The sequence below is a fragment of the Triticum aestivum genome, chromosome 4B (genome assembly GCF_018294505.1).
Source record: "Triticum aestivum cultivar Chinese Spring chromosome 4B, IWGSC CS RefSeq v2.1, whole genome shotgun sequence".
Taxonomy (NCBI): domain Eukaryota; kingdom Viridiplantae; phylum Streptophyta; class Magnoliopsida; order Poales; family Poaceae; genus Triticum; species Triticum aestivum.
This window is the reverse complement of record NC_057804.1, coordinates 105,997,505-106,068,970: the sequence shown is the minus strand read 5'-3', so window position 1 is coordinate 106,068,970 and position 71,466 is coordinate 105,997,505. Positions and strand designations below refer to the sequence as shown.

The following is a 71,466-nucleotide window of genomic DNA, read 5'->3' as shown; positions in this document are numbered from 1 at the left end:
CCTCGCAGAACACTTGAAAGTTGCAAATATTAGAGACGGAATTGGGTCCGGTGTCTTGAGGATGGAGGTCAGAAAAGCGCAGGACGTCTCTGAAGAACTTAGAGCCGGGCAGTGAGAAGCCCCGGTTCCTGTGATCAGTAAAAATGATGACCTCTCCATCTTTGGGTTCAGGCTTCTCTTCTATTGGTTTAGGAGGGCGAGAAGACATGACATCTTTTTTGGGCAGATAGCCGGTTTTCACAAAGTGGTCAAGTGTGCTCTCCGTGATGATGGATTTGACCCAATTGCAAGAAGTGGTTGTTTTGGGAGGCATTGTGAAGAAGGAAGCCTAAAAAAGAGTAAATTTGTCGGTTCAATTTTAAGCCGGAGGAAAAAGTATTACAAGAACATATTCAGACTGGCGGTTTATAAAGGGGCCTAATGGTATATGGCTAATTACGTCAGGTTATTTAAGCCGCCATGAGAGTTTGATGTTATCTACTGAGCATTACTGTTAAAGGTCGGTGGTATGAGTCGCCATGGCTAGGTGGATCTATCAAGGTGCAGGTTTTGGCTAAGTGCTACATAAACAAGTTTCACAAATTGCAATCATTATTTTGGATCAGCGGCAGTTCAGAGAAAGAAAATAATTCAAGACCTAAAAAACTAGTACAGGGAGTTCTTATGCTCTAAATGAGATCTCTTTCCAGAGAAAGGGGATCCGCTGGTATCAAAAGTGGGGGAAAACAACCACCACATAAGTTCTATACTATTTTCGGATCGAAAGATGTTACGATGGAGGAACTATGGAGAACTCACGAAGAACACGATGAACACTCAGGAACCCTAATGTGATCTAGCATGCTGGAGAAGAAGCACTTACAGGTGCAGATTCAACTACGGTGGGGCGCCGGCGTACTCTAGTCCAACACAGGTTGTTGAAGCGACCGAGGTTGAGGAGGACGAGGTGCTCTGCAGCGGCGGTAGAGCTCGATCGGCAGGGGGTCGCGAGAGGAAGAAGATGCTGGAAAGGGGGAGAATGAGGAAAGACCAGTCGTGGCTATTTATAAGGAAGGACTGATAAGTGGGCACGAAAAACAAGGAGGCCGAAAAAATGGTTATCTAGCTGCCCAGACGCCTCGATTTTCGGGACAGTTATTAAGATAAGGATCTGTTGAGATATGTTGGACAAAGTGTGAATTAATGGTAGATGACATCATGGTGGGTTATCACAACTACAGAAGATGACGTCATGGTGGATTATAAACTCTCGCACAGATGAAGAGCAGAAGATTTTTTCCTAAGCATTGAAGATTGACATGAACCAGTTTAAATCAATCTGGGGCCTAATGTTGGGGATATAACTATTAGGTATGACCCGCCCAGGAGGGGCTGAGTTATAGCTATAGGCGATTCATAATATGAAGCCCAAGGAGACACTTGAAGATGGCGGTTCAGGTAAGGGCCCAAGGCCCAAAGGCGGCTTAAGGCCCGTAGAGATAAACCGCCATATGTGTATGACTTGTATTGTAAGGCAGGAATAGATAGTCACCGAGCCGGACACTGTTTATGAGCCGGCCAGGACTCCGTGAGCCCCTGGGCGTCGACCTCTGTATATAAAGGGATGACCCGGTGGCGGTTCAGGTCAAGAAAGATCTGATCGAAAGCTAGGTCAAGTGAATCCGCTCCCTAGTAATCGAGACATAAGCAATACCACCTCAAACTGGATTAGGCCATTACCTTCACCGCAAGGGGCCGAACCAGTATAAACTCCATGTCCTTTGTCCCATTCTAACCCCTTTAAGCTTCCTAGTTGAGATGGCTCCATGACTAAGTCCTTTTGCTAGGACATCTGTCGTGACCTTTCCACGACAGGTTTTGTTTGGCCAACTTGATCTATTTATCTTGCAATGGGAAGAGGTGATTTGTGATGGGTTCGATCTTACGCTGTGTGATCCAAGTGACAGAAGGGGAACTGACACGTATGTATCGTTGCTATTAAGGGTAACAAGAGGGGTCTATTTCCACATAAATAGATCCTGTCTACATCATGACATCGTTCTTATTTCATTACTACGTTTTCCATGAACTTAATACATTAGATGCATACTAGATAGCGGTCGATGTGTGGAGTAATAGTAGTGGATGCAGGCAGGAGTCGGTCTACTAATCTTGGATGTGATGCCTATATAATGATCATTGCCTGGATATCGTCATGAGTATTTGAAGTTCTATCAATTGTCCAACAGTAATTTGTTATTCCACCATTTCCTATTTTTCTCGAGAGAAGCCACTACTGAAATCTACGACCCCCGGGTCTCTTCTTTAATATATTTGCCTTCGTGATCTATTTTTATTTGCTTTTATTTTTAGATCTATTAAACTAGAAATACAAAAATTCCTTGCTGCAATTTTTAGTAATTTATTTTATCTCGCGTTCCCGCGAGATCTATTTATCCAATCTACTACAATTTTATCTATCTTTTTACCCATGAGGGATTGGCAACCCCTCTCTTACATCGGGTTGCAAGTATTTGTTGTTTGTGTGCAGGAGTTGTTTACGTGGTGTTGCATGGTTCTCTTACTGGTTCGATAACCTTGGTCTCATCACTGAGGAATGTGTTGCATCTTCCCTTCCTCTTTTGGGAAATACCGACGTAGTTCTAGCACACATCAAAAGGAAATTTTACTTGGAACTATATTTTTATTCGTCACATATTATGAGTTTTGCTTGGAGCGTCTTGTATGATATGAGTCTTTGCTTGTTTTGCTTTGTGTTTTAAGTCTTGAATCCTTGTTGGACACACCTTTTTGAGAGAGCCGAAAATTATGCTATGCTTGCTCCTATGCTTCACTTAGATTTTTAGAGCCATGGAATTGCTCTACTGCTTCACTTATATCTTTTTGAGCACGGTGTGCTTTGTTATTTTTGAAGAAATGCTCTCATGCTTCACTTAGATTTATTTGGGAGTTAGTAAAAAAATTTAAGAAATTCTCTCTTACTGCACTTAAATTATTCTGAGAGAAAGAAATATTATGCTCATGTTCTTCACTTAAATTTGTTTGAGCTTATTAAAAGCAACATATGAAATTAGTCCCAAAGTGATAGATATCCAAGGAGGATATAATAAAAACTTTCATGAAGATCATTGGACAAAATAAACTTGGTTCTTTGTAATGGTTTTGAGACATGATGATATGATATGTGAGTCATGTTGATGAGGAATTATCCTTTAGTAAGAATATTGGTGTTAAGGTTTGTGGTTCCCTATGTAAGCACGGAAGTCAATAGTTATGCAATGAAATTACCTCCTACTTGTGGTGCATTATTTGGTGTTAGTTATGCTTAATACTCGCTTACGAGATTTTTAGTTTCTTGGTTGGACGCTTCTCAATCCTTTTGCTAGCCTCCATTTGCACTAAGTATGATCACTGCTTGTGCATCCAAAACCCTTTAAACCAGTTTTGCCATATGAGTCCACTATACCTACATATGTACGGTATTTTCATGCCATTCTAATCAAATTTGCATGTGCCATCTCTAATTTTCAAAATAAATTTCTCTTCTGTGTGCTCATACCGCTCGCGAGGCGGTGGGTGGTGGCCGATGTTTTCCATGCTAGATGTGTTATTCTCACGATGAGTGTTTATTCACTAGTCATTACATGAGAGTATGACAAAGGTATTAGGGATGCCCAGTTCCAAAATGAAAAATTAATTTTCTTTATAATGTCAAATAATAAATTCCTTGGAAAGTGTTGGTGTGGAGGGCACTTGTGGATACGGTTAGCCATGGAAAGTGAAAGTATGGTCGAAAAAGGAATAAACTTTATTTTCTTTTGGGGAACCGCCTGTGATATATCTAGCATGGAAAGTGTTGGGAACTCTAAGTCGTTTTCGTTGGTGGGAAAAGTATGCCTGCCAAAATGTTTTTATCTCTTAATTTTCGCTTTAAGCTCTGGCACCTCTACAAATCCCTACTTCCCTCTGCGAAGGGCCTTTCTTTTACTTTAAACAATTTTCATTTTTATTTTAGTCTCCATATTCTCTTATAAAGCACCAACTAAGGGTCACTATGATCGTACTTGAGCATTGGGTATAGCTAGTATTCGAGTGTGTTTCATGAATGGATCAATGATTGAGCATAATGGTCTAGGGATAACTTGCTTTAGTGTTGATATTCTAAAAGACATGCTTGCTTGTTGATATGCTTGAGTATTAAAGTCTTGATGTCAAAACTAGACTATTGCTTTGAAGCATATAAAAGTCCAAATCTCCATGTTACAAAGGAAAGGATATGTGATGAACATGTTAGGCAGCATTCCACATCAAAAATTCTTTTTTATCATTTACCTACTCGAGGACGAGTGGGAATTAAGCTTGGGGATGCTGATACGTCTCCAACGTATCTATAGTTTTTTATTGTTCCATGCTATTATATTATCATTCTTGGATATTTTACAATCATTTTATATCAATTTTTGGTACTAACCTATTGACATAATGCCCAGTGTCAGTTGATGTTGTTTTTACATGGCAGGAAATCAATACCAAACGGAGTCCAAACGCAGCGAAACTTTTTGTGGATTTTTTTTGGACCAGAAGACACAAGATGGGTCGAAGAAGTACCAGAGGGGTGCCCCGAGGGGGGGCACAACCCACCAGGGCGCGCCTGGGGGCCCAGGAGCACCCGGGTGGGTTATGCCCACCTCGGTGGCCTCCCGCACCGCCTCTTTGCTCTATAAATACCCCAATATTTCAGAAACCCTAGGGGAATCTACGAAAATCAATTGCAGCCGCTGCAAGTTCCAGAACCACCAGATCCAATCTAAAAACCATCATGGAGGGGTTCATCATGTCCATTGGTGCCTCTCCGATGATGCGTGAGTAGTTCATTGTAGACCTACGGGTCCGTAGTTAGTAGCTAGATGGATTCCTCTCTCTCTCTCTCTCTCTCTTGATTCTCAATACAATGGTCTCTTGGAGATCCATATGATGTAATTCTTTTAGCGGTGTTGGGATCCGATGAACTTTGAGTTTATGATCAGATCTATGTTTTTATCCATGAAGGTTATTTGAGTCTTCTTGGATCTCTTATATGCATGATTGCCTATAGCCTCGTATTTCTTCTCTGATATTTGGGTTTTGTTTGGACAACTTGATCTATTTATCTTGCAATGGGAAAAGGTGCTTTGTGATGGGTACGATCTTATGGTGCTTGATCCTAGTGACAGGAGGGGAACCAACACGTATGTATCGTTGCTATTAAGGATAACAAGATGGGATCTATTTCTACATAAATAGATCTTGTCTACATCATGTCATCGTTCTTGTTGCATTACTCTGTATTTCCATGAACTTAATACACTAGATGCATGCTGGATAGCAGTCGATGTGTGGAGTAATAGTAGTAGATGCAGGCAGGAGTCGGTTTACTAATCTTGGATGTGATGCCTATATAATGATCATTGCTTGGATATCATCATGAGTATTTGAAGTTCTATCAATTGCCCAACAGTAATTTGTTATTCCACCGTGTGCTATTTTTCTCGAGAGAAGCCACTAGTGAAATCTACGGCCCCCGGGTCTCTTCTTTAATATATTTGCCTTCGCGATCTATTTTTATTTGCTTTTATTTTTAGATCTATTAAACCAAAAATACAAAAATACCTTGCTGCAATTTTTAGTAATTTATTTTATCTCACGTTCCCGCGAGATCTATTTATCCAATCTACTACAATTTTATCTATCTTTTTACCCGTGAGGGATTGACAACCCCTCTCTTATGTCGAGTTGCAAGTATTTGTTCTTTGTGTACAAGAGCTGTTTATGTTGTGTTGCGTGGTTCTCCTACTGGTTTGATAACCTTGGTCTCATCACTCAGGGAAATACCTACCGTTGCTATGCTGCATCATTCCTTCCTTTTTGGGGAAATACCGACGTAGTTCTAGTAGACATCACTGGATCAAGTAGGCGAGGGACATCACCGAACTGAACGTGTGCAGAACTCGGAGGTGCCGTACGTTCGGTACTAGATTGGTGGATCGTGAAGAAAGTTCTACTACATCAACCGCGTTGTGAAATGCTTCCGCTTACGGTATAAGAGGGTATGTAGACACACTCTCCCCCTTCGTTGCTATGCATCTCCTAGACAGATCTCGCGTGAGTGTAGGAAATTTCTTGAAATTGCATGCTACGTTCCCCAACAGATCTTTCAAGGAGATGCATAGCAAAGAGAGGGGGAGAGTGTGTCTACGTACCCTCATAGACCGTAAGGGGAAGCGTTTTACATCGTGTTTGATGTAGTCGAACTTTCTTCGCGCTCCAACCGATCTAGTACCGAACGCACAACACCTATGCGTTATGCACACGTTCAGCTCGGTGATGTCCTCGGCCTTCTTGATCCAGCAAGATGGCGAGGTAGTAGATGAGTTCTGGCAGCACGATGGCATGGTGACGGTGAAGGTGAAGTTATCTTCGCGGGGCTTCTCCTAGGCACTATGAAAATATGACGGGGGGTGTAAACGGTGGAGGGGGCGTCGCACATGGCTAACAATTTATCTGTTGTGTGCTAGGTGCCCCCCTCCCTCATATATATAGGTGGGAGGGGGAGGGAGAGGCCAGGGTGCGCCCTAGGGCTGGCCGCCGCTCCCTAGGGGCTTGCCTTGCCCTGCGCTTCCCTACCATGTTCGCTCAAGGGGGAAGGAAAGAGGGGGGAGAGGGAAGGAAGTGGGAATCCTAATCCACACTTTCCTTTCCCTTCTCCCCTTTCCTTATCCTCCTTAGGCCGGCCCATATGGGGGCGCACAAGCCCCTTGTTGCTTGTGTGTTTCCCCTCTTGGCCCATACGGCCCATATCTTTTGTCGGGGGTGCCCGGAACCCGTTCCGGTGACCCGATAAGTACCCGATACCCCCTGAAACACTTTCGGTGTCCGAATATCATCGTCCTATATATCAATCTTTACCCCTCGACTATTTCAAGACTCCTCGTCATGTCTGTGATCTCATCCAGGACTACAAACAACATTCAGTCACAAATTCACATAACACATATAATATTATATCGTCAATGAACGTTAAGCGTGCAGACCCTATGGGTTCGAGAACTATGTAGACATGACCGAGACACCTCTCCGGTAAATAACCAATATCGGAATCTGGATGCCCATATTGGCTCCTACATATTCTACAAAGATCTTTATCGGTCGAACCTTTATGCCAACATACATAATTCCCTTTGTCCATCGCTATGTTACTTGCCCGAGATTCGATCATCGGTATCTCTATACCTAGTTCAATCTTGTTACCGGCAAGTCTCTTTACTCGTTCCGTAATACATCACCTTGTGAACAACTCCTTAGTCATTTGCTTGCAAGCTTATGATTTGTATTACCGAGAGGGCCCAGTGATACCTCTCCGATACTCAGAGTGACAAATCCTAATCTCAATCTATGCCAACTCAACAAACACCTCTGGAGATACCTGTAGAGCATCTTTATGATCACCCAGTTATGTTGTGGCGTTTGATAGCACACAGGGTATTCCTCCCGTATCCAGGAGTTGCATAATCTCATAGTCGAAGGAATATGTATTTGACATGAAGAAAGCAATAGCAATAAAACTGAACGATCATTATGCTAAGCTAACGGATGGGTCTTGTCCATCACATCATTCTCCTAATGATGTTATCCCGTTATCAAATGAAAACACATGTCCATGATTAGGAAACCTTAACCATCTCTGATCAACAAACTAGTCTAGTAGAGGCTTACTAGGGACATGGTGTTTGTTTATGTATTCACACATGTATTTAAGTTTACGATCAATAAAATTCTAGCTTGAGTAATAAACCTTTATTATTGCCTCTATGTCATATTTCCTTCATAAACTTAGTAGCTTTGGTCGAAGGTAAACTAGGAGTAGCTTGCCAATTCTAGTAGAATCTTGATCTATCTTTTCATTAACTATGGGTTCCTTTTCCCTTAGATTCTTTAAAGTGACTCCCACCTTAGATCCATATTGAGTGATATGATTATGAATCCTTTTATCCTAGTTTTCAATAAGATCTACGTTAGCCATTTTATTCTCAATAATATCAGATCTTTGTATCACATGTTCCAAAGTTAAAATTGTTTCATTAACCATAAGAGGTGGCGAGCCTACCAAATCCATCATAGCATTATAAGCATCACATGTGTGACTCCCCAAGAACTTTCCCTCGGTAATGGTATCTAGAACATATCTATTCCAAGGGGTTATACCCACATAAAAACTGCGAAGGAGAACGGTAGTAGATTGCATACGAGTAGATTTATTTTGAGCATTGCAAATTCTACACCAGGCATCTTTTAAGTTTTATCCCTCCTGTTGGGATATAACTATTAGGTGTCACCCGCCCAGGAGGCGCCGGGTTATACCTATGGCGATTCATCATCATAAAGCCCACGAAGGCATTCTGAAGATGATGGTTTAGATAAAGGGCCCAAGGCCCAAAGATGGCTTAAGGCCCGTAAGGGTAAACCACCATATATGTGATAGTTTGTACTTTAAGGCAAGAATAGATAGTCACTGAGCCGGAAACTATTTATGAGCTGGCCGGGACTCTCTAAGCCGCTGGGCATCGACCTCTGTATATAAAGGGATGTCCCGGCGGCGGTTTAAGGCAAGGAACATGACAACGAAAGCTAGGTCAAGCGGATTCGCTCCCTGGTAATCGAGACATAAGCAATACCACCTCAAACTGGATTAGGCCTTTACCTTCACCGGAAGGGGCCAAACCAATATAAACTCCCGTGTCCTTTGTTCCGTTTAACCCATTTAAGCTTCCTAGTTGCGATGGCTCCACGACTAAGTCCTTTTGCTAGGACATCTGCCGTGACATTTCCACGACAGTTGGCACCCACCATGGGGCTAGCGCACGGTGGATTTGAGTTATTAAAGGGCAGCTTCGAAGGGCTCAAGGGATACGTTGTGGGCCGGATGACCAAGAGTCGTCGCGGCAAACTCTACATCGACAATGCAGGCTGGGGGCCCGACGCCGACTCAATTGAGTACGGGTACCAGGTCCCCTTCGGCGGAATCCACGTCTTCATCGGCAAGATCGGCGAGCCGAGCCCTAAGCCGGACATCTGCACCGACATCATCGAGATGGCTCAGTGTGCGAGACTTGCCCGAGCTCAGCCCACCATGAAGCATGCCTTCGTGGGATGCATCCATGGAGGGGAATTTTCTAAAGGATCTATGTCTGGCGGTGAGACGGCCATCTACTCTAATCATGAGTCATCCATGGGTGAGACGGATTCGTTGTATCAACTGCAAGATGGCGGGCTTGGGGGCTATTCCAATGGCAACAGTATCCCGGACCCCTTTGAGTTGCTGAACAAAGTTGGGATCTTCATGGCTGGTACCCAGCCTGGGCAAAATTCTATAGTTGTGGCAGCAATGACTTCCGGGTCAACAGCGGTGACGGCAGCCGGGGTAAGAGGCCATGTGCGCCCGCCGGCTCAGGTTTTGATGGCTTTAATGGATAAATTGACGGCTCTGCTAACAGTTGTGGTCAACCCGGCAAATCAGGCTCAGCACGATGTAGAGGTGGCACAGTTACGTGAGGAGGTAGCACAAGCTAAGGAAGACTTGGCGGCGGAGGATGTCAGGATGGCCGCTTAATGGGCAGCTTTGGACGCTCAGGCCCAGTGGATTCAATCTGAGGCTTTTTAGCTTGCGATGGATCAGAACGTGTCAAATGAGATTATGAGGCGAAGGCACCAGTCTCGTCTGCCTACGGTTTATGAGCCTAGAAACCTCTTCCACACGCCCGGTGCAGGGCCCAGTAACCCGCTGGAGATAAACTGGATTGTGGCTCCCGGGGCAGGAACGCCGGTTCAGCCACGCGTGACAGAACCCCCTCGTATGAATACCGCTCCGCCTCAACATGTACCAACGCCACCGGGTCACTATTCTAATCCATTGGAAAATATGATTGTTGCGGCAGCACAATTGGCGGCTCTCCCGGTGGATGGCGACTCTCCAACGGCGGTTGAAACGCGAAGGGTCAGAGACCTTTTTCAGACGGCCTTGGCGCAGCAGGAGGCATATTCTTATAGTCAAGACATGATTCACTCAACTCCTCACCAAAGCTGGAGCCGGAGTTATAGCAGGCATATGGACTCACCGGCCTTTCAAGCAACACCCAGAGCCGTGATCAACCGCGCGGGCATGACCCGGCGCGTGATGGAGCCCTTAGCTTGCGTCGACAAGCCGAGCAGGCAGCTCAGCAAGCAGCTCAGCAGGCGACTCAACAGCCCTTTCCGGTTTATCCTACAACTTCGATTGAGGCAGGCGTGACCTCTCGGTCTACAGGTGTACCCTGTTTGGTGTCGGCTCTGCGTAATGAGCGTTTGCCCAAGGATTGCAAAGGACCTCGGAAGGTGCCTAATTACACAGCCGATTTACCTCCCGAGGAGTGGATTGACAGCTATGAGATGGCCATGGAGCTACTGAGGTCAGTGACGCTGCGTGTGCCAAATACTTCACCATGATGCTGGACGGAATGGCCCATACTTGGTTAAAAGGGCTGCCTGCCAATTCCATCGGGTCATGGCAAGAGTTGAAGGCCCGGTTCATTCAGAACTTTAAAGACACATGCAAGCAGCCCATGTCGATTGTGGACTTGACTAACTGCAAGCAAGAGGAGGGCGAATCCACGACTCATTGGGTGTGCCGGGTCAAATCTATCATACATTCATCCGATAAGATGGACGCAGGCTCTGCGATCTTAATGTTGGAGAAAAAATGTCGTTTCTTGCCTCTTAAACAGAAACTGGGGTGGCTCAAGTGCGATTGTAATGACATGGGCCAGCTGATGGCGGCTCTGGCCAAGTATGCCGACTCTGATAATACCAAGGACCCCGAGTCTGACGATGAGAAGACAGGGAAGGGAAAAAGAATGGCAATGCTAAGGGTCCGCAGCATAACCCAGCGAATCAGGGGGGCAATGGTAAACTCAAGGCTGATGGTAGCTCGGAGTTTGTGGCTAACACCAATGCGTAGGGCAACAATCAACATTGTAAGGGGAGGGCGCCTCCTTGGAACAGCGGGTCAGGTCCTACTCTTGAGCAATTACTTAATGAGCCATGTCCAAGGCATGGCTCGCAGAGGAAGCCAGCCACTCATCTTTGGAAAGATTGTACGAATATGAAGGCTTTCAAAAATTCCAACGCGTTTGATAGCGATCAAGGGCCGGGCGGCGGCTCAGGTAGTGGCATTTTCCAAGGATCGGGTTATGGAGGTGGCGGTTCTAATTCCGGCTTCCAGGGCCACCAAAATAATCAGGGTGGATATAATCAAGGTAACCAGGGAGGTTACAATCAGCAATCTGGCCAGGGGGTCAGCAGCAGCAGCAATCTGGTATCAAAATCATCCAAAGTAGTTGAACAGCGGGCAGTATCACGTTTTCACCACAAGTTTATGCAAACGGGACCAGAAGCTTCACAAGAGGGTTGTGAACACCGTTGAGCCGGCAGTTCCCCAATACTTGCGATGGTCTGAGCAACCCATTATGTGGAGCCGGGAAGATCACCCGCCCCGGGTTGATAATCCGGGTCACTTGGCTTTGGTGGTGGCGCCTCAAGTTGGTGGATATAAGTTTACTAAGGTACACGTGGATGGAGGTAGCAGCATTAATATCCTTTATTATGAGACTTTCTGTCGCATGGGGTTAACTGACTAAAATCTTAAGACATCCAATACTGTCTTCCATGGAGTAGTGCCCGGTAAGTCGGCATACCTAGTTGGAAAGATTGAATTGGAGGTAGCCTTTGGAGATGAGCATGATTCCAGGGCTGAGAAGTTAACTTTTGAAGTCGTCAAGATCAGAAGCCCATACCACGCTCTGTTTGGACGGCCGGCTTATGCACAGTTCATGGCACGGCTGTGTTATGTTTATCTGCAGCTCAAGATGCCGGGTTACAAAGGGACCATCACAGTACATGGAAGTCGGAAGATAGCCTTGGAGTGTGAAGAAGGTGACGCGGCCTATGCTGAGTCGGTTTGTGCAACGGAAGAGTTGAAATTTTACAAGGATAATGTTGACCCTGCTGATATGACGTCTTTGAAGAAGCTGTCGGGGAAGCTGATCCACGAACACCTATGGGGCCGGCGGACCGGGCCCCTTTAGTTTCTGCGGGGGGCGGAGGTCGCACGAAGAGCGGATCGAGGCGAAGCACACGAGCAGTTTACCCAGCTTCGGAGCTCTCCGGAGAGATAATACTCCTACTGCTGCTTGTCTGATTGTATTCTGTTCTTGCTCGATAGAGCTAACTGTTTTTCTGGCTTCCGAATGATCCGAACCTCCTCTACGTTGCGCATCGGCCTCCTTTTATATGCTCAAGGGGTCACCGACAGGTGGCAACGTAGAGAAGGGGTAAAAGCGTAAAAAGTGTTGCGGTTGGTACACCTACTTGCACAGTGTATCCTACCTAACCCTGACGGCAGGGGACAAAGGCATTAAATGCCCGTCTGTGTCGCCCAAACAGTGCAGAAAGGGACCGTCAGGGACGCCACCGTTCGCCACGATGGCGATCTTGTCAGCATCGCATGCCACCGCGCACCGCTGGCTGCACAGCCTCATGCCACGCGCGCCTGGAAAGGCCCCCAGAGTGACACGTTGGCGGATGTGCTGGAGCGTGGGTACAGAGTGGTTACTTGCCGCGGCAAGCGCCTTGCCGCGGTCATCGTCTTGTCGCGCCCGGAAACTTGTCGCTCACTAGGCCTCGAGATGCCTTGATTGGTCTTCCCAGCAAGCTCCTCTTGCCGGGGCCTTGTTGCCTTGTCGGGACGCGTGGCGCGTCGCGGAAAGTTCCTTGGGATGCCTTGGTTGGCCTTCCCGGCAAGCTCCTCTTGCCGGGGCCTTGTCTCCTTGGATTGAATACGTTGTTCTTGAATGGCTCCAAGGGAACCACGGAGGACCTTGGCGGTCGCCCGGCGAGCCTTGCCGCGGGGTGCTGCAACTGCCCGTGCACAAGTTCGGGATACTAAGGTACCCCTACTCTAGTACACCGACAGGAGCCCCCGGGCCTGGGCCACACACGGCACCGAGCGCTGTTGGGCCAGGCCCAAAACAGGGCACGGGCACGCGCGGCCTGGGTTACGCCGAATCTTGCTCCGTATCCACCGCGCCCTCCCCGAACGGCACGCGTTGAATGCGGCATCGTGGGAGAGATCGTGGGTGGTTTCTTTATTCGGAAGGGCGAAACGTCCGCCCCCTCCCTCTTTATAAGCAGGGGAAACAGGGGCAGTTTGCCCACTTCGCTGGTCACCGCTCCATTCTCCAAAATTTCCGCCGCTCTCCTCCTTCTTCTCAAAGTCAAAAGAGAGCAGCGCTCCGCCCCCCCCCCCCCATTGCCACCAGCACCACCAACGCCGCCGATCTCCCCCACCACCTCCACAATGGCTCCAAAAGCTGACAAGGGGAAGGGCGTGAAGTCGGCCAAGGCGCAGCGGCTCGCGGCGCTGCGGAAGGAGCGGGCCCTCTTCTCCCCTCAGCTCGGTGCGAAGGAGCTGAGGGAGTATTTCTACCTCTTCTGGTCGACGGAGACGCGAGCGCATCCGCGCACGAGGGTACTCCCGGCCACCGCTTCGAGACTGGCTCCGAACGGGTACCCCTTTTTCGCGATGTTCTTCTACTGCGGGCTCTGTCCGCCTTTCTCTGAATTCTTTGGCGACATCATGAACACCTACGGGTATCGCCTCCTTGACTTCACCCCCAACGCCGTCCTGACCATGGAATTTTTCGCACATCTGTGCGAAAACTTTGTCGGCGTCCACCCAAACGTAGCCCTTTTCCGCCACTTCTTCATGCCTTGGGTTGAGAGAGGAGAGCCTCTTGCCGGCGGGATCGCTTGGATCTCAAGAGTCGGCAAGAAGGAAGCATATCTGGAGGGTGAGCTCCACAGCAAGTGGGAGGAGTGGAGAGCAGAGTGGTGTTGGATCGTCGAGGAGAACCCGCAGCCATTCACTGCCGTGCGCCAAGCCCCAATAGTACGCGGCAATGATTGGAGCAACGTGGCCCCAGAAGATGACAGGCTGAAGATTGCCGTCACCCGCATCCTTCGCCTCAGGCTTGTCGGGCTCACTATAGGCGCTGTAGGCGCAGATTTCCTTCGCCGTCGTATCGCCCCCCTGCAGGAGAGGGGGAGACCCGCCTGGGAGTTCAAGAACTCGGCGGATATCATGAGCTGCGCCCGGGCCTCAATTTCAACTTCACGGTCTTGGAATTGGACGCGATGCTTCTGCAGCTGTTCAAGCGCGACCCTCAGCACCCATTTATGTTGCCGCGGAATGTCGTTCCACTGTGCAACAATTCTTCACTTGACCGCATCCGCGCGATGATGCCGTTGTGTGACTCTCACAGAATCGCCCCAACTTGGCAAGAACCTACGGATGACGTCGTGTGTGCGTTCTTCGACGACTTGGTAGAAGTGCCGGTCCGCGCTGATGAGCAGAAGAGCCTCACCCGCGACACCACCGATGCGGAGATGCAGCACATCGCCACCAGGCTGGAAGAGGCGGCAGCAGCTGCTGCCGCGGGCGTGTTCGGGTTCACCGTGGAGGAGGCAGAGGCAGCAGAGGCGGCAAGCCTTGCCGAGCGCGAGGAGTTTGCCGGCGAGGAAGATCTTGCCGGTCCTGAAGCTGAGCCGAGCGAGCCCGGCGAGGAAGAGCCCGAACCTTCAGACAGCTTGCCGCAGGCGGAGCCCCCGGCCCCGCCAAGAAGGCGTCTCCGCAAGGCCGCGGACATAGCGGGGCGGCAGACGGGTCAACAGTCACCGAGCCGCGCGACAGCTTTACCGCGGCAAGCACCGTTGCCGCGGGAGCGCCTCATGCCGCCGCAGCAACTGGAGCGGGGTCTTCCCGATCCGCCACCACTGCTCCTGCCAAGCGGGCGAGGGAGCCTACTCCTCCACCTCGCCGCACCGGAGGCGAGCCGGACTTCGATCTCTCCGCGCTCAGCTCCGACGATGAAGAAGAAGAGTAAGATCCCCTTGCTATCCTCGTAGTTCTTCAATTCTTGCTATCTTGTTGCTTTCGTCTTGTATCTGACTTGCTTCGATCTGAATCCATTCCTTTTCAGGACGCTGGCGCGGAGAGCTGCGAAGAGAGCCAAGGCCCCGGTGATTGTCATCGAAGATGATCTCACCGTGTCAGCAGGGGGTGTGTCTGAGACCACCTTGACGGACCCGGCAACTCCTCCCCAAAGCAGCCCCCAGCGCAGCCCCCAACGTAAGTTTATAGTTTACTTCCTGCTGTCAGGTGCGCATGGGTGCTCTTTTCTCTACTGATATCTTGTCTGTTGGATTTCTGTAGGAGCAGAACAGCCTCATCAGGAATGCCCGGAAGCTGCTCCCGAAGTGCCATCTTCTTCGACTACGCCGCCAAGGGAGGAGTCCCCGGCAAGGGAGCGCTCTCCGGCAAGGGAGAACTCTCCGGCAAGGGGCAGTTCTCCGGCAAGGGACAGCGCCAGCGATCCTCCGGTGGTTGAGACCACGACTACAGATCCAAGCACAGGTAACCCTTTTGCCTGAAAAACTCCCCTTGGGTTCTTCTTCTTCTGATTTTCTTCTTGAACATTTACTTGACCTTTCTCTCCTCTTCGGTCGTCAGATCTACCCACCACGGATCCAATGGAGACAGAGGCCGCCGGCGAGGAGGACGCACGCGGCAACAATGACGACGCCACCGCCACCGAAGAAGAGGCCGGTGCTGACGATCCCGCCGGTGAAGAGGCCGCCAAGGCTACCGCCGCAGAAGCGGGCGAGGGATCCGGCGATCGCACTGATGGCCCCGAGGCCGTAGGAGCGCCAGGCGCTACGCCGACCGTCGATGCTGTAGCGCCAGGCTCCGAAGAGCCCCAGCCCGGCGCCTATTTGAAGGCCGGCGATGGCATCTTCATCAAGCTCCCCTGGGCGTCAAGCTCCAGGGCACCGGTCGAAGGAGAAACTTTTGACGAGGAGGTGCTCGCCTCCGCTGGGCTGGCGTTGGTCGACGCGCCAAGTAGAAGCAGCGACGAGTCGGAGGAGGAGCGGCTGCTGCGGAAGCTGCTGTCGCTCTACCGTGCCCGACAAGCCAAGCTGGCCTCCCGAGAAGCGCTTGTCGCGAAGGCGGGAGTTGATATTGAGAAGCGCGCGGAGGAGCTCCGGGGCCTCAGGCAGGAAACTCTCCGGTCCTTGGCGGAGGAGCGGGAGCAACTTCTCGAGGAGCGGAAAGCTTTCCTCCTCGAGAGGCTGAAGCTGAAGAGAAGCAACGGCTTGTCGCCGAAAATTTATTTGCGCAGGAAGGAGAGTTGGCGCAGCGCAAGGTCAATCTTGACAGCCACGAGGAGGAGCTTGCCGCGCGCGAGCAAGCGATTGGCGGGGCTCTCAAAGAGGCAAGGGATGCTGCCGCAGCTGCTGAGGCCGCCAAGAAGGAGCTGGAGGTGAAGGTGGCGCAGCTGGAAGCCGATCTCAGGGCGAGCGGTGAGGAGCTCGCTGCGCTCAAGCGTGAGCGCGAGAAGGATGATGCCGCTCATTGTGAGCTGCAGGGTCTTCTCACTGAGAGGAGCAAGGAGCTCAGCGCCGCCAAGGACTCCAACGTAGATCTCGAGCCGAAGCTGGCCACGTTGACTCAGACGCTGGACGGCGCCAGGGAGCGGGAGGTGGTCTTGTCGGAGAAGATCAAGGCCGACGAGGCGCTGCTGGCGAATGCTGCTACTGCCCACGACGCCTTCAAGGAGACAGTGGAGCATTGGACTGAAGGTCTTGTGGATGCTGCCACTGCCATCGACGGGGAGTTGGCGCAGCTGGGGATGGAGGATTTTGGGTATCCCTCCGACGAGCATCTCCAACCCAGCGTCAAGCTTAGCCTGTTCTTCAAAGGCGTGGCAACGGCCCTCCAGCGACTCCGGGAGAGGATCCCAAAGCAGCTGGCCGATGAGTCGCGCAGGATTTGCGCGGGGGCTCTCCAGAAGGTGCTGATGAAGGTGGCCTTCCGCAATCCAGGCCTCAACTTCACCAACGTCCTCAAGTCCTTGCCGCCGGATGCTGATCGGGATGCGCTCAAGGCCCTTGTCGCACCCATTGTGGACAAGGTGAGCGAGATCAAGAGGGTTGAGGGCGATCGCGTAGATTAGGCCGCCCTTCTTTTCTTTTTCTTTGTCGCCGCTGGTCATGTCATGAGAACATTCTGTTAGAGCTGCGACAAGTCATCTTGTAATATAACTCTGTTTTGGGTAGAGATTTGCTATGTTATTTCCTTTACTTGATTCCCTGCTTTGTATGTTTTTACCCTACGCTTTTAGGGAACTTGTCGGCGCAGGCACATTTGCCGCGAGCGCTGAGTGCGGGACATCAGCAGCCTGCTGGCGATGCCGCTTCCGACAAGAAACGTTGTCGCAACTAGTCGCAGCTCACTTAAGTTGTTGAGCGGACTCGAAACAAAGTAAGGGCGCAACTAGCTACGAGTTGGTTCCTCCGCGCACAGGTTTTCCATACAAAGAACGGTCGTTCAAGGAATATAACTTAAAAATTTAAAACTAATTGCTCAAACTTTGGCAACTTAGCTTTTCTGTCGTTTGCTTTTCGGTAAGGCGAAAACTTGCTTGAACGACGCCTGATCCACACCATTATCTTCTCCTCCCCCCCCCCCGGGAAACTTGTGGGCGAGGGAACCTTACTTTCCTTTTTGAGAAAAAGAAAGAAGAGAAAATAAAGGCATGGAGCCTTATAGCTCGTTATTGCTTACCGGGGGTAGGTGCTGCACAAAGTGTCAGATAATGCATGCAAATATAAAGTAAAAAAGCATGAAATTGACAAGATGTGCGGAGCACATGAGCTTTACTTATGCACGGGATCTGCGTCCGGCTTTGTACAAAGGATTACATGCAACATCGGCAAGACTTGTACAAAAGGTGGTTGCCGAAACGGGTTTCGGCAACCGCGCCCTACGGGTAAAACTTACGAAGATGCTCAATGTTCCAGGAGTTGCTCACCGGTACGCCATCTTCGGTCTCAAGGCGGACAGCGCCAGGCCTAGTGACTCGTTTCACCCGATAAGGGCCTTCCCACTTTGGTGTCAACTTGTTGGAATTCTTGGCGGACTGAACGCACCGAAGAACAAGGTCGCCTTCCTCGAAGCTTCTGGCTTTAACTTTGCGGCTATGGTAGCGGCGCAAAGCTTGCTGGTATCGAGCAGCTCGTACAGCAGCCTGAAGACGGTCCTCCTCAAGGAGCAGCGCGTCATCTTGTCGCAGCTGCTCTTGCTCAAGCTCATCATAAGCGAGCACTCGAGGCGACCCGTATACGAGTTCCGTGGGGAGAACTGCCTCTGCTCCATAGACTAGAGCGAAAGGTGTCTGGCCAGTGGCTCGATTTGGCGTTGTCCTGATCGACCAAAGAACCACCGGCAGCTCCTCAATCCAGTTCTTTCCGCACTTGTGCAGCCTGTCGAAAGTTCTGGTCTTGAGCCCGCGCAGCACTTCAGCATTTGCCCTCTCCGCTTGACCGTTGCTTCTCGGATGAGCAACAGAAGCGAAGCAGACCTTGGCGCCAAGATCTTGGACGTACTGCATGAAGGTGCGGCTCGTGAATTGCGTGCCGTTATCGGTGATGATCCTGTTAGGGATCCCGAAACGGCAAACAATCGACCTGAAGAACTTGACTGCTGACTGTGCTGTCACCTTCCTCACTGGTTCCACTTCCGGCCACTTTGTGAACTTGTCGATTGCAACGTACAAGTACTCAAAGCCCCCGACAGCTCGGGGGAAGGGGCCGAGGATATCGAGCCCCCAGACCGAAAATGGCCAGGATAAAGGGATCGTCTGGAGAGCTTGAGCTGGCTGGTGTATCTGCTTGGAATGGAACTGGCACGCTTCACACTTGGTTACTTGTGCAGTTGCATCCTGGAGGGTAGTCGGCCAAAAGAAACCTTGCTGGAATGCCTTGCCGGCAAGTGCTCTTGCGCCAATGTGGTGACCACATATGCCTCCATGTATCTCTTCCAACAGCTTTTGTACGTCTTCCCGGTGAATACACTTCAATTTCACACCGTTGAGTCTTCTTCTGTACAGTGTGTTGTCGACAAACTGGTACATACTTGACTGCCGGGCTACTCTTTCCGCTTCTTCTTGTTCTTCGGGAAGTTCTCCTGTCTGAAGGAAATGGACAATCTGCTGTGCCCATGCTGGAGCTTGCGGCTCGACAACAAGGACTAAAGGCACATCTGCTGCTGCGGGAGCATCCGCTTCTACGGCGAGAACCTGTGGCTCTGCCGGAGCTTGATGTTCCCCGGCAAGCTTGCCGGAGCAAAACTTGTCGGGAGCGTCTGCTTCAACGGAACAAACCCTAAGGCTTGTCGGAGCAGACTGCTCCTCAGCATCCTTGGCGCTGATTTTGGGGACCTTCTTGGCGGCGGCTTCGGGGAGCTCTGCCGGAAAGTAGTCACCAGAAATCAACTTCCTCTTCTTGCTCTGTCCAGTTGATGGCGTTACGGATGGTTGAGTTAGCTTGAGCACAAAGATCCCTGGTTCCACAGGTAACTTCAGTGCGGCGCACTTTGACAGGCCATCGGCAATGTCGTTCTGAGCTCTTGGAACATGTTCCATCTGCAGGCCGTCAAAGTGCTCTTCTAGCTTTCTCACTTCATCAACATAAGCTTCCATCAACGGACTCTGGTAATTCTTGTTCACTTGACGGACGACAAGCTGTGAGTCACCCCTGACAATGAGCTTCTTGATCCCAAGGTCCGCTGCGATCCTGAGACCGGCAAGCAATCCTTCATACTCTGCAGTATTGTTCGTTGCTTGCTCCTTGGGAAAGTGCATCTGGACTACGTACTTGAGATGCTCTCCGGTGGGTGCAACAAGTAGCACGCCAGCACCGGCGCCTTGCAGCGAGAAGGCACCATCAAAGTACATCAGCCACTCTTTGCTTGCTTCCTTGACGGGGATGCTCATTTCTGGAATTTCTTCATCTGGTGTTGGCGTCCACTCTGCTATGAACTCTGCCAATGCTCTGCTTTGGATAGTTGAAGTGCTCTCAAACTTGAGGCCAAAGCTTGACAGTTCTAATGCCCACTCGACAATCCTGCCTGTTGCTTCTGGATTTTGCAGTATCCTCTTCAACGGAAAGCGAGTGACAACTGTGATCTCATGTGCTTGGAAGTAATGGCGCAGCTTTCTCGAGGCCATGAGGAGGCCGAAAAGCAATTTCTGCACACCAGAGTACCTTGACCTAGCTCCCTGCAGAAGGGAACTGACAAAGTAAACTGGGCGCTGCACCATTCTCTTCTGCACCTTCTCATGCTCCTGCGCAGATCCATCCTTGTCGGGACCAGAGCTTGCCGGTGAAGTCCTCTGCTTGTCGCCGGATGTATCTGCCGTGGTTGCTGGCTCATCATCCGCCTCCCTCTCCGCTACTAATGCAGCACTAACCACTTGATTGGTTGCCGCTATATATAGCAGCAACTTCTCTTGTGGCTTAGGTGCGACAAGTGTTGGAGTGGAGGACAGGTATCTCTTCAAGTCCTGCAGCGCAGCCTCCGCTTCCGGAGTCCATTTCATTGGACCTGCCTTTTTCAATATTTTGAAAAATGGCAGGGCGCGCTCAGCAGACCTAGAGATAAACCTGCTGAGAGCAGCTACGCAACCGGCAAGTCTTCGTACATCCTTGACGCGCTTCGGCGCTTCAATCTGCTCAATGGCCTTGATCTTGTCGGGATTGGCTTCAATTCCCCGTTGAGACACAAAGAACCCGAGAAGCTTGCCGGAGGGGACTCCAAACACGCACTTCTCGGGGTTAAGCTTGAGGTTGATCTTGCGCAGATTTGCAAAGGTTTCGTCTAAATCTTGAATCAGAGTTGCTTTGTCCTTGCTCTTGACCACTATGTCATCCATGTAGGCTTCCACATTTCTGTGCATTTGCGGTTCAAAAGCGTCATGGACTACCCTTGCAAATGTTGAACCAGCATTCTTCAAACCGAAAGGCATCCGTACGAAACAGTATGTGCCACATGGGGTAATGAATGCGGTCTTCTCCTCATCCTCTTCTGCCATGAAGATCTGATGATATCCTGAGTATGCATCAAGAAATGAAAGCAAGTCACATCCGGCCGTGGAGTCAACAATCTGGTCGATGCGCGGCAAGGGAAATGGGTCTTTGGGACAAGCTTTATTAACATCGGTAAAGTCAATACAAAGCCTCCATTTCCCGTTTGCCTTACGCACGACTACAGGATTGGCCAACCACGTAGGATGGAGCACTCCTCTGACAAGGCCTGCTGCTTCCAATTTCTTGATCTCTTCTGCAATGAATTCTTGGCGCTCCAATGCCTGTTTCCTGACTTTCTGCTTGACGGGCCGCGCATGAGGACAGACGGCAAGATGGTGCTCGATTACTTTCCTGGGAACACCGGGGATGTCAGACGGTTGCCATGCAAACACGTCGACGTTCGCCCGCAGGAAAGCAACGAGCGCGCTTTCCTATTTAGGGTCGAGAGTGGCACTGATGGTGAAGGTACCACCAGTGCCGTCCTCCTTGGCGGACACCTTCTTGGTCTCTGGTGGAGCTGCCATTGTCTTCTTACACTTGCCGGTGGAGCTCGATGGTGCGTCCTCGACGGTAGCGCAGCACTCCGAAGAGGTGCGCTTGCCGGAGTGGGCATCAGAGCTCTTGCCGGACTTGGTCTTCTTCTTCCCCCGGGAGCTTCAGCGGCAAGTGAGTTGCGATCTGTTGCGGCTGCTGCTTCCCGGTAAATCTTGTCGGCGCAGATAAGGGCATCCTTCTTGTCGCCAGGGACAGAGATGACACTTATCGGGCCTGGCATCTTCAGTACGTTGTATGCATAGTGAGAGGCTGCCATGAACTTGGCGAGTGCTGGACGGCCAAGTATCCCATTGTAAGGCAATGGAAAGTCAGCAACGTCAAAAGTGACCCTCTCAGTCCTGAAGTTCAACTCGCTGCCAAATGTTACCGGCAACGTGATCTTTCCCTTCGGCTTGCTCCTTCCCGGATTGATTCCTTGGAACGTGCCGGTCTCTTCGAGCTCGCCATCAGGGATCTGGAGTTTCTGGAGTACCGCGGAGGAGATCAAGTTCAAGCCGGCCCCGCCGTCAACTAGCATCTTAGTGACCTTGAGGTTGCGGATAGTTGGTGAAACCAACATCGGCAAGCACCCGACCGCAGTTATGCGATCAGGGTGATCCTCAATATCAAAGATGATAGGCGTGCTGGACCATTTCAGAGGCTTGCGTGACTCGACGGGTGGTTCTGCCGCATTGACTTCCCGCACCCACTGCTTGAGCTGGCGGTGTGAAGTATGCAGAGAAGCACCGCCGTCAACGCACAGGACCTCTGTGGCTTTCTGGAACTCCTGCTCATCGGCCTCATCTTCATCCATATCTTCATCGTCGTCGTCATCTTCATCCTTGTCGCGGCCGCGGGGAGGTCTGTCTCCTTGCCGCTGCTTGGCCTTGCCGCGGCGTCCTCCTCGGCCGGGACGTTTCTTGCTAGCTCCTCCAGCACCTTCCTGAGCTTTCTCCTTGTCGCACCGCTCGTATTCAGCCTTTTGCTGCTCGACAAGCTGCTCGACCTTCTTGCAGCTCTGGAGGTCATGGCCCTTGGTGCGGTGGATCTTGCAGTATTGCTTGTTGGTGCCGTCCTGCTTGTCGGCGACTGCCACAGCTGCGGCAACCTCCTTGCCGGAGCTACCAGCTTCGGCTTTCTTGCCGGACTGCTCAACAACTAGCACATCTTTGCCTTTCTTCTTCCTGTTGTTCCGCCGCCGGTTCTTTCTTGCCGGGGCAGTGTCCTCACTATCAGATCCTCCTGCTCCTGTGTTCTCTCCGGGGAGTTTCCTCCCTTCCTCAGCACGTGCACACTTGTCGGCCAGGGCATATAGCTCACTGACATCTCTGATCTTGCACATCGCCATCTCCTCCCGCATCCTGCGGTTCCGCACGTTCTGATGGAACGCGCTGATTACCGCGGCAGGGTGGACATCTGGGATGTTGTGCTGTACGCGGCTGAATCTTTGAATGTACTTGCGCAGGGGCTCTCCTTCCTTCTGGGCGAGCAGATGAAGATCGCTCTCTTGGCCATGAGGCTTGTGGCCGCCTGTAAAGGCGCCGACAAACTGATGGCACAGATCAGCCCAGGAGGATATGGAGTTGTCCGGCAAGTGCATGAGCCAGGATCTGACATTGGGCTTGAGCACCAGCGGGAAGTAGTTGGCAAGGATCTTGTCGTCCCGTCCTCCGGCAGCATGCACCGCGATGGTGTAGATGCTGAGGAACTCCGACGGATGCGTCTTGCCGTCGTACTTCTCTGGTACATCTGGCTTGAAATTCTTCGTGCTGGGCCACTGGACTTGCCGCAGCTCACGAGTGAACGCAGGGCAACCTACCGCGTACGGCAAGTCGCCTGGTTCCCCTGGCGCATGCATGTCAACAGAGGGCCCAACGCACTTGTCGGATTGACGTCGCGCTTATTTTCGGCGCTCGATGCGAGTACGAGCGTCTTCTTGCTGTCGTTCGTGAAGAACTTGGCGCTGGTCGCGACGAGCTCGTGGATCCAATGACGCAGTGGAGTCGCTGTCGAGGTGGATCCGACGAGTCGACGATCTTGGCCTTCGGGGTGGAGAGTGCATGGTGGTTGCACCCCCACTGGTTTCGTCGCCACCGGCTCGTGCCTGGCAGTCCTGCCGCGGCCGCGATGCACTTGGCTGCCGCAGAGTGTCGCCGTTGGCGAAACCAATGAGACTCTGAATGGTGGCCCTCCATTGGTCGATCTTGTCTTCCGCTGGAGGGTAATCCAGGAGCAGCTGAGCTCGCGCCAAAGCTTCTACCGGAGTGGTGGGCGGCAGTGGCAAACGGTGCGAGGAGTGGGATATGCTCGGGCTTCTAACTATGTTAGAAGGAGTAGCATCCCATCCAGGCGACCGTGTCTCGCTCGTGCCAGCACGTTGGCGTGCATGCTGGTCTTGAGCACCCCGAGATGCACCAGCTTGATCTTGTCCCAACGAACGTATGGTACTGCGAATACCATGACGCTGTCGGTCCTGCGCCTCCTGAGATGGGCGCGGGACATGTACGGACGCCGAGGTCTGTGCAGCCTTGTCCTTGGACCTGGCAGCATCGTGAGCTTCCTCGTCGACGTCCGTTCTTCCGCCGGCGTCCACTCCACCACCCGTTTGCTCCAGTGGTGGTGGAAGTGACGTGGACGGAGCAGCTGCCGCCGAAGTCTTCTTCTTCGGTGGCATGTCGATGAAGAAAATGAAGATCTAGCTCGTGTGAACGCCGGATCAGGTTCACGCAATCTCGACGCCCCCTACCTGGCGCGCCAAAGATGTCGGGGAAGCTGATCCACGAACACCTATGGGGCCGGCGGACCGGGCCCCTTTCGGTTCGGCGGGGGGCGGAGGTCGCACGAAGAGCGGATCGAGGCGAAGCACACGAGCAGTTTACCCAGCTTCGGAGCTCTCCGGAGAGATAATACTCCTACTGCTGCTTGTCTGATTGTATTCTGTTCTTGCTCGAGAGAGCTAAGTGTTTTTCTGGCTTCCGAATGAGCCGAACCCCCTCTACGTTGCGCATGGGCCTCCTTTTATATGCTCAAGGGGTCACCGACAGGTGGCAACGCAGAGAAGGGGTAAAAGCGTAAAAAGTGTTGCGGTTGGTACACCTACTTGCACAGTGTATCCTACCTAACCCTGACGGCAGGGGACAAAGGCATTAAATGCCCGTCTGTGTCGCCCAAACAGTGCAGAAAGGGACCGTCAGGGACGCCACCGTTCGCCACGATGGCAATCTTGTCAGCGTCGCATGCCACCGCGCACCGCTTGCTGCATAGCCTCACGCCACGCGCGCCTGGAAAGGCCCCCAGAGCGACATGTTGGCGGATGAGCTAGAGCGTGGGTACAGAGTGGTTACTTCCCGCGGCAAGCGCCTTGCCGCGGTCATCGTCTTGTCGCGCCCGGAAACTTGTCGCTCACCAGGCCTCGAGATGCCTTGATTGGTCTTCCCAGCAAGCTCCTCTTGCCGGGGCCTTGTTGCCTTGCCGGGACGCGTGGCGCGTCGCGGCAAGTTCCTTGGGATGCCTTGGTTGGCCTTCCCGGCAAGCTCCTCTTGTCGGGGCCTTGTCTCCTTGGCTTGAATACTTTGTTCTTGAATGGCTCCAAGGGAACCACGGAGGACCTTGGTGGTCGCCCGGCGAGCCTTGCCGCGGGGTGCTGCAACTGCCCGTGCACAAGTTCGGGATACTAGGGTACCCCTACTCTAGTACACCGACAGAAGCCGACTAGAGAGGACGACCCGGTGATGAAGTTTAAATCGGCCGATGACACCAAGCTTGTTGATTTTGTTCCTGGTGACTCATCCAAGAAGTTCAGTATCAGTGCTAGTCTGGATCCCAAATAGGAAAGCGCGCTTATTGAGTTCATCCGTGAGAACCGGGACATCTTTGCATGGAAACCTTCTAACATGCCGGGTGTATCGAGGGAACTCGTTGAGAACACTCTCAATACTGATCCGAAATTTAAGCCGGTCAAGCAATTCCTTCGTCGCTTCAATGAGGAGAGGCGTAAGGACATTGGTGAAGAGGTGGCCCGGCTCTTTGCAGTTGGGTTCATTATTGAAGTGTTTCATCCTGAGTGGTTGGCTAACCTGGTGCTGGTGCTCATGAAAAATGACACTTGGCGTATGTGTGTGGATTACACGGACTTAAACAAGGCTTGTCTGGCTAATCCTTTTGCTCTCCCTCGTATTGATCAAATCATTGATGCTACGGTAGGTTATGCATGTTTGAGTTTTTTGGATGCTTATTCTGGTTATCATCAGATCAAGATGTTAGTTAAGGACCAGGAAAAAACAGCTTTTATTACTCCCTTTGGAGCCTTCTGCTATGTATCTATGCCTTTTGGGCTCAAGAGTGCCCAAACGACTTACCAGGGCTGTGTGCAGAATTGTCTTCACACTCAGATTGGGCACAATGTTCATGCTTATGTGGATGATATTGTGGTGAAATCCAGAGAGAAGGAAAAATTGATAGATGATTTGAAGGAGAACTTTGATAATCTCCAGGTCTACAATATGATGCTTAACCCGGCCAAGTGTGTCTTTGGTGTGCCAGCAGGCAAGCTTTTGGGATTTCTGGTTTCTAACAGAGGCATTGAGGCTAACCCGGAGAAGATCAAGGCCATTACCTCTTTGGCAAAACCAAAGTGTATCAATGATGTTCAGCGTTTGGCGGGTCATATTGCTGCACTAAGACGGTTCATAAGTCGGTTAGGAGAAAAGGCCATACCGCTGTATCAGATGATGAAGAAAACCGATGACTTCGTCTGGAGTGATGCTGCGAACGATGCATTTGAAGACTTGAAAAGGCAGCTTGCTGAACCGCCAGTCCTGGTTGCTCCCATTGACAAGGAGACGTTGCTGTTCTATGTGGATGCTAATGCCTGGGTTGTCAGCATGGCTCTTGTGGTGGAACGGAAGGAGGCAGGCAAGGAATATCCGGTTCAGTGGTCGGTTTATTATATCAGTGAGGTTCTCATTGAGTCCAAGCAAAGGTATCCACATTGGCAAAAGCTTGTTTATGGGGTGTTCATGGCCAGTCGGAAGCTTAAGCAATATTTTCTGGGTCATCCCATCACTTTGGTTAGTTCTGCTCCTTTAGGAGATATCATTCAAAATAGAGAGGCTACAAGGCAGATAGCCAAGTGGGCTATCGAGCTTGGACCTCATGGTTTAAAGTATATGCCTCGCACTGCCATCAAGTCTCAAGCATTGGTGGATTTCATCAACGGTTGGACAGAGCTGCAAATGCCTGAAGGGAAGCCAGATAACCCATATTGGACTATTCACTTTGATGGGTCCAGGCAATTGGAAGGCTCGGGGGCTGGAGTCATCATAGCTTCCCCTCGAGGTGAAATTTTTTGTTATGTTCTAATGTTGATGTTTCCCTGTACTAACAATGCAGCTGAGTATGAAGCCTTGCTCCATGGTCTTCGGATGGCTAAGGAGATGAACTGAAGCTGGGTGAGGTGTTTTGGCAACTCAGACTTGTTAGCTCAGCAAGTTTCAGGCAAATGGGATTCTTGTAACACCCCCAGTGTCATGCTACAGTAACTCTCTGTGATTAAGCCTAATCATTTGGCTAAAGAATGCTTAATCACCTTTGTTCAATATCTCTTTTCAACTCCCATCTGAATTCAAATTCAAATCATAAGTGAAATTTGAAGTTGCACAAAAGTTGCTGGAAAATGTTAATCATTTAGCAAATATTCCAATACAATTTGATGTAATTAAAAAAATCACTCCTATGCTAAAATGGACACTAACATTTATAACAGTGCCATTCCAGCAATTTAAAATGCAAATTCATTTATGAAAATTCCAAATGAATCTAAACCTCTTCCAAAAATAATTGTGGCACTGCCTAAAAATGCACTGGACTTTTATGACCCAGTTCCACATTTTTCCTACATCATTAGGGTCCCTAGATAAATCATTTTCCTTCTCTGGTATTTAAAAAAAGGAAAAGAAAAGGAGAAGGGGTGGGAGAGCCCCTGGCCTCCCCTTGGGCTTCGGCCCATCCCAGCAGGCCGTCCCACCTACCTCCCGGTCGCTCTCCCCTCCCCCTGTTCAATCGACCGAGGGCGCGCGTCCGCGCGTCGCCGCCGGACCACCTCACCGTTGACGAGGGTGATAAGGATCCCCTCGATGCCTCGGGCTCCCCATCCACTTGCTCTGCCACCCCACTCGCCCGCTCACTTCCCTCGTCCACTCCTGCGCTCTCTCCCCTCCAGATCTGCCTCGGCCGCGTCTCTTCGTCGCCGCTCACCGCACTCCACCGCGGCCACTGGCCGGCCTTCGCCTCGCCGACGTGCCCCCAAGCTCTGTCTCGACGTACTCATCCTCCCTGCCGAGCCACGCGGATCAGGACGGCCCCGTAGCACCGCCACGACCTTACCTTCGCCCTTGGCTCCGACGAGCGCCGCCGCCCTGAGTCCGCGCCACTGCTGCTCCTAGTCACCCAACGGGCCACCGTGTGCCCCCAAGGTGAGCTCTAGCCTCTCTTCCCCGCGCGTTTCCTCCGTCGTAGCTCCTCCTCCCCGTCATGCCCGAACGCGGCTCCGCTTGAGCTCGTCGTCGGTGATGCTCTGGCGACCCAATGGCCTCGGCCCCGTGCGCAACTCGCTCGCCACTTCGCCTAGATCCCAACGCATGCATGCACGTGACTCGCCATGCCATGCAGTGCCCTGTTCGCCACTCACCGGAAACCCACCGCCACCTGACTCGCCGCCGGCGACGTTCCCGGCCGTCCCCGGCCACGCTACCACCTCCATTCGATGCGGTGTGGACTGGTCGTTCGAACGGACCAAACCACAGCCGCGGAGATGCCCTGTGGGCGAAACGCGAAGCTCACCCATGCCTCGCCGCCGCGTTGGGGCTCGCCGGAGCAACTCCGACGAGGCCAGTCGACGTGGCTGGCTTGGGGCCACCCCCTAGGTCGCTGACCCGTGGGCCCGTGGGGCCCGACCAACCTGTTGACCCGGTCCACCATGCTGACTAGACCGGCCCATGCAACTGACAGATGGGGCCCACCGCCCCCTAATTAGCGAAATTAACTAAGCTAATTTAGTTAACATAATTAGACACTGACATGTGGGCCTAGTAGTTTAACTAACTATGTTTAGATTAGTTTTAACTCTGTTTAACCCACTGCCTATGAGTGGTGGGACCCAGCCGGCAGGTTTGACCTGGTCAGGGCGACTGTTGACTACTGACGTCATCTCCATGTCATGCTGACGTCATATTCCTATTCTGTTAATTTTGTTAATTTAAATAATTTCAGAAAACCTTTAAAACTTTAGAAAATCATAGATAATAAACCGTAGCTCGGATGGAAAAACGTTATACATGAAAGTTGCTTAGAACAACGAGACGAGTTCGAAGATGCGGTCCGTTTACCTGTCAGAAGCCTATAACTATCTGAACATGGAACATTCCCCCTCCGGTCATCTGTTTGACACAGGCCCGGAACTGGGAATACATTCCCGGTTGAATTCCCCCTTCACCTATATCATGTAGTCATACATTAGGTCACACCCGGCACAGCTTATTCCCACGTTATGCTTTGTGATGCTATGTTTGCTTTATATTTACTATTTCTTCCCCCTCTTCTCTCCGGTAGACCTCGAGACTGACGTTGATGTCTCTGAGTACGGCTACGTCACGACGACCCCTCCTTGCCAGAGCAACCAGGCAAGCCCCCCCTTTGATCATCCCGATATCGCCCATTCCTTTCTCTCATGCTTGCATTAGATTTTGCTATTGTTATTGTTTGCTCCTATTCTGATGCATAGCCTGCTTTTGTAACCTGCTTATTGTTACCTTACCTGCTTATCCTAAACTGCTTAGTATAGGTTGGTTAGTGATCCATCAGTGACCCCCACCTTGTCCTTGTTGCCCTGCTTCATCATTGAAGACCCGATCAACGGGATTGAAGACCAGGCCCCGGCACCGCACATCACTTTCCCCTTAGTTGCTCGGAAATGCTGGGTTACTATCGAGTGCCGAGGGTGAGACCTCTACAGCACTTCTGATGTTAACCCTGTAGTGTAGCTATTCGGTCGTGGTCATCGAGGGTGATTCCGCCTTAACCACTTCCGATACGACTCTCTCGTGCAACCCCTCAAGTGTGAACCTCGGGGGTGATTCCTCTTACGTTCACGTTGATGATTACATCGAGTGGAATTCACCGGGGGTGATTCCTCGGGTTTTCCCCTTGATGTTTGGACACACGGTTACTATGGTTACTATGACTTTACACTGAACCATGTTACTAAAGACGGGTCGACCCTGAGGGGTACCCGCGCGAGCATAATTGCGAGTGATGTGGAGTCGGGTTGACCTGAAAGGTGCCGGTGAGATAATTACGAGGCGTGGCTGGGCATTCTTAGCCCTTGCCGCAAGTCCTCGAGACGAGGCAACGGGGTCACATCTTTCGTGAGTCTCTGCTTGTTACCGCGCGTTCCTAATCCACTACGATTTGGATATTTGATTCGAGGGGCCTCTGGCCTGATAGCACTAACCATCACGTGGGCATAGTATGGGTGTTCTGTGTCGTATGCATCAGCCGAAGCTTAATAGACGTCAGCGACTGAGCGGCGTGTGCCGGGTTGGACTGGTAAGCTCCTTCCTTTTTTAAGGAGGTAGCTAGGTCTGCTCATCGGCCGCCCACGCAACATGCAGGAGTTCCCCGGGAGATGGCCCATGACCCCTGGGGGCATAGGTTTAGTCCGGTGTGCTGACCTCTCTATTAAGCCTAGGTCGGGTTGCGGTGTATTGTTTGGCCGAGGCCGGGCATGACCCAGGAAAGTGTGTCCGGCCGGAGTTAATCAAGCATGGTGGGTAAGTTGGTGCACCCCTGCAGGGAAGAAAAGATCTATCGATAGCCTGTCCTATGGTAAAGGACACTCAGAGTTGTATCCCGATCGATACAACTAGAACTGGATACTGGTGATGAGAATTGGATGGTGATGAGAATTGGATTGTGATGACAATTGGATAGTATGGCTCTGGGATTGTTTTCTCGCAGGGAGTCGAGAAAGGATCTCTGGCCGAGGTTGGTAACACTACTACTACTTTACTTTATGCTACTCTACTCCCTCCTGTTGCTGCAAGATGGTGGTTTCCAGAAGATGCTAGTCTTTGATAGGACTAGGCCTTCTCTCTATTCTGGCATTTCTGCAGCCCAGTCCACATATACAGCCTTCCTTTGATAATGTTGCATCTGTAGTGTAGATCCTTGCTTGCGAGTACTTTGGATGAGTACTCACGGTTGCTTTGCTCCCTCTTTTTCCCCTTTTCCATTCTTCTCGAATGACGCAACCAGATGACGGAGTCCAGGAGCCAGATAACACCTTTAACGACTTCTACTACTACGAGGGTGCCTACTACCACGTGGCGGAGACCGCCGATGACCAGGAGTAGTTAGGAGGCTCCCAGGCAGGAGGCCTTGCCTTTTTGATCGATGTTGCTTTTGTGCTAGCCTTCTTAAGGAAAACTTGTTTAACTTATGTCTGTACTCAGATATTGTTGCTTTCGCTGACTCTTGTGTTTTCGAGCTTATGTATTCGAGCCCTCGAGGCCCCTGGCTTGTAATATAAAGCTTGTATTATTTTAATTTGTGTCTAGAGTTGTGTTGTGATATCTTCCCGTGAGTCCCTGATCTTGATCGTACACATTTGCGTGTATGATTAGTGTACGATTGAATCGAGCGCGTCACAATTCTAAAGACCCACTCATGGAGGCTTATCGCCGTGAGGTTAATGCTATTGCTGGGCACTTCAAGGGTTATCAGGTGGAACACATTGATCGCAGGAAGAATGAGGTAGCTGATGCTCTGAGTCGTTTGGGATCTCAGCGTAAGCCGGTGCCACCTAACACTTTTTTGGATGTTCTGCACAACCCCTCTGTCAAATTGCCTATAGAGGAAGATTTGGCTATTCCTGACCCAGAGGCACAGTTGGTGGCGGCTCTTCATGCTATTCTAGATTGGACGCTACCATATTTGGCTTACATGACCCGGGGTGAGTTGCCTGAGGATGAAACTTTGGCCAGGCAGATAACCCGGCGATCTAAGTCAATGACAATTGCCAATGGCGAGCTACACCATCGCAGTGTCACTAGGGCGTTTCAACATTGCGTTTCTCCTGAGGAAGGCCGTGAAATTCTTCGTGAGATTCATGAAGGAGATTGTGGTCACCATGCCGGTTCAAATTCCCTTGTGGCCAAAGCTTTTTGTCATGGCTTTTATTGGCTGACGACTCACGCTGATGCAGAGGATCTGGTCATGAGATGTGACGGTTGTCAGAAATTCTCACGACGAGCTCATGTGCCGGCTCAAGAATTGAGGATGATTCCAATTACTTGGCCGTTTCTAGTCTGGGGGCTTGATATGGTTGGGCCTTTCAAACGGTCCAAAGATAAAAAGACCCACCTTTTAGTGGCGGTTGATAAATTCACAAAGTGGGTCGAGGTAGAGCCAGTTTGTAAGTGTGACGCAGCCACAACGGTTTAATTCCTAAAAAAGGTGATTTTTTGCTTTGGTTTTCCACACAACATTATAACTGACAATGGCACTAATCTGTCCAAGGGTGCCATGGAGGAATTTTGTCAACGTGAGCATATTCGACTTGATGTTTCATCAGTAGCTAACCTTAGTCCAATGGTCAAGTTGAAAGAGCCAATCAAGCAATTTTGCAAGGCATCAAGCCCTGGCTTATGGTTCCCTTGCAATGGACGCCGGGTTGTTGGTGGAGGAGTTACCTTCAATACTATGGAGCATCAATACTACCCCAAACAGATCTATGGGTTACACGCCTTTCTTCATGGTTTACGGAGTAGAGGTGGTTCTTCCTAGTGACATCTGTCATGACTCGCCCCGCGTGGCGGCTTATGTTGAAGCTGATAATGAACAAGCACGTGAGGATGCACTTGACCTGTTAGATGAGAAGAGTGACCTGGCGGCAGAACGCTCGGCGATTTACAAACAGGACCTACGCCGTTATCACAGTCGCCGGTTTAAGTCCAAAACCTTTCAAGAAGGTGATTTGGTGCTCCGGATCATCCAGGATCAAACTGATGCACACAAGTTATCCCCACCTTGGGAAGGGCCCTTTGTGGTTAGCAAGAACTTGAACAACGGGTCATACTACCTTATCAATGTTTGAGAGCACAAAGACTCACGTAAGTCGGAGGAGGAGACCCGCCGGCCGTGGAATATTGCTCATCTTCGGCCTTACTACACATGAGGCACCGGCTCTTATGATGTATATATTTTCACCATGTATATATTATGATGATTATAAATAAAGCAGGGTCTCTGTTGTTTCATCTTCAAATGATCGTGTGTATTTGTCATCATAAATGACCATTGGGGGCTGATCGTATTTCAATCTAGCTTAACCCCTTTGGCACAGCTTCCTGATCTTATTCGAATCGTAGCTGTTCAAACCACTTGATCATTTTGGGGCTGGATCATATTCGAATCATAGCTTAACCCCTTTTGGTCCGACTCTGGTCGTATTCGAATCAGAGTCATTAAAAATGTCTCAAGGTCACTTGGGGGCTTCCTGTTCAAACATAGGTGTCATTCGCCAAAGAGAACATAGTTGTCGGTACCCACTTGACCGGCGCAATGCCAAAAGCCACTTGGGGGCTTCATGTTCAAACATAGGTGCCATTCACCAAACAGAACATAGCTGTTAACCCTTTTGGTCCGACTCTGGTCGTATTCGAATCAGAGTCATTAAAAATGTCTCAAGGTCACTTGGGGGCTTCCTGTTCAAACATAGGTGTCATTCACCAAAGAGAACATAGCTGTCGGTACCCACTTGATCGGCGCAATGCCAAAAACCACTTGGGGGCTTCCTGTTCAAACATAGGTGTCATTCACCAAAGAGAACATAGCCGTTAACCCTTTTGGTCCGGCTTCCTGTTCAAACATAGGCGTCATTCACGAAGGAGAACATAGCCTCGTGTTTTTTCTCTCTTTGTTGATTTAAGTCTTTTGAAACATTTTTCTGGGTTTCTCTTGATACTTTTTACTTACGTATGAAGATAGTTGTGGTTTCAATTAGCCTAGCTTGACTTTGGATGATAAGTCACCAGCATATGAGAATCATCAAACACTTGGAAGCTTTGGCTTCTAAAGACTAGGTTATCACCCTTACTGGACAGGTCACATAAACCGGCAATACAATTCAATATCACAGGTATGATATTGTTATTCCAGTTATGTTTCAAGTTCTGGTTCATACCAACCTTATCCATGGCTATTTTTACACATCAATGGTTATATGCAAAGGATTATGAGCCGCCCTACAGTCAACCGCTAAGGGTTCTTGTCATCTATTTCTGTGTGCAGGATAATTCAAGGATTTTCTTACACACAAGTCAAACAAATGATAAGGATAAATATCAAAGGGCAGGTTAATAGTATTGAGCACCAAAAACGTGCATGATGGCACGACAAAGCAAAGTTATTACTACCCTATTATATGACTCCCCGAGTCCAAGTGATCAACTGTTTTTCAGGTCACAAGTATGAACCGCCCAATGAATCAAGCTTCTTAATATTGTTGGCTTGATCCTTCCGGATCATCCTTCTCCGATTCATCGTCCTGTTCTATCTCCTGGAAGGCGGGTGATGACCAATCAATGCCACTTAAAGCTTGAAATTCAGCTTCATCATCAATAAGCTCTTCCGGGTTAACTTCAGGAGCGAAAGTATGCTTACGAATTGGGGGTATCAGATCCTCCACTTTATAAGATGGTGTTGGCATCTTTTGATTCTCCAAATCATAAGCCGGCTCATATTGGGACAGATTGGTTTCACTTGCAATCAGGCTAGCTAGAGGACGGATTTCTTTCACACAGGCCGAAAATTCCTTCTTACTAAAGGAGGTGTCGTCTTCTTTTAAGCTCGGGCACCCTGTCGATAGCTCAGCCGGGTCTAGCTCTGGTAGCCAAGCTTTGGCCCGGCTTAAAGCAGTTACAGCCCCGGCTCTAGCACATGATCTCTTTATCTCTCCAAACCTCTGAGGCAGCACGGAAAGCTTTCTCAACACTTCAACTAAAAGTGTTGGTGTCCGGTTTGATGGAGAAATTGTGGCCAGTGCATGCTGTGTCCTAGTATAAAGTTGTTCTACCAGCGTGTAAACCGCCTTCAGCTTCACAATCATGTCTTGGTTGAGGTTCGTGCTCCTGGGGCCTGCATAGCAACCACAGATGAGTTAAGACGGTTCATATGGTCAAGAGGGATACTGAACATTTGACAATTACAAGGTGACTTACCAAAGACAGCTGAGACTATCTGAGATACATGGCGTTTTAAGCCGGACAATTCAGTGGTTACTTCTTCAAGAGCCGCCTCGGCTTTCTTAGCTCGTTGGGTTAAGGCAATCTTTTCTTCAGCCCAGGCGTTTTTCTCAGTTTCAAAGCAGGCTTTCAGTTTTTCAGATTCAGACACGCTGAATTCAAACTTTGAGTTTGCCCTCCGGGTCTCGGTCTCCTGTAGCTCCAGGCGGTTCTTCAATTCAGACAGCTCTGATTGAAATTGAGCAGTGGTGGTCTGTTCATACACCGAAATTAAGTCATACATCAATATCAGTGCAAAATATTAAGTCCCAACCCATTTTGCAAGCAACAACACTTGGCACTAGGGGGCTAATGTCTACCGAAAGTTTTATCTTAGTGGCAGCTTAAGTGAATAAGTCCCAAGCACTTTGCAAGCAACAGTACTTGGCACTTGGGGACTAATGCATATTGTTGTTAAAAATTACGCAAGTAAGTATTGTCTTCTACGCAAGAATATAAAGGATCGGCTCATTCATGTTGATTAAACCGGCCCTTGGGGACTACGGATTAAGCCGGAAGTTTAAAATATTCTACCACATATTATTACTTATGCTCATGGTTCATCTAAGTCTACAGCAGATTCATCATAAGCAGTAGACTTGGGAGTTGGCATAATAGGCATAACTCAATCAAGGAAGAATTCATACCTCAAACTTCTGGTGCATCTGCTTCACCATATCTACTTCAAGCTCACAGCTGCTATGCACTTGATTAAAATAACCATAAAAAACTTCACCAACACTCAACTGGGAGTAGTCAGCAACATCGAATCTGACTTTACGTTGTTCAATGTGTTCTTCTTTGGTAGTATGCTTAGCCAGCACAGTGGGCCTTCCCGGCTCTTGAAAGCCGGTGGCAGTAATCACCACATCTTCATCATGAGTTTCGGCCGTCTTCTGTGGACTAGGGACTTCAGGATTTAAAGATTCATCAATGACTCGCTCCGCAGAGGGGTCAGAAGTTGCCGGCGGGTCTTCAACAACCGGCTCAGAAGTTGGAGGGATAGAAATTTCAGGCGCTGGAATCTGCTGCTCCGGCTCAAGGACCTTAGGATCCTCAGCCGGCTTGTTCTTCTTTTCCCTTTTGCTGGGCTTGGCTTTTCCGCTGCATGAGTCATGATGTCAGTACAAACATAAACAGGATCAGAATAAGTAAAAGGTAAGAAAATTGCCATTACCCAGGAGCAGTCTTGAAAGCCAGCATGTTGGATTCAATTGAGTCACCAGAGGAGGAATGAGATGTATCCTAATATTTTTAGTCGGAAGAATTGAGCGGTTGTCGGGTAAGACCCGCCAAAGGATAAAAAGAGTTTAAGCTAGGGGTGACCTTGTTCTGACGCTTCCGTGGCGTGTTTGGTAAGTCGGAGGAGAGTTTCGCGTCCTTACTCGTCCGAGTCTGCCGCCGGTTCTCATGTTGTTGTTGCTTCAAAATAAAGTGAGGATCCTGATGAGCTAAGGGGTGTGAAAATCTTACTTTCCAGGTTACTCTTCGGATTCTTTGTCTCGGTAAAGGCTCGGAGTCGGAGGAAATAATAGTTACCTCTTCTTCCACTCCCTAACTCATTCCTGTGTCATCCTGATGATAGTCAGAGTCAATAAGATGGTTAAAAAAGGAGCCAAGAGAGTCAAGAGCTACCTCAGACTCAGAGGATTCGTCCAGTTGAAGCAATTCGGAAGCATTGTGCTTCTTTCCCCTCTTCTTTGTGGCTTTTCTGGCGGCTTTCTTGGCCTTGCTAGCTCTTTTTGCAGCCTCATGGTCATATTCTTTCTTCCAGAATTTGTCATCGACCTGTGGAAGTCATCAAAAGTGAATTAAGATACAGTGACAAAGTTGAAGGAAAATTAACTAAGGTTGGCAGCTTACCGCTGGTGCCGGGTTAGACTTGCAGAAAGGGCTCAAGCCCACCTTGCTGCAGTCTGCTAAGCTCTTGTTTAGAAGAGATTTTGTCATCTCATTGATAGTAGCGATAGGTAAGTCTTCAGAACTATGGCGCAGTGGATCCTTCTTCTCACCCGTGTAAGTACACATCAATCCAGAGCGGCGGCTCAAGGGGATGACCCTCCATGCAACCCAACACCGGACCAAATCAATGCCATTTAAGCCATTCCCCAACAGGGCCTTGACTTTGGCAATAGTAGGGGCGAGCTTCTGGCGTTCAGCAGCGGTTAACTTGTTGGGAAGAGGATGGTTTGATTCAAGACAAAGTGCGTGAAAGTCGGGCAGAGGATTCTCATCAGCCGGAGAAGTATCTTGGCAGTAAAACCATGTCTGGTTCCGGTCTTTGGGATGACTCGACGGTTGCGCATAAGGAAAAATGGTGTCTCTCCGTTGTTGGATTGAAACCCTGCCAAGTTCCAAGCTAGGTTCGTTGGAGTATTCATTCTGGCGGTTCAAGTCAAAATACTCTCTGAATAATTCTACGGTGGGCTCCTCTTGAAGGTAGACTTTGCAGAACACTTGGAAATTGCATACGTTGGACACGGAGTTGGGACTGATGTCTTGAGGGTGGAGGTCAAAAAAGCTCAGAACGTCCCTGAAGAACTTAGAGTCGGGAGGTGGAAAGCCCCGGTTCATGTGATCAGTGAAGACAATAACTTCCCCTTCTTTGGGATGAGGTTTCTCTTCCGTCGGTTTAGGGGGGCGGTAAGACATGACATCCTTTTTGGGCAGATAGCCGGTTTTCACAAAATCTTCAAGTGTGTTCTCCGTGACGATGGAGCGAACCCAATTACAGGAAGTGGTTGTTTTGGGCGGCATTATGAAGAAGGAAGCCTAAAAAGGAATAAATTTTCCGGTTCAAATTAAGGCCGGAGGGAAAAATATTGCAGCATATGTTCAAAATGGCGGCTTACAAAGGGGACTAATGGTATATGACTAATTAGGTCAGGTTATTTAAGCCGCCATGAGCAGTTTTGATGTTATCTACTAAGCATTGCAATTAAAACCGATGGTATGAGCCGCCATGACTAGGTGGATCTATCCAGGTGCAGTTTTTTTGCTAAGTATGGCATAAACAGATTTCACAGATTGCAAGTATAATTTCGGATCAGCGGCAGTTCAGAAAAGGGAAATAATTCAAGACCTAAAAAACCAGTACAGGGGGTTCATAAGCTCTAATGAGATTTATTTCCAAAGAAAGGGGATCCACTGGTATGGAAGTTGAAGGCAAAAGAACTACCGCATTAGTTCTATACTTTTTTCAGATCAAAGGACGCTACGGTGGGGGAACTATGAAGAACTTGCGAAGAATACGACAAACAAGTTGGAACCCTAATGCAGATCTAGAGTATGGGTAAGCGAATACTTACTGGCGTAGATGAACTATGGAGGAAACGGCGTCAATTCTCTGGTTCGTTTCAGGTTGATGCAGCGGCCAATGGCGAGGGCGACGTTGTGTTTCGCGATAGCAGCGGCGGAGCTCGAGCGCAAAAGGTCGCGAGAGGAAGAAGACGATGAAAAGGGGGAGAATGAGAAAGGGTCGGTCGTGGCTATTTATAAGGAAGGACTAATAAGTGGGCGCGAAAAATGAGGAGACCGAAGACATGGTTATCCTGCTGCCCAAGCGCCTCGATTTTCGGAATGATCATTAAGATAAAGATCCATTGTGATATGTTGGATAAAATATGAATTAATGACAAGTGATGTCATGGCGGGTTATCACAAATCCAGAAGATGACGTCATGGCGGGTTATAAGATCACGCATAGATGAAGAAGGAAAGATTTTTCTAAATGTTGAAGATTGACATAAACCAGTTCAAATCAATCTGAGGCCTAATGTTGGGGATATAACTATTAGGTATGACCAGCCCAGGAGGGTCGGGTTATACCTATGGCAATTCATCATCATAAAGCCCACGAAGACGTTCTAAAGATGACGGTTTAGATAAAGGGCCCAAGGCCCAAAGACGGCTTAAGGCCCGTAAGGGTAAACCTCCATACATGTGATAGTCTGTACTTTAAGGCAAGAATAGATAGTCACCAAGCCGGACACAGTTTATGAGCCGGCCGGGACTCTGTAAGCCACTGGGCGTCGACCTCTGTATATAAAGGGATGACCCGGCGGTGGTTCGGGGCAAGGAACAAGACAACAAAAGCTTGGTCAAGCGGATTCGCTCCCTGGTAATCGAGACATAAGCAATACCACCTCAAACTGTATTAGGCCTTTACCTTCACCGCAAGGGGCCAGACCAGTATAAAATCGCGTGTCCTTTGTCGCGTTTAACCCCTTTAAGCTTCCTAGTTGCGATGGCTCCACGACTAAGTCCTTTTGCTAGGACATTTGTCGCGACGTTTCCACGACACCTCCCTTTGCTTAAAATTAAGAACTCACTCTCGGTAGTACTAGCAATGGTGGAAGAACTAGCCATGAAAGCTGTCGGATTTCGGGTTCCGGCAGACCCTCTAGGTTCGAACACAGAGGTGCGCGCGGAGATCTCGCCCTCCACCTACCTGCACCTCGCCGCCTCGCTAGGATCTAAGCTATGAAAGGAACAACACAAGAGACACAGGGTTTATACTAGTTCGGGCCACCATTGTGGTGTAATACCCTACTCTAGTTTGTGGTGTGGTGGATTGCCTCTTGGGCTGATGATGAACAATACAAGGAAGAACAGCCTCGCGAGAGTCTGTTCTTGGCAGGTGTGATGAACTGCTAGGGAGAGTTCAGTCGCTCTTCCTACTGGTTTTCAGATGCCTCTACCTTGTGGGTGGCTAGTCCTATTTATAGGCAAAGGTCCTCGGCCTCTTCCCAAATATTGAGCGGGAAGGGCGCCAACAATTGGCCATTTTGAAGGGGAACATCCAGTACACTTATCCTGACTAAAGTTGGTCCTCGCCTGCCAAAGGCTCTGGTGGTGATGCCGGCTTGGGCTCCACAATGACTTCCTTCCTGCCGTTGCGATGGTCTTGGTCTTGTTGCACCGAAATAAATGCCTTTGCTTGACGCTCTCGCCAGCGCTTGCTCCCTTTGCACCAAAGAGGAAAGGAGGACACTGCGCGGGCTGGCGCCCACCTGGCGCCCTTGGTCGTCATGGCTTGCGTCATGGGCACCTCCTGAGGTACCCCGCCTTGATCTCTCCACCTCCTCGCGAGCCAGTCTGACGAGGCCGTGCCTGAGGAAGCTCCCTGTCGTCCACCCCGCGAGGCTTGGCCCCTCGCGAGGGTCTTGAGCTCGTGCTGATGAAGATGGGCCATGCTGGGCCGCCCCTTGAGCCATGCCGCAAGCCGCAGGCAGGCAAGTCTGGGGACCCCCGTTCCCAGAACGCCGACAGTAGCCCCCGGGCCCAAGGCGCGCTCGGACTTGGCTGAGCAGAGAAGCGAAGGGGCAAGTGTGAAGTGCCGCAGGCCCCAGCAGCCTGCGGCCTCGGGCGCCGCTTGGCGGTTGATTGGACGTGGGCGGCTCCGCTCCCCCACGACGCCTCGGCAACTGCACGAACTGACAAGTCCCTGCGTGCAAAGCGGGTCATGATTACCTGTGATCATGGAGGCCGGCGGTTGGCCTCCTCTGGCTATAAGTACGGGACGGCGCTGGCCCTTCCGGTCCATCCCCTCTTGCTTCTCCTTCTTCTTCATGGCTCCGCCAAAGAGGTTCTCGGTTGTGGAGAAAGGAAAGGCCCGCTAGGTGGAGCCTGACTCTCCCCCACCCAAGCGCGGTCGAGGCCGTCCCCGCAAACACCCTGCGACTCCCATGGTGGCTCCTCGCGGCCGAGGAGGTGATCTCCCGCATGGTGACGGGCGGCAGGCCGTTGCTGGGGGGCGCGCTATGGCTGCACGACCCCCTAGGCCGCGCTCCCACTCGGCAGAGGTACTACCGGAGTTTGTTGTGTGGTCGGCAGAACCGGCCAGCACCCGGCTCCAACTTCCTCGCTTCCTCCTAGGTGAGCTTCCGATTGGCGCCCCGGGCGGCCTCTGGCTTCAGGCGGACGGCTGCTGCAGCCGGGCCTCCTGGGCTTCGCTGGAGGTCTCTGCAGCCGGGAGCCTGACCCTGACCCGTGGCTGGCAAACGTTTGCCCGCGCGCATGGTCTGAGCCGGCGGTGCACCCTGCACTTCAAGTTCGACGGTAATGCCACCCTCTACGTGAGGGTGTTCGCGGAAGATGGTCGCCGCGCTGGGTGCTGCCCTGAGAACGACGACCGCGGCCGTGGGTCCAGCCCCAGCGACGATGAAGACGATAGCGCGCGTGTGGTCGGCGGTGCTCGGGGTTCATCGAGCTTTGACGGCTCTTCTCCGGGTAGCGGCTCCTCCAGCGGTGGCCGCGATCAGCCTCTGTGCCACCGCGCCCGCCTGGAGGGAGGTGGCGGGTCTGCCCGCCGTTGCACCTCGGTGAAGCGCGAGATGGAGTCCTCCTGAGCTCCGGAGGCAGTTCGATTCTCCCCCGCGAGTTGGCGTCGGGCGAGTCGCACCGATTTTGTTCCTTTTCCCTTTTCCTGCGCAAAGAGACAGTAGTGTAGGGCCCCACGGGGCGTGCTTGGACTATTGTTGTTAATTATCGTACTGCTTCCGCTATTTCGGTATTGTGCCTTTGTGCCACACGCCTGTGCGTACAAATTACTTAGCTCGGGGCGCTGTCGTGACCTTTGCTTCCTGAGGCCGAGGCCTCGTCGAACGCTTCAAGTCCTGCGAGGGTTAGTCCGGAGAGGTAGCTCCCGGCCTCAGCTGTGGGGGCGACCGACCCAGGTCCTGTGTTCGTGTCCCGGTGCCCGTGGGGCACGGACTGGAGGGGTGCTCCTGTAGTGGACCTGGGTAGGGAAGCCTCGAACAATAAGGGCAGAAAACACTCACGAGGGTGCCCGTGTTGCTCCCTCCCGAGACTTGCGCGAGAGAAATCGGGGCAGGAGAGCGAAAAAGGCAAAGAGTCACAAGCCAAAGGCGACAATAACTTCAATAAAACCTCGAATGGGGATGAACAAGCCAACTACAGAAAGCAAATGAGAAAAGCCGCGTCCAGCACCTAATCTAGTCTTCGATGTCTTCTCACCAGCGTGGAGCTAAGTGCTGCCACTAGGCGTGGGAGGGAGCCACAGGGCCTGAGGCCGGCGCTCCTGAGACTCCGAGGCGTGTACAGCCCCAACTCATTATTACGTGAGAGTGTCACGGGCGGTGAGCTTCATAGGCATTGGCCTTCTTCACAGGCTCCGGGCCTTTCTCAGAAAGATAAACTTCACAGGTGTTTGCCTTCTTCGCAGGCACCGGGCCTTTTCCAAAACGCGACAGCTTCACAGGCGTTTGCCTTCTTCACAGGCTCTGGGCCTTTTCCAAAATGCGATAGCTTCACAGGCGTTTGCCTTCTTCACAGGCTCTGGGCCTTTTCCAAAACGCGACAGCTTCACAGGCGTTTTCCTTCTTCACAAGCTCTGGGCCTTTTCCAAAACGCGACAGCTTCACAGGCGTTCGCCTTCTTCACAGGCTCTGGGCCTTTTTAGGGGTAAAACCTCCAGATGTGCTGGATGTTCCACGTGTTCTGGACGGGTACTCCCTCCTGAGTCTCCAAGCGCGCGGAGCCGGGCCTCAAGAGTCCTGGGGCGGATGTTGCGGCAGTGGTATCGCTGCAGCGCCTGTTGGTATCTTGCCGCTCGGAGCGCGGCTTCCCGACGACGCTCCTCCCCCAGCACGAGGTTTGTCCCCCGCATGGCGTCCTGCTGCACCTCGTCGAACGCCAGGACCCGTGCGGAATGACGTCTGACCTCGTGAGGGAGGACCGCTTCAGCTCCATAGACCAGGAAGAATGGGGTCTCGCCAGTTGGCTTGGTCGCGGTCGTGCGGATGGACCACAACACGGACTGAAGCTCGTCGTACCAACCTCGGCCGCAGGCCTCCAGCTTCTTCTTGAACGTCCTGGTCTTTAGGCCTCTCAGGACCTCCGCGTTGGCCCGCTCGGCCTGACCGTTGCTCCGGGGGTGCGCCACTTAAGCGTAGCATATCTGCGTTCCAAGGTTAGCACAGTATGTTTTGAAGAGGTTACTGGTGAACTGCAAACCATTGTCGGTGATGATGCGGTTCAGCACCCCGAACCGGCTCGTGATGCCCTTGATGAACTTGACCGCAGAACCTGTAGGGATGGTGCGGACGGCTTCCACTTCGGCCCACTTGGTGAACTTGTCCACGGCGACGTAGAGGTAGCGATAGCCCCCTAGCGCCCGAGGAAATGGGCCTAGGATATCCAGCCCCCAGACTACGAATGGCCACGAGAGGGGTATAGTTTGCAGACCTCCCGCCGGCTGATGGATCTTCTTGGCATGGAATTGGCAGGCCTCGCAAGCCTTCACCAGTTCGACGGCATCATTGAGCGCAGTGGGCCAATAGAATCTACTGCGGAACGCCTTGCCAACGAGGGTCCGCGATGATGAATGATGCCCACAGTCTCCACCGTGTATATCTGCCAGCAGTTCCTTCCCTTGCTCCCTGGAGATGCAGCACAGGGACACATCATTCGGTCGCCTCCGGTAGAGCTCTCCATCCCTGATGCAGTATGTTGTGGCTTGTCGCGCCACACGCTCTGCTTCCTCCTCCTTCTCTGGCAAGGTCCCTTGCGTCAAGTAGCTCCGGAGCTCCGTGATCCAGCACCCCTCCTGAGGCTCCATCATCAAGAGCAGGCGCGCTCCTGAGGCCGGGCCACAGACCGGGGCTCCCGAGGCTGGCGGCTAGGGGAGCTCCTCCCGAGGTTGCACCGCACTTGACAGTGATGGCGTGGCCGAGGGCTTGAAGAGCCGCTCCTTGAAGACGCCAGGCTCCTAAGGTAGCCGCATGGATGCTCGTTTGGCGATGGCGTAGGCCTCCTGATTGGTGCCACGGGGCACATGCTGCAACTCTAGCCCCTAGAACTGCTTCTCCATCTTGCGGACCTCCGCAAGGTAGGCTTCCATGTGCTCATCCCTCGGCTCGTATACTTTATTGGAGAAGTTGACGAGGAGTTGTGAATCACCCTTGATGGTAAGGCGCTTCACTCCTAGGGCGGCCGCGGCCTTCAGGCCTGCTATTAGGCCTTCATATTCCGCTATGTTGTTGGAGACCTTTTCTCCGTGCTGGAAACAGAGCTGTACGGCGTAGTAGAGCTTGTCTTGAGTAGGAGATATAAGCACCACACCAGCCCCCGCGCCGTGCCTGGAGAACGCCCCGTCGAAGTACATGACCCAACTGTCCAACGCCTCGCTTCTCGGGGAGAGGGATCGATCCTCATCCGCCTTGAGGCCCGGCGCCTCCATCCACTATGCCACGAAATCTGCCAAGGCGGCCCCCTTGATGACTCTGGTTGTGCTGAATTCGAGCTGAAACGCTTGCAGTTCAATGTTCCACTCAGTGACTCTTCCAGCTGAGTTAGGGCTCCTGAGCACCCTTTCCAAAGGGTACGCTGAGACAACCTTGATGGGGTGGCCCTGAAAATAATGCCGCAGCTTGCGCGAGGCCACCAATAGCGTGAGGAGGAGTTTCTGAGGCATGGGGTACCGCGCCATCGCGTCCCGCAACACTGTGCTGACGAAGTACACAGGGTGTTCAATGAGGTTGGGAGTGCTGGTGTCGATGGCGCCCTTCGGAGACCATGGCGCCTCCTGAGACAGGGGAGCCTCCAGCGGCTGGTCGCTAGGGGGAGGGGTCTCCGCTGTCCCGAGTGTGTTCCCCTGCGGTGGCTGATCCTTCTTGGCTGTGGTAGTTGTCTCTATGGGTCTTCCTTGATCATGCTTCGCCTCGACCTGGGTAGCTGCTGCGGCTTTGGTCCGATGCTCCTCCCTAACCGCCACCAGGGCTGCGCTGGCGGAGTAGGGAGTGGCTGCAAGATAGAGCACCAGGGGTTCCTGAGGGCGCGGGGCCACCATTACCGGAGGCTGGTTACGTACCTCTTGAGATCTTGGAACGCCTTGTCGGCCTCTTCAGTCCATTCAAAGGGTCCCTTTTTCTTCATCAGCTGGAAGAAAGGCAGCGCTCGCTCTCCCAACTTGGAGATGAAGCGTCCTAGTGCTGTCACGCGCCCAGTGAGCTTCTGCATTTCTCTGAGGGTCTTTGGCGGGCTCATGTCCTCGACCGCCTTGACCTTTTCTGGGTTAGCTTCGATGCCTCGGCGGGACACGAGGAAGCCCAAGAGCTTGCCTGAGGGGACCCCAAACACACACTTCTCTGGGTTGAGCCGCAGGTTCACAGCGTTGAGGCTTGCGAAGGTTTCCTCCAGGTCTTGTATCAGGGTCTTGGCCTCCCGAGACTTCACCACAATATCATCGACGTAAGCCTCAACATTCTTCCCGAGCTGCGGGCCCAAGGTGATGTGCATCAGCCGCTGAAAGGTCGCCCCTGCGTTGCGCAGCCCGAACGGCATGCATGTGTAGCAGTACACCCCGCATGGGGTTAGGAAAGCCGTTTTTCCACATCTTCTACCGCCATCTTGATCTGGTGATACCCAGAAAAGGCATCCAAGAAACATAACAGGTTGCACTCGGCGGTGGAATCGATAATCTAATCGATGCGGGGGAGCGGAAACGGATCTTGCGGGCAGGCTTTGTTGAGGTTGGTGAAGTCGACACACATACGTTCCTTCCCCCCTTTCTTTGGCACGAAGACTGGGTTGGCCAACTAATCCGGGTATCGGACCTCGCGAATGACCCCTACAGCTTCCAAGTTGCGGGTCTCTTGGATGATGAAAGCCTGTTTTTCCGTGGACTGCCGCCTTGCCTTCTGCTTCACAGGGCAGACATTGGGGCACACATTGAGGTGGTGCTCGATTACGCCTCTAGGGATCCCCGCCAGCTGATTGGGCTCCCATGCGAATACCTTCTTGTTCGCGCGCAGGAACTTGACCAGGGCCTCCTCCTGCTCGGGCTCGAGGTTGGCACCTATGGTGAAGGTGGCGTCAGTGGATCCGTCCTCGTCGACCAGCATCTGCTTAGTTTCTGCTATGTCTTGGGTGAACAACTGCTTCTTCTTGGCCGGCGCAGCCCCCTTGGGATCAGGGGCGTCCGAGTCGGCAGGCTGCACCGACGCCGCCGCCTTGAAGGCGAGCTTGAGCACTTGCAACGCATCCCCGGTGTCTCCGGACACGGTGAGGACGCCGCTGCTCCCGGGCATTTTCATGAGGTTGCATGTTGGGTGAGTCGCGGCCATGAATCGGGCCAGCGCTGGGTAGCCGAGGATGGCATTGTATGGGAGGCCGATGGGGGCGATGTCGAAGTCTATTAGCTCCATGCGGAAGTTGCCGTAGGTGCCGAAGGTTACCGGGAGACGGATCTGCCCCAGGGAGCTGGATGACCCACCCCCGACGCCCAAGAAGGGCCGGCTGGGCTGAAGCCGCTCCAGTGGTATGTGAAGTAGGCTGAAGGCTTCAATTGAGAGCACGTTGAGGCCCGCGCCGCCGTCGATGAGAGTCCTGGTGACGGCCACCTGGCAGATGGTGGGGGTGCACAGCATCGGGAGCGCGCCTGAGCAGGCTGAGTTGGCGGGGTGATCCTCCGAGCTGAAGGCCAGATCGGCCTTGGGCGCTGACCGACCTGGGGGAGCCCCCTGCCGCATGGAGGCAGCGCCGACCTGGCGGAAGAATGGCTTGACGCGGTGGCCTGAAGGTGGCGCCTGCGAGCCGCCCAGGAGGGCCGCGATGACCGAGGGCGCCGGCGCAGCGCGCTGGGCGAGGAAGAGGTTGCACAGCTCTTCCCAAGAGGCCACAGAAGCCGCCGGCAGGTGGAGCAGCCACATGCGCGGGGCGTCGGTGAGGGCCATGGGAAGCCAGTTAGCCATGGCCCTGTCGTCGCCTCCTGCTTCGAGGATGGTCTCCTCGTACGCCAGCAGGAAGGCCAGCGGATCAGTTCTGCCGTTGTAGCGTGGCGGCGCCGCCGGCTTGAACTTGTCTGGCCACCGCACCTGTCGCAAGGCCGAGGCCAAGGCTCGGAGCCCCCTGGCCCCCGTACTAGCACTGGCGACCGGAGCGAGCGGCGTGCTGCTCATCGCAGGGCGAGTCGCGGTGTCGGCGGAGAGCGGGTCGGTGGAAGGGAAAGCTCCGGCGCACCCCTACCTAGCGCGCCAAATGTCGGATTTCGGGTTCCGGCAGACCCTCTAGGTTCGAACATTGGGGTGCGCATGGAGATCTCGCCCTCTACCTACCTACACCTCGCCGCCTCGCTAGGATCTAAGCTATGAAAGAAACAACACAAGAGACACAGGGTTTATACTAGTTCGGGCCACCATTGTGGTGTAATACCCTACTCTAGTTTGTGGTGTGGTGGATTGCCTCTTGGGCTGATGATGAACAATACAAGGAAGAACAGCCTCGCGAGGGTCTGTTCTTGGCAGGTGCGATGAACTGCTAGGGGGAGTTCAGTCGCTCTTCCTACTGGTTTTCAGATGCCTCTACCTTGTGGGTGGCTAGTCTTATTTATAGGCAAAGGCCTCGGGCCTCTTCCCAAATATTAAGCGGGAAGGGCGCCAACAATTGGCCATTTTGAAGGGGAACATCCAGTACACTTATCCTGACTAAAGTTGGTCCTCGCCTGCCAAAGGCTCTGGTGGTGACGCCGGCTTGGGCTCCACAATGACTTCCTTCCTGCCGTTGCGATGGTCTTGGTCTTGTTGCACCGAAACGGATGCCTTTGCTTGACGGTCTCGCGTGCGCTTGCTCCCTTTGCACCAAAGAGGAAAGGAGGACACTACGCGGGCTGGCGCCCGCCTGGCGCCCTTGGTCGTCATGGCTTGCATCATGGGCACCTCGTGAGGTACCCCGCCTTGATCTCTCCGCCTCCTCGCGAGCCAGTCAGACGAGGCCGTGCCTGAGGAAGCTCCCTGTCATCCACCCCGCGAGGCTTGGCCCCTCGCGAGGGTCTTAAGCTCGTGCTGATGAAGATGGGTCATGCTGGACCGCCCCTTGAGCCACGCCGCAAGTTGCAGGCAGGCAAGTCTGGGGACCCCCGTTCCCAGAACGCCGACAAAAGCAAATCAAGTGATCTAGCACATGAGCAAACGAAAAGACAAATGAAAGAAGGGCGAATAAAAGGCAATTTTTGTATTTTTCTGAAAATCGTTTTAGAAGTGAGGGAGAGGAAAATGAGAGGCAAATGGCAAATAATGTAATGCAAGAGATGAGAGTTTATGGTGGGTACTTTGTAGGCTTGGTGTAGACCTCCCCGGCAACGGCGTGAGAAATTCTTCCTGCTACTTCTTGAGCTTTTGTTGGTTTTTTCCTTGAAGAGGAAAGGGTGATGCGGCAAAGTAGAGATAAGTATTTCCCTCAGCTAGAGAACAAGTGTATCAATACAGTTTGAGGCACAAGCAAGTTTCCAATCAATGCACCTGCACAAACAATCAAACACTTGCACCCAACACAATAAAGGGGTTGTCAATCCCTTCACGGTCAATTGCAATGCTGAGATGTGATGGAGATAGATAAAAAATATTAGTTAAACATAAAATAAAAGTAAAGTAAATACATTGAAACAAGGTATTTTTGGGTTTTTTGGTTTATAGATCTGAAAATATATGATGGAAAATAGACCCAGGGGCCATATGTTGCAGTAGAGACTTTTCTCTTGAAGGAAAATACTATGGTGGGTGAACAAATTACTGTCGAGCAATTGATAGAAAAACACAAAGTTATGACGATATTTCAAGGGAATGATTATGCATATAGGCATCGCGTCCGTGTCAAGTAGACCGACTCATGCCTCTATCTAGAGTATTAAGTTCATAAAGAACAGAGTAACGCATTAAGTAAAATGACATGATGTAGAGGGATAAACTCAAGGAATATGATGAAAATCCCATCTCGTTATCCTTGATGGCAACAATGCAATACGTGTCTCACTACCCCTACTTTGTCGCTGGGTGAAATCACGCAAGATTGAACCCAAAACTAAGCACCTCTCCCATTGCAAGAAAAAACCAATCTAGTTGGCCAATCCAAACCGATAATTCGAAGAGTTTTATGGATGACTTTTGGTCTAAGAAAAATCATCGCGAACGTTTTATTCCGTTTGGACTATATTTGATATTCCTTTTCTGTAAAACTCAAAAATAAGGAAAAAACAAAAACAGACACCGAGCTCTAGGTTAATAGGTTAGTCCCAAAAATAATATAAAGTATCATGTTAATGCATATAAAACATCCAAAATAGATAATATAATAGCATGGAACAATAAAAAATTATAGATACGTTGGAGACATATCAAGCATCCCCAAGCTTAATTTCCGCTCGTCCTCGAGTAGGGCTTGAAAACTGTTTGATAGTATGTATATTTTGTTGATGTGGTGTATACTAACCCCTCATGATGATCGTAAACTTGCGGTGGTAGGATGACACCCTCTTTTGGATGTGGTAGTAGGATGACACTATATAGTGCTAGGTTAGAACTTGCTATGCCATATGATCATGCTGCTTACTACTTCTACTCCATTGCTTGTTTCTTGATTGTTTTTTTGCTTGCTGCTTCAAATGTTGCTCTTGTGCACTGCTGGACAAATGGTATGCGGTGTTCGTCGGAAAGGCACCAGGGGTTTACAGTTCATGAAAAGCTTGCAGTGAACAAGTGACATCTTACAACAACAATGGCCATAAAAGGTTTAAGACTAGGTTGGTGGCAGAAGAAGCTTACGCCAAGTACGTGCAAAAGCACACAGCTGGCGTGGTTGAAGTTGGCAGCGTTACAGTTGCCAAGGCGGCACCGCGCCTTGTGGTGAAGAACTTCATCATCATTGTGCAGTTCGTCGTCATTGCAGTGGTGTGGCGTTGGTGTGCTAGATGTGAGCATGTGTAAGGTAACCTCATCATATAGGGTAGAAGGTTAGCACACCTAGCACCATGCGTGCAACCAAACAACGTGCTTATGTGTGAGTTCAGACAATGCGAGCAACCAAACACCGTGCGCTAAGCTATCCTCTAATGCGTGAAAACTAGATACGGACAACCAAACAATATGCAGATGTTGCAATAAAGATTGCATTTGCTCAACCAACCTCGTGTGAGTCAGGTTTGAGCTAGCCAGACCCAGCTGCTACGGCTGGCAAACACGCCCATACTGATTTGATAAGTGGTGAGAAACCAGAAGACTTTAATCGCCACGTCTCTTGGTAGCCCCGCAGGAACTACTAGGAATCTGTTGTCCATTGCCAAGAGGCAGATACACTGCACATTGTTAAAGTTAAAGAACGCCACAAAGGTCCATCTCGCCCGACAGGGCGCGCATACAAAATTAAGATCGACGTGGACGTGAAACTACAAAGGCATCATGGCGGCTCATGCCCGCCGCGTCAAACCAACAGCCAAGTGCCTTTGTTTTCCATCTCACCTGATCACTCACACCTTATCGAGGAGCATGCTGTTTATGCCAAGTAGGCCCAAATCACCCGAGGCCCCACGTACATGTTTCAGTCAGCAGGGCAACCGTCGCGAGGCCTGTGTCGATCGGGTCAGGGACGCAGGATCGCCGCGTATGGTTAGCGTCCCAGTAATAATTTATACTCGTGTAAAGCGAACGGCGTCGCACAAAGTGATACGCGATGGCCGTTTAAACAAGTAGGCGGTGCAGAGGCTGCACAGAGAGAGACAGCGGATATGCACGCGCGCGGGCGCTTTGCCACCGGACGCGTGGGACAACGCTACGCAACGATGCGTCGCTGACTCGCACCTCGCGCCGGCGACTCGCCGCAGTGCAAAAAGTCCAGCGCCGCGTGCGGAATTGCCGACTGCCCGGGCTAGCTCGACGGGAGACAGCTGGCCTCCGGTCCGGGTATAAGTGCATGTCGCACGGTGACGTAGCGTGAGCCACGTCATGTGCAAGCTGCCTTTCGGCCACCCCGACTCCACGAGGCCCGTCTGCGCTGAGCCAAAAGCGGCGGGCGAGTCCACGTCGCCGGCCGCGCGCGTGCAGCTCGTCTCGGCGGTCTCGCCCCGGGGACATACAGCGCTTGCTGGCGGGATGGAGATTCGCGACTCGTCGCGAGGATGCTATCCCCTGGTCGCCGTCGCCGTCGCTGACCGTACAGTTGGGTGCTGGTGCAGCGCTGGCCACATGCGTGAGCGTCACATGGATATCTCTAGGACGAAGTACATGGTCACATGGGTCAATCTAGCCGCACCATCGCGTCGCAACAGTTTACGTGTCGCACACGCGAACATGCATGGCCCTGCGTACATGCGACCTCGCACGGTCGCACACGCCGTTGCTCTGTGCCGCTGCCTTGCGCTTACCGAGGACTCAGGGATGGACCATGCATGCACGCACCGCTCAGGCCCTTTCTAGTGCTTCATGGTGTATAAGTGTTAAGGACGCCCCATAGATAAAATAATGATGTGACAAAGCAATTAAAGAGAAGAAAGAGTATTATGATGACCCCAATAAAAATCAATGCTAAACACGTGGACCTAGGCAAAAAGACTACCAACCAATACATGAAGGAGTTTTATTAGTAAACAATTAAATAAATGAGGCTTAGCTACAAAACCTAAGCACCGATGCATTGGGGATATTAGTTGCTAAGCATTTTAATGCACTTAGCTTCCCACTTTAGCACCAATGCATTGTGAGAGGTCTCAAGACCGCTTTGGTTCATAGCGCTTCCATTAGTATTCTCTTCGTCCGGAAATACTTGTCATCAAAATGCATAGAAGGAAATGTATCTAGATGTATTTTAGTTCTTGATACATCGCTTTTTATTCATTTTGATGATAAGTATTTTCGGACGGAGGGAATACATATTTGAAAAGAAAATAAACATGTCAAACTCGTGCAGTACGAGACACTGGGACCTTTTTGGTAGGCTACATGAAGTCCAACCAGGCTCTGGTGGGCTAAGTTTGAGTTATTTGACTGCCTGACTCGCATGAAAAAACCGGCCGGCATGAAATTTAAAGTATCCCTCTGGGTAATGCAGTTTACACTACGAGGGAGGAACGGATTATGGTAAATTCAGCTGATCAAACGACAAGTACAATATGGCACGGAGCCTACCATCCCCTAGGCCAAGAGTTTCTGTATTGGGATGTGAATTCTTTTTTTCTCACGGGGGTATTAGGATGTGAATTACAGATGCAGAACAGATATTGTTAGATTCAAGTAGAAAAACACTTTCCAACACTATAGTTTTTGTACCAAATAGTTAAACCTCAATAATCATTGGTTGAAATAAATTCTTGAAATACCCTAAAAGCTGACCACAAGCTGACGACAAATAGAACATGGCACAGAGCCTAGGCCAAAAGTTTTTGTATTGAGATGTGAATTAGAGATGCAGAACAGGTATTGTTAGATTTAAGTAAAAAACACTTTCGAACAGTGTCATTTTTGTACCAAATAATTAAATATGCACCTCAACAATCATTGGTTGAAACGAATTCTTGAAATAAGCTAAAAGCTGACCACAAGCTGACGACAAACGGAACATGGCACAGAGCCCACGTCCTCTATTTTCTGGGTCTATTGCTTTGGCTATTTTGATATTGTAGCGGATTATTATGCGAGAATCCACTTCTTTTTTTTTCAAAAAAACTTTCAATCTATTCATCTTCAATCATGATAGTACAACGGACGCTAAAAATAATAAAAATTACAGCCAGAACCGTAGACCACCTAGCGACGACTACAAGCGTTGAAGCGAGCCGAAGGCGCGCCGCTGTCATCGCCCCTCCCTCGCCAGAGCCGGGCAAACATTGTTGTAGCAAACAGTCGGGAACTCGTCGTGCTAAGGCCCCATGGAACCAACGCACCAGAACAACAACCGCCGCAGATGAAGAGTGTAGATCAAAAGGATCCAACCTGAAGACACACGAACGAAGACGAACGACGAACAGATCCGAGCAAATCCACCAAAGACAAATCCGCCGGAGACACACCTGCACACGCCCACCGATGATGCTACACACATCACCGGAACGGCGACTAGACGGGGAGAGCTTTATTCCATCTTCAGGGAGCCGTCGCCGTTTCGCCTTCCTGAGCAGGACGCAAACCCTAACAAAGCTCGAAAAAAGATATGAAAGCGGAGCCCTCCCACCAGCAAGGGCCGAGATCCACTCCGCCTCCATGGCCCTAAGGCCACTGGAGACGGGACGAACCGGCACCGGCGCCGGTGGGAGGTAAAGAACCCTAGTTTTGGAGAGGAGGCGGCTGGCTACGTTGGAGGCGGCGGAAATAGACTATGCGAGAATCCAGTTTGGTGCCAAAATCAATATTTTTACAAGCTAGATGCGTATGCGTGTGATGTTTGTGCAAAATTTCGTGAATTTTGGAAATTCAAGGAGCACGCGGCAAAAAAGACAGTATCGTGCGTGAGCAGTGTTGTTTTCAAATGTTTCTCACAACACATGAACTTTTTTTTTGCCACGAGCTCCTCAAATGTTCAAACTTCATGAAATTTTGCACGAATATCACGCATTTGAGCATCTTGCATAAAAAACTAGAGTTTTTTTTTGCAGCCTTACTGTTCATGCCCGGGCTCAGATAGCCCGGGCACCAATACATTATTATGTCCACTAAGTTTTTGTCTATTTGACGTTAGGCGCTTTAGATAAGTCAAGGGTTCAACGACGATGACGACTACTCTAGAGTGTTGATCCTAGAGACACATATTTGAAGACTTTCCAGCTATCATCGAGAAGGTCAAACCAACATCAGTAAAATGGAGCGGTAATAGTGGTGCGTTAATGGCTCATTTTAGCGACGATATTGGTCGTTCGATGATCTATGGATCTTGATATGATTTTTATTATATTTTTCTTTTTTTAGTGAAAATGTCTGGATCTGTTATAAAAGTTCACCAGAAATACAAAGATCTCAGACGTATTGAAAATAACATTGAGATTCCGAAACCACTGAACGGCCACTACTGCGACCAGAACGACCCGTGCCGTGCCGTTTTAGCCTCTCTTCACTAGAGCTGGCTTGACCTTGTCGATGGCAGTTCGGAAGTCTTACTGCGCAGTGCCCTGGAGCCGCATTTGTCGCCATTGAGCCCTTAAATAGATCCGAATCACATGACACCAAATCTCGCGACAGGACGAGAAACCTTAAACTCGCCGCCCCAAGAAGACGGCAGGAATCTATGCCGTATTTTCGTCGACTGCATCTACACAGATGAACTCAAGGAGGAGCCCGGAAGAAAGAAGAAGCGCCACCATTCGCCTGAAACGCCACGTGTGCGGGGACTAAAAAAACACTGATTTAACTACTCACTGGAGCAGAGGCACCGGAGTTCTACTCTCCGCCATCGGCAACCAGAGCGGCTGGCAGGGTAGAGGCGAATCCACGGGCTCGTCGGTGACGCTTGGAGGAGAGAGTTTATCCTAGCTGCCTAAGGTTAGGGGTGAAAATACATTTTTTTTATTATGCTTGACGTGCTTTGTGGAGTACTTTCGATTATCGTCAGATTTTTTTTTATTTTTTAGGGTGTGTCTTTAATTTACTTTATATCTTTCGATCTTCTCGCTGAGGTTTAAATCTGTTTCGAAAGATTAGATTTACCATTGCACAAAAAAGCAGAAAGATTAAACTTGCCCAAAAAGTTACCCTAGGGACCTACACCTACCGGGCACTTAGTCGCCTAGGAGTACGTGACAATACAGATTTCAATCAGAAGACGATTTTAACCTACCCTAAAAGCTGACCACAAGGCGCCTAGATATCATCGACGGTGGCGATCGATGCAAGTTTTAAACTTGAAATCCGCGGAATCCGCAACGAAACACTTTTTTTTTTTTTACCCTACGAGCTGAGAGATCGACCAAGTGGACGATGGGAATCTCGACGACCCGTACAATTATCCCAAGGGGCGCAAGCACCTCGTGGGCCCCGCGCAACATGCCTCCCTTCCTAACCCTGGGCCCCACCACACAGGCAGGAGTACTACGGACCGCCCTCGTCATATCTCACGGGCTCGGATGCTCCCTCGCCATCCCAGACGGCGACATAACTGCTGACGTCATCCATGACAATTGAGCTCCCCCTCTGGCCCCACGCCTTCATCCGACGGCTCACACGTCTCGTCGCCCGTCCGATGATCGACACGTGACCTATAATCCTACAGTCAACCAGCCCCCTCCTCTCCCAACTTGCACGTGCGTCACATCTTGCCCTCCCCGTCCGCCCGTCGACACGCGTCGGCACCTCCGCCTATATATACGGGCAGGTACGGCGAGCTTATGTTCCATTCCAAATCTCCCCCCCCCCCCCCAAGCTCGAGCCGCCGCCGCCGCCGATCAGCCGAACCAGCCGCCGCCTCACTGATAACCAATCTCCCGAGCGCTCCCTCCGAGCTCAACCCCCCGTTCACCGGACGCGAATGGACTACGGCTTCGACGGCGCTCTCCAGCTGCCCCCGGGGTTCAGGTTCCACCCCACGGACGAGGAGCTGGTGATGTACTACCTGTGCCGCAAGTGCGGCGGCCTGCCCATCGCCGCGCCGGTGATCGCCGAGGTCGACCTGTACAAGTTCGAGCCGTGGAGGCTGCCGGAGAAGGCGGCGGGAGGCGGGCCGGACTCCAAGGAGTGGTACTTCTTCTCGCCGCGGGACCGCAAGTACCCCAACGGGTCGCGGCCGAACCGCGCCGCCGGGACCGGGTACTGGAAGGCCACGGGCGCCGACAAGCCCGTGGGGTCGCCGCGCCCCGTGGCCATCAAGAAGGCTCTCGTCTTCTACGCCGGCAAGCCCCCCAAGGGCGTCAAGACCAACTGGATCATGCACGAGTACCGCCTCGCCGACGTCGACCGCTCCGCCGCCGCCCGCAAGAAGTCCAACAACGCTCTCAGGGTAACCACCTTGCCTGCCTGCCCACCGCCCCCGTCCCCTCTCTGTCAGTCTGCGCTGATGCTTGGCTGTCTCGTTTAATCCCTTCCTATTTTAGCATTAGCGAGAGATTTACCGTGCATTTAGTATAGAAATCAAGCGAGAGATCTTTCTTGAAATAGCAAGCTGTATTTTAGCTTTAGAAAAGTCAATTGGCAGGTTAGGTGCGTCGTGGCCATGCGAAAAAGAACAAGGGAAAAGGGTCAAAGTTGCAGCACGCTCAAGTTGTCCCTTTCGTCACAGCCTGTAGTTTGGCAGCGACGTGCGGAAAGCAATTGCGGCGGTCGCATGGCGTCATGGCTCACGCACCACGGGATGGAGACAACGGCGCCCGCCTCATCGCCCGCCCTCCCCATCTCCCGTCCACGTACACGTACACTAGCTTTAGTTACTTTTCAAATAAAAAATCTTGCTCGATCGATCTATCGCCGTCGCTGAGACTTTTCTCCTCCTGATCTTTGCAGCTGGATGACTGGGTGCTCTGCCGAATCTACAACAAGAAGGGCGTCATCGAGCGGTACGACACGCCGGACTCCGACGTCGCCGACGTTAAGCCGGCGCCGCCGCCGGCTGCCAAGATCCCGCGGCAAGGCCAGTACCACGCTGGGCCAGCGATGAAGGTCGAGCTGTCCGACTACGGGTTCTACCAGCAGCCGTCGCCGCCGGCCACGGAGATGCTCTGCTTCGACCGGTCCGGGTCGGCGGACCGGGACTCGAACTCGAACCACTCCATGCCGCGCCTGCACACGGACTCCAGCTCCTCGGAGCGCGCGCTGTCCTCGCCGTCGCCCGACTTCCCGAGCGACATGGACTACGCGGAGAGCCAGCACGCCGCCGGCCTCGCCGGGGGGTGGCCGGGCGACGACTGGGGCGGCGTCATAGACGACGACGGGTTCGTCATCGACGGCTCGCTGATTTTCGACCCGCCCTCGCCGGGCGCCTTCGCCCGCGACGCCGCCGCGTTCGGCGACATGCTCACGTACCTGCAGAAACCGTTCTGAATGAAGGCAGCATCCGTCAGACTCCTCCTCCTCAGCAGCCCCCCACTAACATGTTCATCAGGTCTCGTGTAATTCGGTTTGCAAGCTTCCCAAACCAATGCAGATTAGAGAAAACTTAGTGAGGATTAACCCGCACAAATCTGATACCCCTAGATCGATCGATCGATCGGGGGTCGGATGCAGAGTTTTCCCAAACGTACGTACATACCAGGTGTTAGCCTCGTCAGGTTTTGGGTGGCATTTGGGCGACTTGGTGGTACAAGCTAGGATCGTTGTACCATGTGCCCTGCTGCCCCTGCACTTTGGCCGCCGCTTGGACATGGCAAGCATGCATGGTCAGGTAGCCGTCAGGTAATATTTCGACTTTTGTTGTGGTAGTACATTCCAAATTAGAAGTAGAGGTCGAACAAGAAAAAGAAGCTGAAGTTTTGGGTTCAGGAGCTGTGGATCGTGTTGTGTAGCTAGTGTAGAGTTGGTTCGGGTTATTATTTTCTTCTCGAAGGACTTTGGTTCAGTGTCGTGGCAGTTGGCTGACGCTTTTAGGTTTTGTTGTGTCATGTAATTGTAATTGCGAAGATGATGTGATAGAGTCGCTTTCAGTGGTGGTCTCTCGGGTGACCTGGAACGCCAATTTTGTAATGCAATTGTCGTAATAATTCGACTTTTGTTGTGTCATGTAATTGTAATTGCGAAGATGATGTGATAGAGTCGCTTTCAGTGGTGGTCTCTCGGGTGACCTGGAACGCCAATTTTGTAATGCAATTGTCGTAATAATTAAACAGGGATGTCAATTGTAGTTATCTATGGCCTCATTTTGCTTTTGTCCTGCGCCGGCTGATCTTTGCTTGCACGGTCACACAAGTTTTTCAATTTCAGTTTCAGAAAATTTTTAGCACCAACCGAAATCATCGAAATTCAGTGATTTCGGTTTGCACTTCAGCCAAATCACCAAAATATTCTTTTGAATTCAATTAAATATTTGAACTTTTTGGAAAATATTTTGAAAAATATTTGAGTTCTACATGAAATGTTTTTGGCTAAAACGTAATTCTTTCAGTATCTATTGAAATTCAATGAAATCAAAATCTCACTGAAAGTTAAAAGCACTCACACCTGAATTAGAGAGAGGCTGCTGCTCTGTCCTTTGTGAATTGTGTCTATTGGTTCTGAATCTAGTCATGCGACTACATGGAGAGACGTCATGCATTCAGGCAACTTTTGAACTATAAAGGGGCATCATCATGTACTCAAAGTGTGATGCCTTCTCTTTTGGCTCTTGCTGAGGGGCATCTCGAGTCATGGCTGTATGCCCTGCTGAAGTGCACGGGCAAAATTTCGTGTTTTGACCCTTTTTACAAAGAAATTCGAGATCTGACCCCTGTCTGAAACTATTTCGGGATCTGACCCTTTTGACTACCGCCAGGAGGGCCGGCGGTAGGTTTGCACGTCCTACCGCCATCATCAGTGGCGGTAGGCCCTCTAACGGCGACTGACGGCCGTCGGCGTGTACTGACAGGGGAAAGGGCCTACCGCCACAGTCTGAGGCGGTAGGGTTCGGTGGCCTACCGCCCGAGGTGGTGGCGGTAGGTACCGAAGAGGCAAGTGATGCTGCGGGCGGGCCCTACCCCACCCACCAGCCCGTTCTTCCTCCTCCCCTCGACTCGAACAGAGTCGAGCGCCGCCTCTCTCCTCATCCCGATCCCCTCCCTCGATCTTCCTCTTCCCTCCACCATTTTCGCGGATCTTTGGGGCAAATCGAAGAGGCCGGTAAGCTCCTCCATTCCCTCCAATCAGTTTTCGCGATGGTTTTTTATTTCTGAAGTTATTTTTGGCACTAGGTGCAACCTAGGTTTTGGTGTTGATTTTTTTATGATGTTTTAGTTGTTTAGGAGTATATGATTTAGTAGTAGGCCTATGTGAGGATGTGTGGGTGAAACAATTGCAAGATATGTGAGGATATGTTGGTGAATGCATATATGTTGGTCCATTTTATTTTGTCATGTATATATGAATTTTATAAGAAATCTTTCTGTATGTTGAATGCAAGATTGTGAGGATAAAGGCATAACAAAATTCGTAGATGGTTAATGTATTGCAAATTTGTGAAGATGTATGTTTTGCAAAATTGGTAGGTTGTTAATGCATAGTGTGAAAATGTGTGTATTTCTATTTCATATAGTTGCAAATGTATGAACCCTAGGTTTAGTCTTTCATATAGCCATACGAGGAACCCTCTCTAGTTGATATGATGAACCCTAGGTTTAGTCTTTCTTATAGCCATATGTGATGATTTATTGTGTGAATATTGTAGATATTTGTTTTGCTTGCATTAGAACAAATATTGATGTTTAATTAACTTTATCCAATCAATGCTTATATAAGGAACATGGCGCCACCACCACCACTTGATGAGGATGATGACTATGAAGACCCACTTGAGGAAGCCATCTGTGCTCAAAGAGTGAGGCTGAGCGAACGGGAGGTGTGCAACCTATGGGACAACTTTCTGCCACGTGCTGAGTTGATCGGGGCGCCATTCGTGACCCGTCTGACAAGTACCATGATCGATCGACATGTCATGGTATGTTATTAGTGTAGAATCCAAGGAATTGTTAATAGTTTAAATAATCCATACTTATCAATTGATATATTTTTCTTATTCAGAAATTGCCAAAGAGCCTATCTGAGAGTTGTGGCATCGAGGCTGATGAAGAAGGCTATGCTGGAATACGCCTTACCGCAAGGGACCCCGTCACTACTTGTGCGTACAGCGTGGAAACGGACGGTCGCACACATTTAAGCACAGATGGGTGGAAGAGCTTCCTCGTTGACAAGAATCTTCATGTTGGACAGGCCATCCTTATTACTATCAGGAAGACCAACCGTCAAGGCTTGAAGATGATGATCGTCATCGATATCATCTAAACTATATATGCGTGTGGCTGCTGATGATCGTCATGTTTGATTGCTACCTATTTTGGCTTCGTGAAACTATTTGGATGTGATCAAACTATGTAATGTTTATGTCTATGAAATTGTGATCAAACTATGTTATGTTTATGTCTATGAAATTATGATCAAACTATGTTATTTGGTACTTGTTTCTTAATCTGTAATGGCAAAACTAATTATGCTTATGTCTATGAAATTGTGCCTATTGGTTCTTATGTTCAGGGCCCTTGCATATTTCTATGAAATTGTGATCACACTATTTGGATGTGATCAAACTTCTTATGTCTACAAAATTTTACACGAAACACAGGACCCTACCGCCAGGCTCCCTGGCGGTAGGGTCAGACAACCTACCGCCGTGAGCCCTGGCGGTAGGGTGAACCTACCGCCAGGACGCTTGCATATCTCGTTACAGAAGGCATGCACGGCAAAACCCTGCCACACCTTACCGCCAGAGCCCCTGGCGGTAAGGTTAGACAGCTTACCGCCTGGTTGTCTGGCGGTAAGGTACTTATCCACGTCAGCGCGCGGTGACGGCCCCCGTCTCCCTCCGTCACACCCTACCGCCAGGGTATCTGGCGGTAGCCTGTCTAACCCTACCACCAGGGGCTCTGGCGGTAGCAAAAGGGTCAAATCCCGATTTTTTTTCGAACGAGGGTCAGATCTTGATTTTGTTTGCAAAAAGGGTCAAAACACGAAATTCAGCCAAGTGCACGTAGGTAGGAACACTTTCAGAAATTATCTGCATATAGTACTAAGTTTAAAGCAGGTTTTATGTTTTAAGTTTCCGAAAATAGTTTCAAGTGAACTCATAGCAAATTTCTGAAAGTTACAAATAAAATCGTACATGTTTCAGAAAGCATGATCCTGACCATTTTCATGCTTCGAAGCAGAGTTTTAGGTACAACATAACCTAGTTTAATGGGCAATCTTTTTTATGTTGAAGATCCACCATTTCCAAGCACAAAATATCTACACAAATTAGATAGATTATACAAATCTTTGGTAGAGCCTTTATAGCACTCATTTTACTCCAGACGAGCTGGACAAGAACTGTCATAGCACTCATTTTACTACTCTAGGCGAGTATCCCGGCTCCTCAATCTACGAAACCAAATTTCTTGGTATGAACTTCACCATGATCCTCGGTATACCAGTATTCTGCCGTGGGCGCCTCCTAGGTTCAAGTTTTGGACAGCGGATAGGTTGTTATGGAGGGGATGACTAAAGTGTGCGGTTTGTAATTATATATTGTCTTGATTAAGCACCTTGGAACTATTCCTGTATTTAGGAAAAACTCATGCATCCAAATGTAAATTTACTCTACCTACGGTGGAACATCCATTTTTTAGCAATCGTTGTATCTATGGCAGGGCACTCGCACATAACAATAGTTGCAAAAAGATAATGTGGTACAAGAAGCTAGCTAAACATGTTATGTTACAATAAAGATTTCTTTTACGGTAAAGATTGCTTTTTATTGAGTAATATTGTTGCCTCAAGGATACAAACATAATGTGCATACACACAACCTCCACACCATTAGGATGTACACAATCAACAGTAACACACACACAAAAATAATCACATGTCTACCATACCGGACCATAACTATGCTTAGATGGAGGAAAAGAAAAGACCTCAAAGCGACAAGACAACGATCAATGGCACTAATTATCTTTTAACAACACAAGGACTACGAGGAACGTTCTCCAACGGCAACGCCTCGGAAACAACATATAAGTGCCGTCATCGCTGAATCCAACCATCGAAGGTCAGTTAGTGGGTTTTCATCCAAACATCACGTCCAAACAAACTCCTAGCAATTCCTTTAATAGTCACTACAAGAGTCTGATTTATGGTTTTCATCCAGAAACTCAAGATCAAATATTCAGAGATGCATAATAGATAATCTATAGAATAATCACGAATGTCGTGCATAATCGGTGCCTGCAATGCAGATACAACAAGGGTGTTGGAGCAGCTACAACCGAGCTCCCCAAACCGGCCACAAAAGCCCGGGCGGACGGCCCGGTCAGTGATCGGTCACGAAAATGCGACCCAGGGGAGCTCCTCAAACGAGTCTCAAACACCCGAGTTGACCGGCACTCATCGTATCCAAATATGGGGTGGATATGGGGGAGCCCGGGCGCGTCCGCCACGGCAGACTGATGATGGGGTCCCACAGGGGGAAAACACTATGAAACCCCGCGGTCCGAACGTCGTCTTCTCTGTTGGACCGATGGCGCTGTGTGGCACCGCTTCAGCGGGCCGCGCAGTGCCTAGCCCGGCTATTTAAGCCGACCGCCGGCACCGACACCCTAACCGTCCACATTTCCCCCCTCCCGTCCGCCATCGCCGCCATTTTTCACTCGTCGTCCGCCACCACTAGTAGCCATGCCTCTACGCCGTTGAGTAAGGAGCTACCCATATGTAACGCCGGAGCGCCGGCTGCAGCTCCTTGAGCAGATTCGGGCAAGGCGCGATGCCCGAATCACCGTGGGGCTGCTTCCGGACGCGGTGAATCCGGAGGAGGACTTGGGGGAGGAGGAGGAGGAGGAGGGGGATGTGGGGGACGCCGGGGACGCGGATCTGCATGCGGAGCAGTAGACGATCCTCGATTCCCTCCGGTCAGAAGTGGAGGCGGAGGCCAACCGTCGCCGTCTGCAGGAGGCGGAGGCGGAGCACACCATGGTCTTCGACGAAATGCTCGCGTCTACGGATGAGGACAAGGAGTCGGAGCCCTCCCACGCGACCATCTAGCTGCCGCCCGGCACCGACGCCGTCGACATCTCCGACGATGAAGCTTAGTTAGGGTAGTACGTAGGGACTGTTCTGAACCTCTCCAAGCTTCTCAAAATATGAAAATCCAGCTTCTCCATCCAGCTTCACGCTTTAGCTGGCGAACAGAAAAGCGTTCGGCGTTGTCCTGACTTCTTCCTTCGCTTGGTATGTTGGGCGCCCCTTCTTGAACTGGCCGAAGGAGGCCGTTTCGGCCCATGGCTTGGTAGGGTTGCTCGGGCGCCAGTGGGGTCGCCGCCCCTCGCTTACAATGGGACTAGCGGCGATGAGGACGGGAACTAGCGGGAATCTTCCTAGGAAGGCCGAACCTGTAAACGGAAGGGAGGTTCAGGCCGGCGAAGGGGGACGCGGGCGTGCCGGTGGGAACATGAGAAAGAGGGGGAGATATCTGCGAGGTGCTGGTGGACCATACCTGTTTGAGCGAGGAAGACCAGGTGCAAACCGTCTTCTTTTGCGATGGCATACTGCTGGTAAATAAGAGCAACTCCAGATTTGAGAAAACGTGGAGCTGGGATTCCCTCACTTCACCAAATTACACTACGGCCCAGGATCGCTTTGTGGATTTAGCTTCCTGGAGCAAAAGCGTTCGGGCTGGAGCCACTCTCAGAGTTTGAGAAGTTTGGAGCTGGATAGTTTCAGAACGAGCCCGTAGTATTTCTTTTACGAAACTAGGGGATGAAATGTGAAAAACTCGGATGCGGAGGAGCAAATTTGAGCCTCGGCCGGTCACTGTTTGTGAACGCGTCCACGCTCGTTTAAGAGGTCGGATTTGCTGTCCCGACGGTAAGTGCTCCTAGCAATGCATGCAATGTGGTTAGAACGAGGTTGTTAGGACAACCCATACCATGTTTCCATGCAGGGCCATGCATGCACGTTCCGGTCGCACGTGGGCAGCACATAAACTAATTATACGTGCGATGCTCCACCCTGCAACTATAGATTCAGTATCATGTGATCGGGCATCTTTCTTGGGGAAATACACTGGAGGCATGTGACGGCGCATGTAGCCGGCAGCCCACAGGCCGGTCAACTGCGACGTACGGATAGTGAGCCCGGATATCCCGCGAGCATCGGCGGCCGGGCCCCGCCGCTCATCATGTAGTCCAGCGGAGGCGACGGAAGATCATGTGGGGACTGGTGGCTGCACAGCGCGCCCTCGCCTCGCGGCTGCCAATGGCCGTTTGTGTATAAGGCCAACTCCATCGCGTGACCTCAAACGAACATCTATTTTATCCGGATTTTGTTCGTGTCCGGACCTGTTTTGGGATGCGGTGGTCCTGCGTTCAACGCGCGGCCGCATCCGTTTGCCCCATCTCGGCCGCCAGCCCATATTTTTATATGAAAACAAGTGTGCACGTCCAAATATTAATTGTTTGAAAATTAAAATAGTTTTACAACCCAATAAAAATTGTCTCTCTAATAAAGATAGTTTTACAACCAAATCGAAATTGCCTTGAATGAACATAAAACGAACCAATATATCTATCGGTTGCCAATATGCTCCCACACGTGTTCAACCGAGTCATTTTGAAGAGCCTTATGAGTGTGCCAATCACGCAGCTCACGATGGAACTGGCAGAACTCATCAAACGTGGCCGGTTCTTGGTGCAGGGGCTCAACATTGTCACCTTGAAAATCAAATCCTTGGTCGAAGATACTGTCATCACGCTCGTCCTCGACAATCATGCTGTGCATGATCACACAAGCAGTCATTACCTCCCAAAGCTTCCTTTCATCCCATGACAGTGCAGGGTATCAAACGATGCCCCATCGGGATTGAACCACACCAAAAGCACGTTCCACATCTTTTCTAGCACTCTCTTGCATTTGGGCAAATCTCTTTCCCTTCTCACTTGGGGCTTCGAGATTGTCTTCACAAAAGTTGACCACTGAGGATATATACCATCAGCTAGATAGTATCCTTTATTGTACTGGTGGCCGTTGATCTCAAAGTTGACAGGTGGGGAGCGGGCTTCTGCAAGCCTCGCAAAGACTGGAGAACGTTGCAGCACGTTGATATCATTGTGAGAACCTGCCATGCTGAAGAAAGAATGCCATATCCAGAGATCCTGCGATGCCACCGCTTCTAATATGACAGTGCACTCGCCTACATGCCCCTTATACTGGCCCTGCCAAGCAAATGGACAGTTCTTCCACTCCCAGTGCATACAATCTATGCTGCCAAGCATGCCTGAAAAGTCTCTAGCTGCGTTGGTCGCCAACAATCTCTGTGTATCAGCGGCAGTTGGCTGCCTCAAGTACTCTGGGCCAAACACCTCGATCACAGCCTGACAGAACTTATACATTGACATCAAACATGTTGTCTCGCTCATACGCACGTACTCATCCACCAGATCGCCTGGAATTCCATAGGCAAGCATGCGGACGGCCGCGGTGCATTTCTGGTAAGAGGAGAACCCAAGCTTGCCAAGGACATCCGTCTTGCACTCGAAGTATGGATCATGAGCAACCACTCCCTCTCGGATACGATTGAACACATGCCTTCCCATTGGAAAACAGCGTCGGAATTTATCCTGCTTGAAGAGCGGTTTGTTGGAAAAGTAATCGGCATAGAGCAGGGCATGGCCTCTGTCCCTGTTGCGGTTCAGGTTGGGAGCACGACCAGGGACTGACCCCCTGTACCGAGGAAGCTGCCGTTGAATGTGGTCGTGAACGACCAGTGCAGCCACCACAAGATCTTCATCGTCCGACGATGAGTCGTCCGATGAACAAAGGAAGTGGTGGAAGAAGAACTCATCTCCACTGTCCATATCTTTGTCGGCAAAATTTCGAACACCTTGCGGTCGTGGTGGCGAAGAGGCCGCGATGATCACCTCGACACAGCAGGGGTGGTTGTCGGCCGGCTACTGGCCGCTCTGGAGCCGTCCGAAGCTGCCGCGGCCGCCGTGGTATGTCGCCGGTAGTCGTGTCTCCTCTGCCACCGGCAAATACGACGACGACCAAACCTCCTCCGATCAACGGCCAAAACTACGGCGAAAATGGCGAAAGCGCGGGCGTGATGGCGGCCACGTGGTTTGGTATGGACGGCCGGGGGCTGTGCGGTGAGGAGGCGGTCGGAAAATAGCGGCGGCGCCGGCGCCGGGGCAGGGAGGGAGAGAGGGGGTCGAAGCGTTGGGAGGGAGGGACTGCTAGTGTCCTTGACAGATGGGCCACGGGAGGGGGGGGGGGGACAAGGGCGTGCGTCGCGACCGTCCGCGCGCGTCCGTTTCTAAAGGGCATGTTTATGGTGCCACGTAGGACTAGGCAGATGTGTGGGCATTCACCCGATCGCCCACACGTCTGTTTCACCACATGGAGTGGCCGGTGTGTGTCCGTTTAGCAGTTCCCACATGCTAGTTTTCACTCACGCACAAGGGCTGATGTGTGAACATCTGTCATCTCGCCCACACGCTCGTCTCCTCTCCCACATCCAAGCTGCCAGTTGCCATGTGTTTTACAGCGTACATGACAACTGCCCCTAGTGTGCTTGTAAGCAGATGACAATTCTCTCTTTTTTTACCCGAACATGTCAGTTGTCATGTGTTTTGCAGGGTATACGATAACTGCCCTAGTGTGCTTGTAAGCAGATGCCAACTATCTCTTTACCCGAACATGTTGTTTTGTCATGTCTTTTTGTAGTGCTACACGGCAACTGCCTAGTGTTAATAGGTGGCAACTTCTAAGTTTTTTAAATCATGACAAATGTTGTAAACCAATCCAGGGACGAAACTCATGTGTAACATTCAGTTTTTAAACTAGTGTGGTTAATAAAAGTTGCCTTTGACCCCAGCTAAAAAATTCGATTGACCCTAGCCCACCGATCATGCAACTTCATTCACATGCCCAAAATGCCAGCCCAACTACAATCGTAAACTGCCTAAAAATAAACAAGACCTTTAGCACTACAATAGGCTACAAAGTATTGACACCAGATTTTGGCACGGTCAATAACTTATTTGAGATGGCCTCAAATGGAGAAGTGATCTTCATGAAAGAGTTCTGTATTGTTGATATGAACATCTTTGAAGTTTGGGTCATCGTCGTCCGATTTCATCTCGAAGGCCGAAACTATACTCAAAGTACTAAGATCTTATATTCAGAGTACAATTTGGCCGATTAAGCCCCCAAGACGACCTCAAATGGAAAAATGATCTACACAGATTGTTTTTGTCTCGTCGAAACGATCGATTTTGATATAAAAATCGTCCAAATCCGAGTTCTCATGCAAAAATTAGAGCAATCGGAGTGCAGCCCTGTCACGAGGCGAAATATGGCGCGCTCCACCAGACGCCATGTCTGATTGGTAGCGCGAGTAAACAGATCTTTTGCGCGAGCTATTTGACCCTCAAGATAACTTCTGATCAAAAAACATTCAACATGAAAATTGTTCGTATCGTCAAAACGGTCAAGATTGCTTTTGGACTCATTTCCATCCGAGGTCGTTTACCACCACAAAAAAGATCCGCAAGGTGCAGCCAGTTTAAACCGAACAGTTTTGGAAAGTTCGGATAAGACCAATCCGAATTTGACTAGGGTTTTGTACGTGAATCCAAGCCTTTTCCTTGCACGGGAAGTCCAGCCGCCTTTTATATACCTAAGGGGTGACGGCCGATTGAACAACACACAATCGATCAAATCATCTACCACTTTTTACCTTTACCTTTATCTCTCTCCCTTGTTCTTCTTCTTCCTCGTTCTTCGTTCGTTCTTCTTGTTGCAGGACGGCGAACCTCGAGGCCTTAGGGGAGGTCAGGCCGACCTAGGGCAGTCCATAGCCGCCGCGCACCATGACGGGGTCTCTCCCGGGCGTGTGGGGTTTCAGGTCATCAAAAGCACCCGCCGGATTGCTTGCGTACCGCGCTTCCGGACGGGTCTCCTTCGACGTGAGCTGCGGTGCTTCACCCTCGGCGTTGGAGGTACACGGTGACGTGTTTGTGTGTGAACACACTTTTGGGCGACTCCGCTGGGGACGAAGCTTCGAATGGTCTCCGGCCCGTTCTTGCTACAAAGAGATCGTCATCTAGGGTTTGCAGTCTACGAAGTAATATGAATACCCAATCCCCTTTATGTAGATGCAAATAATTCATATGGTGTAACTAGATCGTTCAATGAGTATACTCTATCGGCCAACCTCGATTTTTTCAATCATGCAACTAACTACGTGCAAGGGCTGATTCAACGTAATTTATATACTTCAACTTCTGATGATTTAGTAACATGCACCATATGTATCCCAACTCACATGCATCGGCGCCAGCAAATTCATATGCCGATGAGCAACATGATGAGTTCGATTAATCAATTTGAAACACCCCAAGTTAGAATTTCCAATGCCATACATGAAAGTGTTTCACCCTTTTATTCATCGGCAGCTAATGTGCAATATAGTAATCCAACCATGCCGATGAATAAGAGAATTGACCATGCTACTAGTGGCTATTTGGCCAGTTACTCTCAACCGTCATATGCTACACCTCCTGTTAGTAATTCTTCGGCACCATACACAACTGTAGATGCTCATAATTCGGCTTCACACCTTCCTGGTTATAGCCGAATGAATGTAAATTTTACAGGAGCGGTTGTGCCCAATATTGTAGAAGATGAGGTAGTGGTGGCTGCATTGAAGAGTTTAGCCCAAAATAAGAGAATTAGTGCTCTTTGCCTTGAACAACATGAAAAGGGGCTATTTCCTGATTATGCCGCAATAAAAGCTAGAGTTTTGCAAGAAGATGAATCTTTGCCAATTGATAAAATTGGCGAGCAAAAGTATGGTCTTACAACAATGCATATGCCTTCACCTAGTACTACATCATATTATACACCCCCTACACAATTGCAAAATTTCAGCAACACCCGTGTATCATTGCCGAAAGAATCTAAAAGCATTGGGGGGCAATCATATCCGGAGTGGGCTGAAATTGAGAAAAAGCTTAAAGCTAATTTTGCCGCTCGCCGTCAGAAACAAATAGAAAAAGAATTGGCTCAGATAAAAGAAGCATTGCCAATTGGTAGTATCAATGAAAAGAAGGATGATTCGAAACATGAAAATGCTCCGGTTGAAAAAGCCGAAGCAAATAGTATATATTCTGAATCCATCAAATCCAACAAGGCAAGCATTATTAAGAAAGGACATGGCAAGCATAGGAAAACAACAGTGCTTGATTTTTCTGAATTTAATGGAACCTACTTCTTGCCCTATGAGTTCTGTGCCGTAGAAATTGACAAGCTTCAAGGACAAGAACAAGTAGCCAAACAAAGTTCGGCTAACAAAAATCTTCAGTGTAATGATGCACGGAATAAAGAAAAAGATGATGAAAACGCGTTGAGAGTCATCCAAAGATGAAGCTAGATATTGTTCAAGTCACACCACCATCATGCTCTCCCAACGTATTTGAAGAGGTATGCATAGCGAGTAATTTACCTATTTTCAGATTTGGTCACAACTTTATTGTTGATGCATCTATTAGAAAAATCCTCATAGGTAATTTTGAAAGACCAATGAAGAACGGTAATTTACTTGTTAGCAATAAAATTATTTTAGAACATATCGGTCAACTAATTGTGTCATTTATAAAGACTGATAATGACTTATTATTGCAGCCAAAGCTTTTCCCGTTGCTTTATCTAAAGTTCATATCTATTTGGGTAGCTTTGCTTATTTCGTACTTGGCTTGCACTTGGTCTCAATTGAGACATGTATGTTCTAACTATTTTTATTTTAGAAATTTAAAGCCAAGGTTAAATTCTGTTGAGAAAACTGATGCTAGTATAATATCTTACCCAAAGACATCGGAGATAGAGTGCAAAACACAATGCATAGCCGAATGGTGTGATGCAAAATCTGAACCATTCGTTTGCTTAACTCCAAAGCCGTTCTCACACAAGATCGGCTAGAGAATGAAAAGTTTACCTTCAATTCAAGCATGTGTGATCAAATATTTGATTTGTTGTTGCAAAATAATTATATTAGAATTCTTGATCACCATGTTGAACCATCTGTCCAAGAACGAATGTATTGTAAGTTGCATGATTCGTCCAAGCATAATTTTGAGAATTTCAACATGTTTCGTCAAATAGTTAAATCAGCCATTGATAAAGGACGATTGAAATTTGTTGAGACACCAAGAGATGACCAGTCTATTCCGATTGGTCCCGATGGCAGAAAGTTTTTGCATCGGCTGCTTCAAGCCAATCCATTTGAAGAGAAGGTAAAAACTACAGGTGATGGGATCAAGCTTTCAAGTAAAGAAGTTGTTGAAGAGCGTAATGAACATAATCTTGAGGGCAAGAATTCCATCGAAGCTACAATGGAGACGCCAAGGACTGGGGGGCAGCAAGCAAATCCAATGATCGATGAAAGCAAACCAAAAGAAAACAAAGGCCGAAATAAGCGCAAGTGTAAGAGATCAAAAATCATCTTCGTTGAACTATTGGATAAATATCAAAAGAAGAGTGAAGAGAAGAATGCTTATCAGCCAAATCATGCAAAGAAACCAAGGTCACCCCCAAGGCGCAAATATGAGGATCAGTATTGGCAAAGTGATAATTTTAATGCAACATATTCATATCCTTATTTTGGGCCGCCAATGCCAATGCCGTGGATACCTCCCTATGCTCATATAGATACATATTCATCATGGGACATGTATGATACAAGGGCACATTCTCGATCTTATTCTAGACCATCTCACCAATACTATGCAGCCCCAAGGAGATCAACATTTGAACAATCACGCGTCAAAGACCGTTTCAATCATAAGGAATCGGTCCAGAGCTCAAGAAAGAAGAAAGAGGTGGTAAAGCATACCGCGTGAAAAGAGATGGTCGTAAGTGTGCTGCTTCAGATTTGATCTCAAATAACAAAGAGCCAATTAAAGTGTTGACATTGGCTACCAAAGGCAAAGAAGTGAAGCAATCAATTGATAAAAATCAGAGTGCCAAATCTGAAGAAAAGAAGTTGAGGGTGCACAAGGCCCAAAAAGAGTTGCCATTGGTTGAAACAAAATCACAACCGAGATGCCCACTCGGTTTATCATATTGGCAAAAGAAGAAATTACAAAATCTTAGTGCACAAGAGCTGAAAAAGAAGAACATGGCATGGGTTCCCAAGAAGATCAATCAACACAAAAATGATGTGCATGCTTCTGTTGCAACAAGTACAATAAAAGTGAAGAAGGAAAATAATGAAAGCAACAAACAATTAAGCCGAAGGTGCGCATCACAACATCAAAATCTTCGGTTAGCACATCATCCATTTTCTTCAACCATGCCGTTGATGCCTTTGCCATGGAATTCATCCCTAGGTATGATCAATTACCCTCCATGGATTTATTTTGATCCATGGATGCAACCTAATTTTCTATATCATGAGAGGGTATTACCAAATTACCATACATTTGGTTAGTTACATTGTTGCTAATACAAAGGGGCCGAAATATTTTATTCCTATTTTATTTGTTTTTTTTCCGGCTATGTTGGGGAACATAGCAGAAATTCAAAATTTTCTACGCATCACCAAGATCAATCTATGGAGTAATCTAGCAACGAGGGGAAGGGGAGTGCATCTACATACCCTTGTAGATCGCTAAGCGGAAGCGTTACAAGAACGCAGATGAAGGAGTCGTACTCATAGCGATTCAGATCGCGGTTGATTCCGATCTAAGCGCCGAACAACGGCGCCTCCGCGTTCAACACACGTGCAGCCCGATGACGTCTCTCGTGCCTTGATCCAGCAAGGGGAGAGGGAGAGGTTGGGGAAGACTCCATCCAGCAGCAGCACGACAGCGTGGTGGTGGTGGAGGAGCGCGGTACTCCAGCAGGGCTTCGCCAAGCACTACGAGAGATGAGGAGGGAGAGAGGTAGGGCTGCGCCTTGGGAGAGAGAGACTCATGTGTTGGGCAGCCCCAAAACCTCCACTATATATAGGGGGAAGGGAGAGGGGGAGGCGCCCTAGGGTTTCCCCTAGGGGGGTGGCGGCCAGGGCAGATGGGATCTCCCCTTTGCGTGACTTGGCCCCCAAGCCAGGAGGTGGGAACCCTAGA

The 71,466-nt window shown here is 50.2% G+C and overlaps 2 protein-coding genes across 2 annotated transcripts; both read left to right on the top strand.

Moving 5' to 3' along the window:
• The first annotated feature begins 55,042 nt into the window (after positions 1-55,042).
• On the top strand, positions 55,043-57,471 carry LOC123091306 (NAC domain-containing protein 71). The gene is made up of 2 exons (XM_044512782.1): positions 55,043-55,634; positions 56,135-57,471. Exons 1-2 carry the CDS (start codon positions 55,167-55,169, stop codon positions 56,669-56,671), a joined length of 1,005 nt encoding a protein of 334 aa, XP_044368717.1. The 5' UTR covers positions 55,043-55,166; the 3' UTR covers positions 56,672-57,471.
• Positions 57,472-58,313: 842 nt separating this feature from the next.
• LOC123091305 (uncharacterized) lies at positions 58,314-59,768 on the top strand. The gene is made up of 3 exons (XM_044512781.1): positions 58,314-58,438; positions 59,054-59,252; positions 59,336-59,768. The coding sequence occupies exons 2-3, from the start codon at positions 59,058-59,060 to the stop codon at positions 59,594-59,596; spliced, it is 456 nt and encodes a 151-aa protein (XP_044368716.1). The 5' UTR covers positions 58,314-58,438; positions 59,054-59,057; the 3' UTR covers positions 59,597-59,768.
• The last annotated feature ends 11,698 nt before the right edge of the window (positions 59,769-71,466 follow it).

Bases quoted from the DNA above. Each gene is read 5' to 3' on its own strand.
- LOC123091306 (XM_044512782.1), top strand. From the start codon at position 55,167: ATGGACTACGGCTTCGACGGCGCTCTCCAGCTGCCCCCGGGGTTCAGG. The intron at 55,635-56,134 runs GTAACCACCTTG...TGATCTTTGCAG, and splicing joins AGTCCAACAACGCTCTCAGG to CTGGATGACTGGGTGCTCTG.
- LOC123091305 (XM_044512781.1), top strand. From the start codon at position 59,058: ATGGCGCCACCACCACCACTTGATGAGGATGATGACTATGAAGACCCA. The intron at 59,253-59,335 runs GTATGTTATTAG...TTTCTTATTCAG, and splicing joins TGATCGATCGACATGTCATG to AAATTGCCAAAGAGCCTATC.